Genomic DNA, 72089 nt, shown 5'->3' on the forward strand with positions numbered 1-72089 from the left:
CTGCCAATTCAATGAGTGCTAACCGCGAATGAAAGTTGGATCCTGGCCTTTGCCACGAAATCCGACGCAACAGCTCCATTCTAACCTTCCTTTTCTCCGATCTGAGGAGGACTTTGTGAATATATTAGTAGCTGTGACCATTCGCCATGCATTTTCAGACAACCAAGGGGTGGGAGGGGGCAAGGCGAGGGTTCACATTTTCTTTCAGGCACCGCAGTTTGCGAAATCCTGGTTGGCCCCTAGGGCCTTGCGCGCTCAAAGGCGGCTATTGAATGAGCCAATTTATAGTCTCAAAGCTATGAAGGAATTCAATGAATTCATTGAATGTCGCAGTACAAGGAAGTCACGAACTAGGCTATTCAGCGCTCTTCTGTCCCGCAGAAGCAAAAATACACGATAGAACCGACCTTGTCTCTGGCATGGTCGTCCGTCTGCTCGCGTTGAAGTTACGACAAAAGCCCAGCTAAACTGAATATGGCCGAAGCGCAGTGGTCATTCCATTGCAGACCTAAGGAGGCTAGATTTTAGGTACTGCTCTCAGGGAAAACTATTTGGTTGTCGGCGGCACGCCGCTTTGCAGAATTCTTGCTTGGTCGAGAACCTACGGGCAATGAAGGACTTCGAGTTTACGCGAACCCTGCTTCTAGTGGCGGTTATATGCGGCTTCATCAACCTGGGCCAGGTTGACACGTCCGTGTTCCTAATGCAAGTTCCAGTAAGTGAAGGTAAATTTACTGGGCTTTTTTTTATTTCATTCATTATGGCAACCTAATCTTGTTCAAAACCGAGTCGGCGCACATAGGGCCACTGTCTGAGACTTGGATCATGTTTCAGAGGAGACACAAACGTCTTCAGATTCAGGCAACCGACAAACCATTTCATGGAACGCCAGGCACTGTCACAGCGTCTTGAATTAGGGAGGCGCATCACGAATGAGTTAAAATACAGAACGTCGCCAACTCTGGCAAAAGGGCGTATGCAGGAAGGCCTCGTTATCAGCATTCGCTTTACTTCTCTTTATTACATTAAGTACTGTACGTGGGTGGGAGGGTGGGAGGGGGTATAACGAGAGGGGTGGGATTGCAGGAATAAAAAAAATAGGTAGGGTTTTAGCGTAGGTAAACTGAGTAGTCGTGCGAAAGCATGTGTTTAGGCTGGTTGGCTCATGGTTTTGCTTTGATGGGCCGGCGGCACGTCTGGCAACGATATCACTCAGGTTAAGCTACGATAAAGGTTAAGCTGCGCCGAAGATTGAAGTTGATGACGCCGACGTCCAATGCAAAGTGCAGGAGTGTGTTGCATTTTAACACGAGATGTATGATAGCCTAGTGCTTTCGCGCAGCTGCCTGCGAAGCTGATATGTTCGCGCCGGCGTGGGTTCAACTCCCAGTCTTGGATATTGATTTGATTTCTGTTTAGCTTAACATCGCGTCGCTGTTGCTTGGTAACGGCACAAGAAAGATCGACTCACGATTCATGGTCGGTGTCGGTGAGCGTACGAATGGTTTCCCACTAAAATAATGGATTGGACGTGAACTTAGTTCAAAAGTTTGTCTGAGCTATACGTCGCGAGAAAAGCCTTTCTATTATGTTGTACTACGAGCGAAAATGCACAGGTGGCGTACGATGTGGTGCGACATATCTGCGTTAGCTGCACATTTCGGTTTCGCATTGATCGCCGTCCCATTGCGTCTCTGTTTCGGTGCTGCTTCTGGTGGGTGCAGGTAAGAGATGCATTTGAGAGCGTAAGCTCTTACACAGATCGAATGCCGTCTGGAACCACTAGCCGGCGACATCAGTAAGGCAGCGAAACTGCAGCGCCAATATGAAGTTTGCGCACAAAAAAAATATAAGTAAAACAATTCTTTGCATATTTGTAATTTCATACGCAATTGAGTTACTTCTTTCAAAAATGTTTTAAGTGTGTGCATTTGGTTTGAAAGTACAACTCTGTTTAATAAAGTACGCCCGCGTTCTCTCACAATATCGGCCAGCGGCTCTTATGCCATCCACCTTGGCTATTCTGCGGCTTGCTTGCCTTTAGCTCTCGGCTACTGCTAGCTTAGGCCAGGGTATCTCGTCATTTCCTGACTTAATTGCTTAGGCTGCTCGCCTTTTATCAGCATTGATTTCAAGCGCTCGGTTACTTTTTTTGTCTCTTTCTACGATCTCGTCGGCTACGTGTGCGCGCTTGTTTTTTGCCATACCAGCCACAGTTGTCGTGCGGTTTTGACGCAGCTGTCTCTTACAAAACATTTTCTTGAAAATTCACACGTGTATTCTTGGTCAATGTTGAGAAATTGGGTTAAAATTTTGTTGTAATGGGATTGTCGAAACGTTGCACCGGCCGTGAAATTTCGGAAAAGAAATAGCCCATGCTTTATCACTGAAACTCCGTTGGTTCTACTTGAGAGTATATTTTGTTGTTTTATCAGCGTTACGTTTGTTGAATCCAAGATATAACACACGCATCTTCATATAAATATTTAGGTATTAGCTTTACACAGGATTTCTCTTGGACCACCCACATAATGAACATAACCAACGAAGCTAACCGTGTTCTTGGTTATCTAAAGCGTAACTTGCGTTTGGCACCTGCTTCCGTAAAACTGTCCGCCTATTTAACTCTTGTCCGTCCTAAACTTGAATATTCATGCTCAATCTGGGACCCCCAACAAATTAACCGAGCCAAAACCCTTGAGTGCGTCCAGAGCCGCGCGATAAGATTCGTATATTCTGATTACTCATATCATACGAGCGTAACAGCATTGAAAACAAAAGCTAACCTCCCCAGCCTTGAATCCCGTCGAAAAATAGCCAGATTTTGCCTTTTCCACAAGTTTTATCATTCGCATTTCAGCCAATCTGTTATCACCCCTGCATACCGCCTTTCACTTCGCATCAGTCATCCGAAAGCTGTTCATACACCTCGAGCATCTACTTCTGCGCACCTAAAATCCTTCTTCGTCCAGACCGCAAGAGACTGGAACGACCTCCCCGCTGAAGCTTTCATCCATCCTGGCCTGGAATACTTCAAATCATTCATCACTGATTTTTTTCTTCAATGATATGTATGCCCACCCCTCATGCAATGCCCCTAGTGGGCCTTTGAGGTACTAATAAATAAATAAATAAATAAATAAATAAATAAATAAAAATTATACATAAATAAAAACTAAAAGCGAAAACTAAAATATCATTAAAATGTTTTTGAGCAACTTTTGTGCTGCTGAAATATTCAAACCCCCGCCGTTGAATTGCCGTTGTGCTCAAACAACCATTATGACTCGCATTTCAGGATATCCGCCATCTGCCTTTTATTTTTACCTATCGAAGAACTTAAACATCAAAGCACAAATGCTTTCTAATGTTTTTGTGACAAATCTTTTGACGCAAACCACATTTATGCTGAATAACACATGTTCATAAAGAAAAAAGAGAGACTGCCACTTGTACATCTTCCTAGTCGTTCCTTATTAAAGAAGCTAACATTCACTGAAACCAAGGAAGGTGTGGGGGAATGTCGTTTTCTTAATTTGTGGTGTTAATCGATGAGATATCGAGTGCAATTACTCTGGGCTGCAAGATACACATAAGGAAATAAATTATGTTTTGACTGCATGAAAATGCCTCCTCCACATGAAGACACAGAAAATGTATTAAATGATACTTGACTTACACTAGAAGGCAGAATCACTGCATGTGTTTTTCAGCCTAAAGTTGCTTTGTATTAGGCTGTCTGTTAGAAAGACATTGGAAAGCTCTCGCGCTTTAATGTCTAATTCATTAGACTGCTATAATAAAACACAAATGCTAGATATCACTGTGATGCGAGCAATAAAACTGGTTTCAGTACAACGCCAATTCAACATCTCAACATTTCAGCCACACAACAGCAATTCTACACCATTTCAGTAACGTTTCAAACATCAATTCTTATTTAAATGAAAGATTATTTTGAGCAGAAATCTGACTTTAGGAAAAAATTGCATTTGCTGAAGAGAAAATGAGTACCCTATCAAAAACGATATGAAAAAGAGAAGGCGCTCAGTTTGTGTGCAGCATTCAGGCAACTTACACAGACACGAACTCAGATGAACACGCTTAAAATACGAGCGCTTAAAGAGAATTCATTACGCACGGCAGAGAAAATATCATCCCATTTTGCTGTTCAGTAGATCCCTTGGAAGGAAAGTCGCCAGGTTGTTGTTCTCCATGTGACGAACACTGCAGCACGAGAAATTCCTGTTCATATAGCATGTAAGAAGAAAACGCGAACGGGAACCAATATGCTGAAACCAGTAAAAGGCACCCCCCGCCCCCCCCCCCCCACCCCCAAAAACAAAATTAAAAAAAAAACACAGTACTTCTATTAATGAAACAAAAGAGAGCTGAAACGGACCAGGCTGTAAAAGATTATACCTACGCCAGCTGGCCACTGAGTGCATATTGTGCATATTCCTCTTGCTTTTACTGTACAGTTCTTGGAATAAATGATTTGATTAGCTAGCTAGCTGCAGGTTCTTTTTTTCACCCTGTTCGGTTTCAGCAACGTTTTTGACACAGAATAATGCTTTTTCCAAGGTATTGGCATTCCAAAAAAATAATAGTTCAGAATAAAAAGGTGCCCGACGAAAAACAGTGGAAGTTTGTTTGGCATGCCCTTGATTTATACTGTCACGTAGGGATGACGGCATTCAGAAAGACAGAGAAAACGGATTCGTAAAGGTACTGTTCGTTCGGCAGACCTGTGCCCCCAAAGAACTGAATGACTCGGCGGCGGCGTAGCACCAAGCGTGCTCGATGGTCTTCGAAAAAAATGCCTGCAGTTCTCTGCCGCGCTCAATTCAAAGCTCGCAAGGAACCTTTGAAATAAGGAACCAAAACCAACTACAACAACCTCGAAAAGTGTGGAAGCAGTTGCACGTCGCCACGGTCAGTCGAAATAAGTCTGGTCGCACCTCACGTCGCAAACAAAATGATAAAGCCGCCTTCCGGCGGCTTTGAGCGTGAACGAGCAAACAGTACAAAGATCGGTGGCATTGCTCCCCTCTCAAATAAGCATAAGCTCGATGCTTTGGAACAAAATAAAAGGAATGCAGAAAATAGCAGGTAAACACAGAAGAGAAAAACACTGAAACTGCAAATACGGAGCGCCCGTTGTCGTCCATAACAAGGCTTCAGGAGCCCGACATGAACAACTGGGCATGAATGGAGCCTCTGTCGGCGTTCCTGTGCAGTCAGGAGTTGAGATTCATCGGTGACCGATGACGTGGAACCACTCTGCGAGGTATAACGTTGTCGTCGAGCTGCATCCTTAGCACGACGCTTTGTAAGACGTTCTTCACGCTGCTCTGGCGTCTCTTGTGCACGTTGTCGCTTTCTCGCTTCTTGCTTTCGCTGCCACTTCTCCTTAGAGGACTGCATAGCAAAGCATTCACGCCAAGGCAAGCGCACATTTATAGATTATAGACGCTTTACAGCGTGGGATCATGGGCGCCGCCATATTTGGTCACGTGACCATTCCGCCACGCTGCCAGGAAGTCTACGGAACGCCATCGCCCGTTCGGCTGTACGCCTTGCTCGTCGGTAAATTGGTTTTTGAGGAAAGGAAATATGTCTGTCTCGCATATCACGGTGGACACCTTAACCTCGCCGTAACGGGAAGGGAGGAAAATGGGAGTGAACGAAGACACGGTATTCACTAGACGCGCCTTTGTTCATTCCAAACCATCGAGCTGGCATGGCGGAGTGGGTAGCGCGCTCGTCTCGCACTCCGGAGACCCTAGTTCGATGCCCCCACTGGACCAATTTTCTACTGGGTGTTATTTATGTGGTGTAACCAGAAATTCGGCTAATTGCTTGACCGATATCATTCGAATGCCATCGATGCACTGCGCGCCAATGTTGCTAACGCCGGCTTCGAAGGCCAGAAGTGGCGCACCTCCTAGTGGCGCCATCTGCCGTAGAGAGGGAAACCTGCTCGGCGTCGCTGCCGCGCGCCGACGTCGCTGCCATCTGGCGGAGTGCGGCTGAAGCAACGCTGTTCAAGGTCATCCGTCCCTACCGACCGGGGCTACGCGACGAGGCGAAACTTACAGTACTATTGCTAACGCAATAATAGTTTGAGTTGTCTGTTTGAGTTGTCTCGTGGAGACAGGGCATCTGGTAACGGTTGACCTACTGGGGCGTTTGTCGGCATATTGATCATACACCAGGCATAGGGAACACGAGTCCGTTTTGGGGGGCATGCATGAGATCATGGCTCGGTGACAGACTTTCTTGGGTACAATGCTGCATTCAAAAGTAATTATGAGTGTCGCTGCCCGGCCAATCATGCCGGCGGCTAGTATCGTGGGTCCAATGGTGTCTCCGAGGGTGTGCCATCGTAGCCGCCGCCTCCGGCTGTTTGCCTGAGTGGGCGCCGCCACTCAGCGGAAGGCGGTGCTGAATCATCGGCTACTGATGCCGCCGAAGGACCGTTCACATGACCACTCCGTGCGGGCGCCTCGCGCTACCTTTGGGTGCGGCGCGCGCTCACCCGCCTGTGCTTACGGAGGGACTAGTGAAGCTCATTTGGCAAAGCCTCCCGGTAACAGCTATTCCATCAACGAGAATTTTGTCGCGAAAGGCTGGCGGGCATCTGCGTCGTACATGGCTAGTGTTGCGTATAAGTGCCTGATGATATATAGACGGCAGCGATTCTTAAACGTCGATTATTCTGTTTTACCTAGGTCCTGAGGGCTAACAAGATACAGCACGAGAACTGCGTTAATTGTTTGCACGGAGTAATATTCCTGGCCTTATCCATGCTTATTCACGATGCTCTTTTTTCTTCTTAGCAATGTTCTGTTCTAATCAAGAATGGTACGCACGCACAGGTACGATATTATGCATAGCCCATTGATCTTTCATAGAATCGAGAAGGTATTCAATTAGACGGACATCATTTAGCTTAGTGGGCCTTTTCTGCGCTGGAAATAGCACCGCAAGAGAAATTTTCCCTCAGAAAGGAAGGAAGAAGTGCAGCAAAAATATTGGTTGCAGAGCCCGGCTGCTGTCATGATGAAAAGGAAAAAATGCCCCTGAGCTACGATGGAGCCGCAGAGACATGCACCAAGAATACCGAGTAAAACAGTTTTACGCGGAGTATAAGTTCAGTTGCAAGAAAAGAGAAAGATTTTTGAAGGAGCTAGTCAGTACGTGTTGAAGAGGTAAACGCAAAGCTCTACTGTTTACTCCCTTTTTCCTGTGCCTGTACCTGAACAGAAAGTGTTCGCGTTTTCATTCGTATTCCAACACTCATGTCTTGGTTCACTATGCTGCACGAATAACACGACAAGCCACTAATACAAAAGTGACATATTTAGAACGGAGTTGCTGTTGTAAGTTTTCAAAAATCCACCATGAAAACATTTTTTTTTCTTCCTGCAGGTAAATGCCTCTCTCCGTATGGAGTGCTTGAGCAAGACGAAAGCATCGTGCCCCCAGATGAGTGCTTACAGGCCACATGCGAAGCAGATAGTGAAATACTGCAAATAGAGCGGTAAGTTTGAGGCGCTGCAGCTGCATTCACCATAAATACAACAGCAGATGGCACTGCTCTCGTTCCGTCTCTTTTTCGTTGTTCCTGGGATCAACGGCAGCTGTACAAACGATTGCCGTCTTTCGATGCACGTTTTCGTGTGACGCAGGTTTTTACCGTGTCTTTTTATGCGTTGATGTGAGCGCGCGAGAGGAAATGAAAGCCAATGGATGGAGCATTTTTCATGAGCCGCTAATAACTCTCAGCTGTGTTGGCCGAGTGCAGCGCACAAATTATAAACCACCACGCTAGAGACATGACGAGGAGTTAATGACAAATTCCCTTCTTTTTCACTATACACAAGAAGGAAGCCAGCAGTCATTTAAACCAAGGGAAGCATAGGGAAATGATTTCCCGTTATGTGCGTTGATAATTGGAATTTTGGCTAATGATAATAAGCACAACAAAATAGAAGCAGATGCCACCTGTAGAAAAAGCAGCGCAAAAAAGGACGTGGCCAAAGAAGAGACGACATGGACGGGCGCTGAACGTACAACAGGCTTCAGTTTGTAAAGTCATCGTCATCATCAGCCTGACTACGCCCACTGCAGGGCAGAGACCTCTCCTATGTCTCTCCAATTAACCCAGTCCTTCGCGAGTTGCGGCCATCGTATTCCAGCAAATTTCTTAATCTCCTCCGCCCACCTAACTGTCTGCCACCCCTGCTACGCTTGCCTTCTTTTGGAATCCACTCCGTTACCCTTAAGGACCATCGGTTATTTTGCCTTCGCATTACATGCCCTGGCCAAGCCTACTTCTTCCTCTTGATTTCGACTAGGATGTCATAAATCCGCGCTTGTTCTCTCACCTACTCCGCCCGCTTCCGATCTCTTAACGTTAAACCAATCATTTTTCTTTCCATAGCTCGCTGCGGTGTCTATAAACTTGTGGGGTTACTGGCACGGTTCGGACCCTGAACTCAGGGCCAACGCCACTCCGCTAGCTCGACCACACCTGTGGCCGCGAAGAACACACCTCCGAGGAATAAGCCCTCAGGCAAAACCTTTAATTGGGATCTCCCAATGTCTTTCCTCGGTCGCGCGCAGGCAGCAGCAGCAGGCAACAGGCACAGGTCACAGGCACGGGATACAGGCACATAACAGTTCGGGTCACCTGGGCCGCCGCTGATGTCGCGTCCGCTCTCTCTCAAGGCTCGCTGTCAACTCTCTCGTCAGACAGCGTCCCGTGCGCGCGGCCCGTGCGGCCGCCGAAACCGAGAGGGGTGGGTAAGGAGGGCTGCCCACGTGACGACGCGTAGTCGCGGGCGCCTCCCCTCCGCTCCCTCCGCTGCTGTGCCCAGTCGGGGGCCGCCGGAGGAAGAGCAGCGGTAGGCCACGAGAGAGAGCAGGGTGCATCCGGCGGGCGAGGGGCAGCATGGATCCCCACAAACTTAAGCTGAACACTCTTTGTTAGCCTCCACGTTTCTGCCCCATAGGTGAGTACCGGTAAGATGCAGCTGTTGTATACTTTTCTCTTGAGGGATATTGGTAAACTGCCATTCATGATCTGAGAGAACCTGCCATATGCGCTCCACCCCATTCTTATTCTTCGAGTTATCTCCCTCTCATGATCCGGATCAGCTTTCACTACCTGCCCTAAATAGACTTATTATCTTACTACTTCCAGCACCTCACCACCAATTGCGAACTGCTGTTCTGTTGCTAGACTGTTGAGTATTACTTTGGTTTTCTCCATGTTAATTTTTAGCCCAGCCATTCTGCTCTGCTTGTCTAACTCATTGATCATGCTTTGCAGTTTATGTCCTGAGTGACTTAGCAAGGCAATGTCGTCAGCGAATCGCAAATTACTTAGGTATTCTTCATTAACTCTTATCCCGAACTGTTCCCATTTCAGGCCCCGGAATACCTCCTTTAAACAGGCAGTGAATAGCGTAAGCAAGATCGCGTCTTCCTGCCGAACACGTTTCCTTATTGGATTTTTATAGCTGACTTTATGGAGAACTATGGTAGCTGTGCAATCGTCATAAATATCTTCCAATATTTTCACATAACTCTCCTATGCAATGATTCCGCTATGCCTGCATGACTGCTGAGGTTTCTACTGAGTCGTATGCTTTTTCGTAATCAATGAACGCTATATAAAGCGGCTGATTATATTCTGCGCATTTCTCTATCACCTGAATGATAGCGTGAATATGGTCTATTGTCGAGTATCCTTTACGAAAGTCTACCTGATCATTTGGTTGATTGAAGTCTAAGGTTGTCCTGACCTTATTAGCGATTGCCTTAGTAAATACCTTGTAGCAGAAAATAAGCTAATTGGTCTGTAATTCTTCAAGTCCTTGACGTCTCCTTTCTTATGAATTAAGGTAATGTTAGCGTTCTTCCAAGCTTCTGGCACTCTCGATGTCCCAAGGCATTGCGTATACAGGGTGGCTAGTTTTTCGAGCAGAATCACTCCTCCGTCCTTCCACAAATCTGCTGTTACCTGATCCTCACCAGCTGCTTTCCCCCCTTGCATTGTTCCTAAGGCTGTCTTTACTTCCTTCTTCGGTACTGGCGGGATGTCCGATTGCTGTGCTCGACTGCATCTCTCAGTAACTTGATGATTACATTCGCTCCTACATCTTTCAACAAATCTGCTGTTATCTGATCCTCAGCAGTATTTACTCTTATAAACATTCTGTACAGCAGAGGCTATCGTTCGCGCATGTGCAAATAGGTCAGCTTTTTTTTGGAAAGGGTGGTAGAGGCGGTGCTGACGCAGCTCTCCCCAGACTACATATAGAGCTAAGAACGCAGCACAAGAAAAATCATAGATACTGAACAGATATGTAGTCTAGGGAAGGGCTGTGTCAGCACCGCCTCTGTCCTCATTTGCCAAAAAGAGCTGACCTATTTGCTCATGTGTGAAATATAGCTAGGGCTGTACAGAATGTTTCTAAAAGAAACTATTTCACAATAAAAGCTGTTTTAAGTTCAGCGCCCGTCCTTGTCGTCTCGTATTTCCCCACGTCTTCTTTGCGCTGCTTTTTCTAAAAAGCATGTACCAACATGCCCAACTCCCCGCATTAGCCACCTAAGGAATTGGAAGCTCTCGTACCCTGCAGGCTAGGCAATAGGGAACGCAAATACATTAGAAAGTAGAAGGTTCGATAGGCGCCGCCATGATTAAGTTGGTACACAACCGTACTTCAATAAAACTTGGGTTGGGCCTAGTTGGTACATGATGTTGTGAAGGTGTAGGTAGCGCAACAACGGGACGAACCACAAAAAAAAGTGCCGCCGCGGTGGCTCAGCGGTTATGGTGCTCGGCTGCTGACCCAAAAGACGCGGGTTCGATCTCGGCCGCGGCGGCAAGAATTTCTTTGGAGGAGAAATTCTAGAGGCCCGTATACTGTGCGATGTCAGTGCACGTTAAAGAACCCCAGGTGGTCGAAATTTCCGGAGCCCTCCACTACGGCGTCTCTCATAGCCTTAGTCGCTTTGGGACGTTAAACCCCATAAACCAAACCGAACCACAAAAAAGAGACACACACAAACGCACTAACAACTGTTTACTTCTTCCTGGGAAAGCATACTTATACACATGGCCAGGCATGCTCAAATACAATCTTTAACAACAATAGTCATGCCAAGGGCTGTTAACGCAGACGCGAACGCAAAAAATTGATTTCGGCTACGTACAGAGCCACGGACGTGTCACTGATACAGTCTCCAGCGTTTTCATTTATGTGGAAAGCTTCCAAAGCCAGCCGCGCGTGTTCATTCTTGCTTTTTCCTAGTATCACGTTCTCGTCAAGTCGCGGTGCGCAATTGCGGCGAGAACTAAGATGGGACACAAGGTGTGCCCCTTTGTCTGTGCTGTTCTTAACTTCATTCGCATGCTCCCTGAGTCGCTCGTTTATGCACCGCCCTGTCTGCCCGATGCAGTTCTTACCACATGATAGCGGGAAGGAATATACCACCCCGGTGGCGCAAGGGATATAGGAAGTCTCGTGCCTCATTAGGCATCCACTCCTTCTATCACCGCACGTGCGGGCGCACAGCTTCGCCAGTTTATTCGACGCAGAAAACGCCAGAGGGACACCATGCCTGCCTGCAGCTCTCTTGAGGTGATGAGACATCATATGCAGATATGGCACCACCACAGGCCTGAACGTTTCCCGTCCACTCGTCCCCCTCATATTTGGCGTACAGGTCTTCATCTTTCGTGTCAGGGCCTCGGCAACCGCCGTCAAGAGCGACACAGGGAAACCTGCTGCCGAAAGCCGGCGGACCTGATTGTAAAAACTTGTCTGCAATTGATGCACACACGACTTTTTGAGAGCCGATTCCATGCAGAGGGAAGCAATGCTTCTTTTCACAATTTTGGAATGCTCAGGTTTGTACGGCAAAAGTTCCTTTTTTTGCACGAGGTTGGTAAGACCAACATACATGCCGCACGCAGAACTCCAGTTTGAGGTCCAGGAACTGCAGAACGCTCCTGTGGGGCAACTCGTGTGTAAAACCAAGACCTTGTCCGTATTGCTTAAAAACATCTAAAACTTCATCAATCGCATCCTGGCTGGAAGAGTCACGCGCTAAAAACACTAAAAAGTCGTCAACGTACCTAAACACTTTTAAAACCTTTCCCTTGCTAAAAACGTCGTCTAGAGACTTGTCAATACTCCATAAAAAAAATTCACAGAGAACTGGAGCAACACAGGACCCGATACAAATGCCGTTCCGCTGTAAAAACGGCTGGTCATTAAAAACAATGAAAGTGACCTTAAGATAATATTCGAAAAGATTTAAAAAAGTACCCACAGAAATTCCCGAAACGTTCTGCAAACCGAGCTCACCATTTTCCTCAATGCATGATTTCACCGCATACAAAAGCTCGCGCTGTGGCACTGAATACAACAAATCTTCTACATCTACTAAAAAGCGTACCCAACATTTGCATTACCTTCCAAAAACCGCGCTACATGTTCCGAACTCTTAGTGCTAAGTGCATCGTTAACCTTTAGCAATTTCAGTCTCTTCTGCAAGAATAGGCTTACATTGTGCTGCCAACAACCGGACTCACTGACTAATGTTCTGAAAGGTATTTCCGGTTTGTGCGTCTTTGCTGTGAAGAAAACCGATAAGCACTGGCCTCTACTATTATCTATGTCCCGGGCGAGCGTCGTAAGTTCAAGTTTTTTGCAGAATTCTATAAACTTAGTTTTTACTGTTACCGCACTTTTTCGGACTGGAACAAAGTTTTTTGACACTGCGTGCAGCGCTTTTTCATCAAAAATGCCCTTTTCTACTACTACAAAGCCACCTGCCTTATCGCTCTGCAAAAGACTCAAATTGTTTGCTTTCAAGAAGGACAATGCACGCCGCACGTCATTGTCCACAAGGCGAGACGGCTTTTTCGGTGCAGACTTTTCCAAGCACTCCACTCCTTGAAGTAGGCAGCGCTCGTGTGTGTCGTGTCTCCCTTCGTGTCCGTGTCTTAGTGCGCGCTGTTCCGGTGAAAATGAGTTACCAACTTGCCCAAGCATCTGTTTTAACGAATTTCATTTCTTGCTTCGCCTTAGCGGCCACACATCTGTTGGAGTGTAGGAAGAAATGTCCCCGGAATAAACGTCCCCGGAACATACATCCCCGGAAAAAAGGTCCCTGGAAAAAAGGTCCCCTGAGGAATCACCGTCTAGGAAAAAATGTCCCCAAGTGAAGAAAAAAATTTCTTCCCGAACCCACCTAACAGAAAATTGCCCTCCTTATGAGACTCTTGTTTGGATTTGAGAATAGACGTAAGCATGAAGTATTATCTTGTACGAGACCGCGCCATGGTCATGAAGTCCAGGTCACGCAAAGGAAAAGCACTTCTGCAGGCGACTTCGCCGAAGCGCCGAACGATCCAGAGACGCACTTGCTCTCGACCACTTCCGTTTCGCCGCCATCATTGTTCTCCATGAACGCCCCGTATCTGTTCGTAGTTTAGTCGCTTCCGTGCCAACAACTGTAATCGTTGTAGCTTGCAATGTTACAGCTTGCCAAGTAGAAACGCAGTTCAAGCATTGATATCATGGTGAAGAAGTGCAGCTGGAAGCAAAAAAAATACACGAAAGAAAAAATACATAGAAGCCAAATCTACAAAAGATGATGCAACATAAAATCAGTGAAATGCGACGACAGTAAAAGGATATGAGTTGCTGGGGGAAAACCAATAGAATAAAGCATGGAGCCTAAAACCATAAACGAAAATGTAAGCTAGAATGAGTAAAATATGACCAGAGTAAAAGGAAATTAGAATGTGGGTGATAAAGACAGAGTCACGGAATAACAATCTGAAGATATCTAAAGAAATGATCATGCAAGCCAAGAAAAAGGCGGCTAATGAGTGAAGTAACGTGAGTAAGCTGAAATAAAAAAAATAAAAAAGGAGAGAGTTAAAACCGGATACTATGCCCTAGCCAGTACGGATTTCAAAAGATGAAATCAACTGAATCTGTGTTGCTTATTATTTATTTATTAAAAATGAACTCATTGAAAACATTGAGAACATTTATTATTAAATCATTGAAAACATTTATTATTAAATATGAACTCATTGAAAACATTGAAAATCATTTGTACACACTAGGTGTCTTCCTAGACTTCAGCAAAGCATTCGATTCAATTAAGCATAATGTACTTCTTAGCAAGTTTCCGTATTATGGAATACGAGGAATCTCACTCAAATTATTAGAAAACTACCTGTCAGATCGTTCTCAGTTTGTTACAGTTAATAATGCCACGTCCGATCCGGAGTTTATCAAATTTGGTGTCTCTCAGGGCTCAATCCTTGGACCTACCCTGTTTCTCCTGTATATTAACGACATTGTATCCATCCCACAAACTCTTTCCGTTATCCTTTATGCTGACGATACTAGCGTATTTTTTTCTCCAGAAAATTTAGGTTCCTTAATTCCTCGTGTAAATTTATGGCTCAGAAATATATCTGACTGGCTTGTCGCAAATGAACTTGCGTTAAATGTTGGCAAAACAAATTACATTGTTTTTAGTTCAAAAGTATCTTCTGGCGGGCTAGTTGGTCTGAATCGTTCATATTTAAAACTGCGCGAACAAAACAAGGACCGAGCAAGAACAGAGTAACACGCACAAGCGCAGACTTCCAACTTTTATTCGGAAAGATTGCCGCAGTCTTTTTATGCCCTCTGTGGATACCATCAACACACCCCAAAACCATCCGTAACATTTAAAACACGTGCGCTTATCTCCTCTGAACGTCCAAAACAATCCACGATAATGACCAGGCGCCTAGCGGCACACAAGTGACTCAGAAACACGCGCAAATTTTACCTCAAAAAGACGAAGATCATGAGCCACGTGCCTTGTCCACGACATGTCGAACACGCCAAGAAGCACAGATAAAACAACGAAATGAAGACATAAACATGGTAAAAGGCAAGGGAGAGATCACTAAACCCTGAGCAAGAAATGCGAAACCAAATGGAACGCGCAAAAACAACCCTGAGGGCACTACATTGGAGATAAAAAATAAAAAATAAAAAGGAGCTAAAATTTAATAATCTCATACCTCAATGAACAAAAGCAATCTAAAACATGAAACAAGTGTAAAGTGAGAACCTAACAATAGAAAGCTAAAAGGGTGTAATGAAACAAGTGTAAAGTGAGAACCTAACCAGAGAAAGCTAAAAGGGTGACGCATAAACCCTACAGGACTAAGAGGAAGGCGAACATCTAACCATGACGGTACGCCTTGCTCCCTTCTAGAAACTCGATTTCTTTATCAAACAGGTGTATTGACGGCGTGCTGACACATCGATCTGCGCTCTTGGCAATAAGAAAGGCCTGAATTATTTCTCTTTGTCTTCCCTCCCGCTTTCGCAAGGAATTCAGCATCTTCTAAAAGCGCTCCACAGTCGCGTTTTGCGCACTTCGCGCAGTGAATGGCCATATTGCTCCCTGATTTGCTTGACAAATTGCGCTCATGCTCACTCGCCCTTTCATTAAAGCAACGCTTTTATTGTAGCAACAGTGCGACAAATTGCTCACTACGCAAGCAGCCAGGACAAGGATCGTGTCATCGGGGATGGAATGGACTGCCTACTTCGTACAGTAAGTGAAGGACCTCCTAAGAAGCCTCCGTTGAAGAAAATTGTCAGCTTCTTGAAAGAAGAAGGCCTTACAATAATGCAGGCTGACAAGGAAGGCGGGTTTGTTGTCATGCCGGCAGGAATGTCTGAAGTTAAATCTATGCAGGCTATCAATAAGAATTTTCGACCGGTAGAGTTTTCCGAGAAGAGGCAAAAGAGCGAGGCGAGGAAGCTCCTCAAGAAGGTTAATCTCGACTCAATGGCAAAAAAGATCAAGACGGACCAGAAGGGGTTCCTGCACGCGTTTTTCACTGGAAAAACGCACAAGGTGGATTGCCCCCTTCGAGTGATAGTGTCAGAGAAGGACAGCTGGCAAAGAATGATGGCAGATTTCTTAAAGAGCCACCTGAACAAAGTAGTGGGACCAGACCCGTTTCTTGTCCGCAACTCAAAAGAACTTCTTGGCACGCTAGAGAACATCCCTTCCGCCAACACGGCCTTCTCCATAGATATAGAAGACTTATTCTACTCCATTCCCCATGATCCCTTGTTTGTAGCCGACAGACAACATATCGAAGAACATGGTGAAGTTAGCTTCCGGAATGAGGTTGGCATGTCTACGGAACAGTTCCTGGAACTGTTGGACTTTTACCTAAGCTCGACTGCGATATGCCATCAAGGGCAGTTTTACGTGCAGAAAAGTGGCATCTGCATAGGATTCTCCGTCGCACCTGTTTTGTGCAGTATATTCCTTTCTTGCTTTGACCGACGCACGGAACATCGCCTTCGTGACCTTCATGTTCTGCGCGTCTTAAGATATGTCGATGATTTCCTAGTAGTCCTTAACCTTCCTTCCACCTCTGGTCTCTCCGAATCTGTTAGCAACGTCATTAATGTTTTCAAAGCAGAAGGAACAGGATTTAACTTCACGTATGAATTGCCTAAGGACAGTCGGATTCAGTTTCTAGATGTAAGCTTGCACTTCACAAGCTCACATATCTGTGGGTCCTACAATCCGCGATTGAAAAAGCAGTTCCTTCCGTATGACAGTGCTCATTCGAAGTTAGTGAAGAGGGCAATTGTTCACCTAGCTTGCCGTTCTGCGCTTGAAAAGTCATGTTTGCATAATCAGGAATCCAGCCTTAATATGCAGTTAGAGAGACTGTATGCCGCAGGTTATCCGCGGCGACTGGTTTCTAGTGTTTGCGAAGACCTGCTACAAAGGATTAAACAAGGGAACCAAAGACGCAGAGAAGAGGAAGAGAAACCAGTATGCGTGATACCATACATTTATCGCGTGTCGCATAATCTAAAGAAAATTGCAGGTAGATATGGTGTCCGGCTTGTGTTTTCGGCACCGTGTAAATTGTCTAGGGTGTGCGCCATGATGAATAGTGAAGGTAGGCGACAAGAGTGCAGAGTAAGCCACAGCACCATGTACACACAGTGCGCCTCTGAAGTCGTTTATCAAGTTCCCTTATCGTGTGGCCAGACGTACATCGGCATAACAGGGCGTTGCTTTAATGAAAGGGCGAGTGAGCATGAGCGCAATTTGTCAAGCAAATCGGGAAGCAATATGGCCATTCACTGCGCGAAGTGCGCAAAACGCGACTGTGGAGCGCTTTTAGAAGATGCTGAATCCCTTGCGAAAGCGGGAGGGAAGACAAAGAGAAATAATTCAGGCCTTTCTTATTGCCAAGAGCGCAGATCGATGTGTCAGCACGCCGTCAATTCACCTGTTTGATAAAGAAATCGAGTTTCTAGAAGGGAGCAAGGCATACCGTCATGGTTAGATGTTCGCCTTCCTCTTAGTCCTGTAGGGTTCATGCGTCACCCTTTTAGCTTTCTCTGGTTAGGTTCTCACTTTACACTTGTTTCATTACACCCTTTTAGCTTTGTATGGTTAGGTTCTCACTTTACACTTGTTTCATGTTTTAGATGGCTTTTGTTCGTTGAGGTATGAGATTATTAAATTTTAGCTCCTTTTAATTTTTTTTTATTCTTTAGCTCCAATGTAGTGGCCTCAGGGTTGTTTTTCCACGTTCCTGTTGGTTTCGCATTTTTTTCTCAGGGTTTAGTGATCTCTCCTTTGCCTTTTACCATGTTTATGTCTTCATTTCGTTGTTTTATCTGTGCTTCTTGGCGTGTTCGACATGTCGTGGACAAGGCACGTGGCTCATGATCTTCGTCTTTTTGAGGTAAAATTTGCGCGTGTTTCTGAGTCACTTGTGTGCCGCTAGGCGCCTGGTCATTGTCGTGGATTGTTTGGGACGTTCAGAGGAGATAAGCGCACGTGTTTTAAATGTTACGGATGGTTTTGGGGTGTGTTGATGGTATCCACAGAGGGTATAAAAAGACTGTGGCAATCTTTTCGAATAAAAGTTGGAAGTCTGCGCTTGTGTGTGTTACTGTGTTCTTGCTCGGTCCTTGTTTTGTTCGCGCAGTTTTAAATATGGAAAATTGTTTTTAGTTCTGTTAACAGACCAGTTAATGTTAGCAATGAAGTGACATTTCAATCGGGACCGCTAGAACGAGTTTCAGATATCAAATTTTTAGGCGTCCGGTTTCACGAAAACCTTCGCTGGACCTCTCATGTTCAATTTATTAAGCACAATATTGCGCAATGCATTGGTGTGCTTAACAGATTCCGTCTACTGTTACCTCGTTATTTACGACGTGAGCTGTACTTCAATACCGTTCACTCGCGGCTTCATTACTGTGTGCTTGTATGGGGCACTACTGGTAGGTCAAACATGGAAAGCCTATATTTATTACAGAAGAAAGGTGTCCGCTTCATTGAAAACTTACCGGCACGTAACTCAACGTCGTAATATTTTATGCAAAATAGAATCTTGGACATTGAATCCTTGTGTAAGTTGCGTTTGTCAGAGACTGACTTTTTAGATTTTAAAAGTGATCCACAACTATTCATATCGAAGCATAGGAAGCATGAGTCGCATTACGAGTTTAGGAAAACTGCCTTTATAAAACCTAAATGTAGGACTAATTATGGAAAGCAATTATGCAGTTGGCTTATTCCGAACCTTCTGAATCTTCATCCTGATTTGTTTTGCCTCATGGAAAACTGTTCTTCTCTGCATGCTTTCCGAAAGCAGGCAGATAATTTTTTCTTGACTTGCTGATAAACCCGATTATGTTTGTAGAAACTGCGGTGCCAGTGTATTTTCTGTTATGGTTCAGGCGAACCCCTTCATTCCGGTTATCTTTGTTTGTTTTGTCAAGCGAACACTTTGGTGATTATTCTCTTCACTCAATTACTTGTAGCAAGGGTGTGCTTTTCAAGTCTTGTTGTATGTGGAATCACACGGTATTCGTGTAGAATTTTGTTGTATTGTTTTTTTTTCTTTTTAGGGGTGTGTTTTCTTGCTGACTTACGATATTCTTGCAGAATTTTGCGGAATTGCTTTTCATGTCCACACTGTGCTGTATGAATGCAGGGTGCTTAGGGCCCAGTCAGGTGACCTCATGTGTCACGTTTAGCCGTCTTCACCTAGACAATTGTATTTTGTCTGAATTTCAATAAATTTCAAATTTAAAATTTCAAAAGCACGCAAGAAATCTTCGATCTTGGTCGTCCCGCAGCGTAGTTTGATTGATTTCGGCAAAAAATTGATTTCGGCTACCTACAGAGCCACGGACGTGTCACTGATAGTCTCCAGCGTTTTCCTTTATGTGGAAAGCTTCCAAAGCCATTTTTGCGTTCGCGTCTGCGTTAACAGCCCCTGGCATGACTATTGTTGTTAAAGATTGTATTTGAGCATGCGTGGCCACGTGTATAAGTATGCGTTCCCAGGAAGAAGTAAACAGTTGTTAGTGCGCTTGTGTGTGTCTGTGTCTCTTCTTTGTGGTTCGTCCTGTGGTTGGGCAACCTACATCTTCACAACATCATGTACCAAGTAGGCCCAACCCAAGTTTTATTGAAGTTCCTTTCTAGTTCAGTGGGCCCTTCTTTTTGTGTGTCCTCCCCTTCTTCTTCCTTTATCAACGCATTACTGAGCCACACCATCCATGCTACGTGCCGAGCAAGACTGTACGGGTTCTCCATCCGTAAAGGACTCGTCCCTGCAGATGTGAGTGCCTTCTTCGGTCCTGTATCGACTTCGTGGGGTCATGTCAAAAGACTGTGCAAACTCCTACACTCGGAGCTTTGGCGGCAGGTCCGTCTGTACCAAGACTGGCAGTGGTCTGTTTGTCTTTCAGTTGACCCCGAATGGCTTCCTATTCAATTCAATTCAATTCAATTCAATTTTATTCAACATCTTGAGGATGTTGGGTGCGCCGACAAAAAGCCAGAGAGAAGGCTTGACAGAGGTCGACGCACCCTACAATAACTTGACAGCAGCACCAGAATGTTGTACAGTCCACGGCAAGTGAGCACACAGGAAAAAAAATAATAATAAAATACAAATCATGAGTAAAAATATCCGTGACACGAAAGTTCCGTGATTCGGAAGTTTCGTGCTTTCACACGCCTTGCCGCGCAACTTACGGAAGCCAGGTGGATGTGCATTTTGAAAGAACAGCGCCGGGCTAGCGCAAATACAAGTTCCACTGAAAGAAACAATGTCAAGGTTCTTGGTAATATGAGCCTACCGGATAATGTAGCCCTTCTGCTAGAGAAAGACCCGAAATTCAGTGCGCCTACTTCGCTCCCTGCCCATGAATGGGTCGCTCTCAACAGATGTGTGGCCGCTAAGGCGAAGCAAGAAGACCGCGAACGTTGCCTACTTGAAGGAGTGGAGTGCTTGGAAAAGTCTGCACCGAAAAGGCCGTCTCGCCTTGTGGACAATGACGTGCGGCGTGCATTCTCCTTCTTGAAAGCAAACAATCTGCGTCTTTTGCCGAGCGATAAGACAAGTGGCTTTGTAGTAGTATAAAAGGGCATTTTTGATGAAAAATCGCTGCACGCAGTGTCAAAAAACTTTGTTCCAGTCCGAAAAAGTGCGGTAACAGTAAAAACTAAGTTTATAGAACTCTGCAAAAAACTTGAACTTACGACGCTCTCCCGGGACATAGATAATAGTTGAGGCCAGTGCTTATCGGTTTTCTTCACAGCAAAGACGCACAAGCCAATAATACCTTTCAGAACCATAGTCAGTGAGTCCGGTTGTTGGCAGCACAATGTAAGCCTATTCTGGCAGAAGAGACTGAAATTGCTAAAGGTTAACGATGCATTTAGCACTAAGAGTTCGGAACATGTAGCGTGGTTTTTGGAAAGTAATGCAAATGTTGGGTACGGTTTTTCAGTAGATGTAGAAGGTTTGTTCTATTCAGTGCCATAGCGCGAGCGAGCTTTTGTATGCGGTGAAATCATGCATTGAGGAAAATGGTGAGCTCAGTTTGCAGAACGTTTCGGGAGTTTCTGTGGGGAATTGTTTAAATCTTTTAGAATATTATCTTAAGGTCACTTTCATTGTTTTTAATGACCAGCCGTTTTTACAGCGGAACGGCATTTGTATCCGGTCCTGTGTTGCTCCAGAACTCTGGGAAATTTTTTTATCGAGTATTGACAAGTCTTTAGACAATGTTTTTAGCAAGGGAAAGGTTTTAAAAGTGTTTAGGTATGTTGACGACTTTTTAGTGTTTTTAGCGCGTGACTCTTCCAGCCAGGATGCGATTGATGAAGTTTTAGATGTTTTTAAGCAATACGGACAAGGTCTTGGCTTTACACACGAGTTACCCCAGAGGAGCGTTCTGCGGTTCCTGGACCTCAAACTGGAGTTCTGCGTGCGGCATGTATGTTGGTCTTACCAACCTCGTACAAAAAAGGAACTTTTGCAGTACAAACCTGAGCATTCCAAAATTGTGAAAAGAAGCATTGCTTCCCTGTTAATTGAATCGGCTCTCAAAAAGTCGTGTGTGCATCAATTGCAGGCAAGTTTTGACAATCAGGTCCGCCGGTATTCGGCAGCAGGTTTCCCCATGTCGCTCTTGACGGCGGTTGCCGAGGCCCTGATACGAAAGATGAAGACCGGTTCGCCAAGTATGAGGGGGACGAGTGAACGGGAAACGTTCAGGCCTGTGGTGGTGCCATATCTGCATAAGGTGTCTCATCACCTGAAGAGAGTTGCAGGCAGGCATGGTGTCCCTCCGGCGTTTTCTGCGCTGAATAAACTGTCGAAGCTGTGCGCCCGCACGTGCGGTGATAGAAGGAGTGGATGCCTAATCAGGCACGGGACTTCGTACATCCCTTGCGCCACCGGGGTGGTATATTCCTTCCCGCTATCATGTGGTAAGACCTACATCGGGCAGACAGGGCGGTGCATAAACGAGTGACTCAGGAAGCATGCGAATAAAGTTGAGAACAGCACAGACAAAGGGGCACACCTTGTGTCCCATCTTAGTTCTTGCCGCAATTGCGCACCGCGACTTGACGAGACCGTGATACTAGGAAAAATCAAAAATGAACGCGCGCGGCTGGCTTTGGAAGCTTTCCACATAAAGGAAAACGCTGGAGCCTGTATCAGTGACACGTCCGTGGCTCTGTACGTAGCCGAAATCAATTTTTTGCGTTCGCGTCTGCGTTAACAGCCCTTGGCATGGCTGTTGTTGTTAAAGATTGTATTTGGGCATGCGTGGCCACGTGTATAAGTATGCGTTTCCAGGAAGAAGTAAACAGTTGTTAGTGCGCTTGTGTGTGTGTGTGTGTCTCTTTTTTTGTGGTTCGTCCCGTGGTTGCACAACCTACACCTTTACAACAGAACCGTACGCTACATGCAGACATAGGAGGATTGGATCCCGCTGGCAACATATAATTCTTTTTTTTTCTAATTTCGATAACAGTACCTTCCAGCCAAAAGGCAATTCCATTGATAATTTTTCAATGATAAACATCACAAATCAAAATAACGGAACAGCATTAAAGCATGCTTCCCATGATTTCATGAGCGGCGGCTTCGTAAAGTGATGCCTATTATTTCTCTTGCATTGTCTGCTTAGTAGTTTACCTCGGTTCTGGCCGTCTTGACACGCCCTAGGCAGGGTAATAGTGTTTTCGTGCAGCTACCACCCTCCCCGTTCGACAGCCTCGGGCTAGGGGTCTCAGAATAAATATTTCCCTCTCTCCCCATTCGATCACTTGCTTTATGATATAGCGTTCCTAAGTTCGCCGCAATGCTCGAGGGTGGAGGTGGCGAACGCAAACAATGTTAGCCTACACGCAGACGCAGTGCAAATGCATTTGAAAGTAGAAGGTTGGACAGTCACCACCGTTGCTCGCTTGTTAGAGTACCGCACGTGGCATTAACAGGAAGTGGATTCGAATTCTACCGGCGCTTTGTGATTATCTATCATCTTCGGAATAGGTGACACTATATTTACACTTCTTATTTTCCACTAATGAAGGTAACAAATACAAAAATACCCCTATATATTCCTGAAAGTCTGTTGGCGCCATCCATATGTACTACATGGTAACGAACCCTTCATTTTGCTTGAGTCTTCTGCTCCTTTTCTTATGCGCTGTTATTTTTAGATTTAAGGTCACCAAACCTGCCCTGCGTACGTTTCCTCCTGAGGCACTTCCGGTTTTTTAGCACGTCAGAATAGGCTGTTTTCCATATACGTGCGCACTTGTTATCTAAGAAAGCGTAGATGGTGTAGGCTTGGAGCATGCACCCCATGACGTTGACCGTAACAGACCACACCCGCAACCACTTGGACCTGTCGCGTTTAATTCCGGCTTATTAGCAGCTAGTCCGCATTTATAGCATGCCGTTGGTAGCAAGCTTCTGCTGGGACAATATTGTGGCGCTGCGATGCCAGAAACGACAATACGTGACATGATTTAGCAAAGGATGGCGCGGGAAAAGTCACATTTGGCATGTGAGAATAGCAGGAGCGCACAATCGTGTGCTGACGGCTTCCGTTCTTTTCTGACCGCGGCAGCTCTCTGGGTCCGTTTAGCCCAGCCAGTGTACGTCTAAAGTGCATCTAAAGTGATGCGCCTGATGCGTTGGTTTTGATCGAAGCTACTGGCTAAATGAGCTTATGAACCTGTTCTTGATAGGTTGCCGCTAGCCGCATGACAGGCCCATGATGCCATTTTTCAGTGGGTAGGAATAGGAATTGAAGGTGTGATAGAAATTGAAGCATTTACACAGTAATGTAAGGTGCACGAAGGAATGTGGCAAGTTTGGCTTTTGCAGAAAGCGATGGACTTTAGAAAAAATGGGCTCTAACACTGTGCCTGAAGACCGCATGAACAGAATTTACTCTCGTAGGCCCGCACACTTGTCTGCTTTCATTTCTGCGAGCAGTGATGGCCAGCTCGAATTGCGCTCTCAGAACCAGAGCTCCGAAACCTACGCTCGACTAAATCCTTCTACACTCTTCCCTGAGATCGTTTACTGCTGGTCAGTCTTTTTTATGACGACATTGTATGGCAGGTCGTATTGCCCTCGACCGAGGTCTCTGCACTGCGAGTTGCACAGATGAACAATTGGAGGTAGGAGAAGCGCCTTAGAGTGCAATCCTCTATTCAAGGCTTACAGCTGCCACAAATGTAAGATTGTTTTGTGTAGCCTTCATGCAAAATTAAAAGGTTGTTTTCTTCGGAAGCTTTAAAAGCATTGATGGTGACTAAAAGCTGGGCGAGTTCTTATATATTCATGATTGACAACTGCGCAGCAAACAAGCACAGAATGTAGACAGACAGAACAAGCGCTGACTTCAAATGAGCTTTAATATTGGGAGGGAAGAATATATACATAAATAATCTTACAAAAATAAAGCCGACATGGAAGACACGAACTACCTAAGCACGTGTCCAAAAACAAAATACACTGGCCAGAGGAAGATAACCCTGGACGGGTCCCTATTCACGCTATAAACTGAGATAGGCACTCTTTAGGAAATCTAATTGATTTCGTGAAACCTAAATTGATTGCCGACTGACGCAAGTCTCTCCAGAATTATGCATGTAAAGCGCTTCCATAATTTATCTAGCAAATTGGTCCTTAAGCCTAAATAGTATGGGTGTACTAAAAAACGGGGGCAAAAAACACGAACGACGCTACAGGGCAAAATCAATGGACGATTTTGACGAGTTATTATTGCAAGATTTGTAGTATTCTTGAAGCCTTTCATGAACGAATCGTCCGACCTGTACAAGGTACAGAGCCTCGCAAGAAAACGAAATTATGTCCACAACTATAATACTGCACAAACTGAACTTCGGACAATGCTTTACCTGACATCTACACCTGTTACCATGCAAACATATGTTAGATCTCTGCTCTTCTGAAGAGATGTCACTCAACGTACTAGGTGCCGAGAAAACAACCTTAAAGCCGTATTTGCATCCTGTCTTCATTCACCCATGGGACAATCTGTGAACATACGGTACAACAGCCGACTTACTCTAATCACTGCGAGCCTGTTGCTGTCTTACGTCTCTTTTCACCAATTTCATTACTTTCTCACACGCTCTGGCTGTAAGGAGATCGCGGTGACCACTCTTGTTCAGCCTTCCCATTTGCTCAGAAAGGCTATCATTTATCACGTGGGAAAGAGGACTTGTAAACGACTGACCTAATACAAGACACCACAATACCATACTTTACTAGGTTTCAGGGACCTAAATTATAGCCTAATAGCCTTCGCAGTTCGTCGACGATACTGCCAGCACAAGTGATCACAAAGAATGCGCAAATAAAGGTCCGAAAATTGGATCCTGCCATCATTCGGTACTTCCGTTGAGAATTTGAAACCCCGACCACCCTCACTGAATAAATTAACGATGTCATGAAGGCCACGGTTGAAATCATATGCCTGAAAAAATATTGGGTAGCTGTCGACGCTTGTTTTGCCTAAGTTTCGCTGCTGTGCTTGTTTGCTGCGCTGTTGCGAATCATGTTTAAAATTATTCCTTAAAAGGAGCGTAATGAAGTGATCATGGGAAGCTCATGATTACTATGGCGCTCAGATTTGTCTTACAGAGTTGTGGCCCGGAGGCCCTGTGCGTTTTGATGACGCAGTGACTAATTTCTTACTCACGCTGCGACAATCCAAAAATAAAAATAAGCGCTGGCAATTGCGCTTTTACAGCCAACTTTGAGATGAAAAATTTTGAAGCTGACGGCTGGCGGGAACTGGAGAGGGAAATGAATGTCAGGAACTAGCAGCTTCACGGCACTGCCACACATCACGTACATTTTCCAGAGTGTTTTCATATAAATCTGCCTATAAATGGCCCCGCACGGTCTTCCATAAAAGATCTCCGTGCTTGCTCGTCTCAGGTGTTTTGAAGTAGTGATGAATAAATGTTCGCGGAAGGGCGCGCCATTCCCGAGAAAACGCCTCAGCGCTTCGCAGGAGCAAACATGCACGCTACACGCACCCTTCTGTGGTGGTGGATCTAAAAGCGACCCATACGTGCGTCCCCAAAGCCCTGAGTGCACTTTAACACACAGGGCAATTTTAACGAGGGCTCAATGGATGCGGATTTGGCCGAGAAAAGAAGCAGCAAGCATTGATATGTCCCAGCTTACACTGCTTGACGGCAGACTCGATGGAGCAGTTTGTTCGCGCTGCGCATACTTTGGCCGCTGGAAGTAAAATAAAAATATTTGTATTTGCTTGTTCACCTTACTCTTAATCACACTCTAAAGACGAATTCAACTCAAGTGAGGAAAGGACACCAGTCAAAATTGAGATTACGCAACCTTTCTGTCGCTTCCCTTGTACGCTTGCCCCAATCTAACACCCCCGTTTTGTGTGCAGTGACCTGCCGGCCAAATGTAGAAGGGCTTAGAAAGCCATGATTAGGTCAGATTAAAAAAATGCTTAAAAATGGATAAGTCCCTTGCCACCAGAGCTTCAAAGGCAGCCAAAACAACCGGCCGGCTGTGATACGAACTGAAGCGCATTGCTTCTTCCATAAATGAGCCCCGCCGCGGTGGCTCAGTGGTTACGGCGCTCGGCTGCTGACCCGAAAGACGCGGGTTCGATCGCGGCCGCGGCGGCTGAATTTCGATGAAGGCGAAATTCTAGAGGCCCGCGTGCTGTGCGATGTCAGTGCACGTTAAAGAACCCCAGGTGGTCGAAATTTCCGGAGCCCTTCACTACGGCGTCTCTCATAGCCTCAGTAGCTTTGGGACGTTAAACCCCAATAAACCAAACCAAACCAATCTTCCATAAATGATATCTAGCACTAGAGCAGGAAGCTTAATCTTGAGGTTAATGGCCTTAAGCACGTTCAAGATGATTGCCTTCCCACGGAAATGCATGTTATTGCATCCAAGCTGAATATGGGCAAGTTGAATGATCAGTCTGTTTCTGCAATTCACAGGCCGCCAGCTAGGGCGGGTAAAATTCCTGGAATCAACATACATTTTGCGAACCACACTGTACGAGATAAGTGGTTATAAAAACGAAAATCAGTTCCAACTGTTCAGTCTGGCCTGCATGTAATTCTAAACTTGATAGCGTACAATTCAGCTCTTTTTAAGAAGGCTAAGGAATGGGCAAAAGCGAATGACTTTTGTTTCGTCTGGCACCATAATGGAAATATCCTTATTAGGATGGAGGAGTGAGGTAGTGCTCATGTGGTAAAGAGCGAGGCTAACTTGAACAGACTTGAACATCTCTAGGGCATGTTGGATATGTCCTGCAGATTTTCTTAATTGTTTTAATCCGGAAAACAGCCTATCCACTAAAAGTTTTCATTTAAACTGTCAGTATTCTCGGAGCAAGAATAATGAACTCGATGTGTTCTTTGCAAGCCGCAACATTCAGTTTAATTTCAATATGTTTTCTGAAGCTTAGATAAGTCTAATTCACTTGTTTGTCGTCTACCTGTTTCAGTCAATTCAGGACTACCTGTCGTGGTGACGGTGTTAGCTTACTTGTTCAGAATAGCATTAACATTGACTACATTGAAGAATTTTAGTGTGTCCCGGATGGTTACGGGGCTTTATGCTTTCTATGTGGTAAAAATCATATTCTGTATTTTATCGTCCGCCAAGAGGCAACATTTCGCCTTTCTTCTGTTTTCTTCAAAAGTTGTTTACATGCGTTTATATGTACAAATATGACGTTATCTGGGGTGACGACCTTAACATTGATATCTTAGCAGACACTTCCTTGACTCGGGAATTTCATTTCTTGCTTCTGTCGCTTTGATGCTCAAGTGTTATCTCCGTCCCAACGCAAGTAACTTGCGCCACGTGCACTTGCCTAAATTTGTTTATCACCAACATTTCAACGGCCCCCATTAAGGCCGGCGTTGTCTTGTGCAGTCTGGGCGACCGAGATGCCTATTTTTATTAGTCTTAAACGACACGCAGGGTGCTCAATCAGCGTATAGAGAATTTTCAGCAAAATTTTCCACTGTAAGCGATACACAACCGTTTATCGAATATTCACAACCCATGGATCACGGATGGCCTTTTCCACAATAGAAAGGTTAAGAACACGATTTATAGTAGATTTTTCCAGTCACGTATTAAGAGAACCTGCGCTGCCCAGGTGGTACTGCAGTTATACCACTAGGTGCCTAAAAACCGCTGCCGTCAGTCGCTTGGGCCGCTACAAACGCGACAGCACATTCTGAACGATTAGAAGCCCGCGTTTGGTTGACAGCACTATTTGCCTCGCTTCTGCAGACATGGCCCAGATAGCTGACAGGCACCACGTGTGGCTTCGACAGAGCGCAGAAGCTCATGCAAATAAGCTCAGGAAGGTGGCATGGAATAGCACCATGAGCGCCCTCAAAACTGCTTTCTCCTCTCGCTATGCTGTGTGTTACGGCGCTGCAATCAACACGGCAAATTTGAGCTTGGGTTGCCCATAGCCGAATGCGTACAAACGTTACCGCAATAAGCTAACAAACGAGCTTCAAAAAGCTAAAACGTGCTGTGAATATGAATAATTTGTCTTCTCATAATGATAGTCGGAAACCTTGAAAAAACTAAATCACATGCTACACCTGGTACCGTCCTCTCACGCAAGCGTGGAAATGATTAAAGATGGCATTAATATTGTGGATGAAGTGCTGCCCTATTATTTTAAAAATTATTCCACTAGTATTGCTGGAAAATCTGTAGATTTTGCCGCGAATCTTTGTGTTGGCGGTTCGTTCACGCTCACAGCCGCCGGCACATGGCTTTATCGTTTCGTTTGTCACACGAGATGCAACCACACTGAACTTGATCAATCGCGGTCACGCGCAGCTCCTTCCATATTATTCGATATAGTTGTAGTTCATTTTGGTTGCTTATCTCAAAGGTTCCTTGCAAGCTTTAAATTGAACGTGGCAGTGAACTGCAGGCATTCTGTTCGACGACTGCAGGTCACGCTTGTTTCTAGGCTGCCGCCGAGTCATTCAGTTCTTTGTGGGTGCAGAGCAGATGAAGGACTTCTGACAATTGCCCGCTGTGCTTCAATTGAAGTGATGGCGCCAACATTCTTTGTCACTGGCCGTACAGACGTATTGGCCTCCGTGGTTATGACATCGATGGACCACGGCCAAGCCCCGGGCAATGCCTGCAAGAAATCAACGCCTACCTTCGCGAAAGAAGTGTGTCCCAAAGCGGTTTCCCACTCCTCATCGCCGTGAGCCTCGCGCTTCACGTCGCCAAGCTGTAGCTATGCAGCGGCAGTGCGATGAAGGTCCTGCAGCTCCCAGAGGGGAAAGTAAAGACAGGAACCTTTGGAGGTGAGGTTGCTTGCCGGCGAACCGACGAAGATTATCTACCGCCCACAACACATGAACCCACCGCATCTGTTATGATGACTAAGCAGATCAGGACCAGCCGGGTGAAAACACGAACCAGAATTAAAAAGACGCTGCCTCCCTGAAGAGCCAGAACACCATCCCTAAACCGCAAAAACAGACCCGACAAAGCCGATACGAACTCCAAGGAAAACCTGCAATTCCAGAACACGAACCGCAGACCTTGATGTCTCAATCGAATGACGAAAAGCAACTGCCCTAGTTGACACTAGAGCGTACAACGGTGTAATGAGTAGAACAATCGCCACTCAGCTCAAGAAAGTGACGACCACTTAGGATGGCCGACAAAACCCGCACCGCTGGAAGCGATTTAGTTTCACGGTCAGGACAATGTACCGCTCGGGTACATTGTCCTGACCACCCCTTTCAAGCGTCCACCCCCGTCATTGTTCACCCCTGTCAAGCGTCATCGTCTCGCTGGGTGTCACTAAAGAAAACGCGCAGTGTCCCTTAATTCAAGGACTGCGGATCGCTAGAATTTGAAATGAACAAGCTGAGGTACCAGGACAGCAGCTTGGGCATGTTGGTTACTCATTTGTGATGGAAAAGCGCAAAACACCGGCACAAGAGACAAGCGCTGACTTTCAACTAATTTTTATTTCGAAGAAACACTGCTTCTTATACCTTCTTCACACCCTCAAAACACATGTGTCCCAACCATATCGTTCAAGCGTCCTACCATCTCTGCGAGAGAAATCTGCCAGTGGGACGTACTGTATGGTACTTGAAAGACAATATCCTTGCGTTGCTGACCTCTGACAAAGAGGGGAGCTTTGCTGTGATTTCCAAGGATCTGTACAAAACTAAGGCGTTAGAAACCATCAGCTCTGTTTTTGACTAGCACAGGACATCAGCTGTTAGGAAAGCAAAGTTAACTGCTATGAAGCTCTGCAAAGAAATTAAACTTGACTGCCTCCTTCGAGGCATAAAAACTTGCAAGGAGTCTATCTTCGACGCGTTTTTCACTGTAAAAACTCACAAACCAGACTGGCCCTTGAGGGTTATAATTTGTGAGGGAGGGACTTGGCAAAAGATTCTTGCGTTCTACTTGCAAGCAGAATTAAAACTACTAAAAATTGACGACCCATTTAATGAAATCTTCGGACGATATAGCTAGAGTTTTAAATGACAATTCTAGCAGTGACTTCGCCACATGCTCAGCTGATGTAAAAGATTCATACTATTCCATACCGCATGACGAGCTAATGGTGTCTGTAGAAGAATGCATAGATACGCATGGTGCTCTTGCATTTCAAAACGCCTGCAGAATGTCTTCTAGAGGGTTCTTGGAACAATTATCAGTGTACCTCAGGTCGACTTACATCCTATGGGAAGAAAAAGTGTATCTCCAGAAACGCGGTGTTTGCATTGCTTCATGTATCGCGCCTCTACTCCGTGATTTGTACTTGGCTGGAAAAGACAGGTTCCTGAACGTAACCTTCGCTGGCACAAGTGTTAAAAAGGTATTTAGGTACGTTGCTGACTACTTTGTTCTTTGTGATGGCCAACGCGCGAATACGCTAAAAACAGTAATGGAGGAGGTGGGTCGCTTTGCGCGGCCTTTGCAGCCATTTATTGTCACGCACGAGCTTCCTGCTAAAGGGTCTCTCAGATTTTTGGACCTCAGACTTGAGTTCACCAGCGGGCATGCCTGCTGGGCCTATGAGCCCAGAGGGGAGAAAGCGCCGGTGCCCTACCAATCAACTCCCTCAAAGCTGACCAAAAGGGCTATTGTGAACTAGTGCCTCACAAATGCCTTGAGGAAGTCCTGTGTTCACAAAATGGAAGTGAGCTTTCTTCGCCAGACAGAACGGCTTGTCAACTCGGATTACCCCTCGCACATGCTGGTATCTGTTGCCAAGCAGATGAAAAAGCACTTGATGCAGGCTAGGCACGAGCAGCAAGATGAGGCAAAGAAAAAGAAATGAGGCCGGTGGTAGCAATACCGCACATTCAACGCGTTTCCCATCGCCTGAAAAGCATTGGTCGAAAAGCTGGCGTGGATGTAGTGATGACGGCTCCTAATAGACTTAAAAGTCTGTGCAGACGAGAAAATTCCGACCCGACCAAAAAGAAGCAGGGATGCACGATAAAGCATCGAATCCTCTTTGTGGAGTGTACCATAGGTCTTGTTTATTCGTTGCCAGTGACATATGAGAAACAATACATAGGGCAGACTGGCAGGTGCATGAATGAAAGGCTACTAGAGCACAAAACAAATTTCGAGCAAGCTTTCAGGAACCTGGCTATTCATTGCTGAGATTGCCCTTCAACAACTTGTGCACCTGATTTCCAAAAATGTAGAGCCTTCGCTAATCACAAAGACCAGTTAGTCCGTGAAATAATCGATGCAGCTTCGATAGCGAGGCTGCGCAACGATTGTGTCAGCACGCCGTCTGTTGCTTTAACAAAGAAAGAATTCGACATGATAAAAACGTGATTATAAATATCTCTTAGGTTGTCATATTAGGACACTTGAACGATATGGTTGTGACGCATGTGTTTTGAGGGTGTAAAGAAGGTATAAGAAGCAGTGTTTCTTCGAAATAAAATTCAGTTGAAAGTCAGCGCTTGTCTCTTGTCCCGATGTTTTACGCTGTTCCGTCACAAAAAAGCTGAGGTGCTGGTGATAGATGTGAACGAAGAGCACCGACACCTCAGCAGAGGCATGCCGATTGCTTTCTTAGACGAACTATCCGACGTGCGAGACGCCTTCGCTCTCTCCTACCGATCCGCAGAAGATACGCCTTACCAAGCGAACTCGCCTACCTCCGACATCAATCGAACCCTGCCCGGAACAGTGCGGTTCAAAGACGCAACCTTCTACAATGTTACAGCGTTCGCTTCTCGTCGTCGTCAAAAGTCCGGCCGTCGAAGGGATCCTGGGCGGCACCGGCTGTTCTGTCGATAAAGGGCGGCACACTTCGGAACTGCGTCGACTACCGCCGCTTGAACAGCATAATGAAGAAAGATGTATAGACACACTGGACTGGCTCTGCAACACCAAGTACTCTCTTCGACTGACCTCATGAGCGGCTACTGGGAAATCGAGGTCGGTGAAATAGACCGAGAGAAGACCGCATTCACCACACCAGATGGCCTGTTCGAGTTTAAGGTGATGCCATTTGGACTCTTCCGCGCGAGCGACTTTCCGATGGGTAATGGATGCAATATTGGCAGGTCTGAAGTGGCAGATTTGTCTAGTATATTGAGGTGACGTCGTCGTATTCAGCTCTAATTTTGATGACCGCATAAGTGCCGAACAGTGCTGGAAGCAATGAAGTCGTCCAGGCTAACCTTGAAAGTAGGGAAGTGCCGCTTCGCCTTTGAGGAGCTGCTGTTTCTGGGCCACTATGTAAGCTCGGACGGATTGCGTCCAGACCCGCAGAAAACAACTGCTATCGCACACTTTCCGCCACTGGCTGACAAGAAACCTGTGCGCAGATTCCTTAGACTGTGCGCGTAGACTTTTCGCGCACCGTCGAACCTCCCACTGAACTGACAGAAGCGGACGTGTCATTTAAAAGGGAAACGGCGCGATCGGAAGCCTTCAAGGAACTTCACCATCAGTTACAGTCTCGCCCGGTCCTTGGGCATATTGACGAGAACGCTGAGAGAAATTCATACTGATGAAAGTAACGTGAGCCTGGGCCCCATCCTCGTTCAGAGAAGTGACTAAGTGGAAAATATTTGTTTTACTAGCCGTTCTCAGTAGATGTCCGAGGCTAGCTATTCGACGACCGAGAAGGAGTGCCTCGCCTTCGTCTGGGCTACGTCGTAATTCCACCCCTACATGTACGTACGACCAATCAAGGTGGTGAGCGATCGGGTAGCCTTTGCGTACATGCACGAATTGTCACACCTAATTAATGAAGTGGCGGAAAGAAACGACATCTAGGTTGTGCTGACGGCACCAAACAGTCTGGGCAGGCTATGATGGCACGTCAACGGAGGTTAGGATGGCAGTGCCTGCTCTGTAATACCAATCAATGATCCTTAATTCTCAACATATCATGGGGGGTCACCAGCCGGAAAAGCTGCTAAGAAGCAGCTTGAGAGTGCCTGGGGCCCGTGCTAGGCAGAAACGTACACAACACTGCAGTGAAATAATAGTTCAACAAAAAAATATACTGAAAATTTGGCACAGTTAGCAAATTTACATTTCACGAGCTAAATTAGCCAAATTTTGCCTCCCTTTTTCTTTTTGTAGAATAAGTGTCAGGATTAAAGCAGATTAAACGAAAGCTTAGAAAATAGCACTGTAGAGGTTAAGAACAGACTTAAATTCATTATACTGAATAATTTATCTTAAAGAAATTAAGCATAAAATTATTAATAAAGGCACAAGTAGTTCACATTAGAATCATACTGACACAAATATTTCGCGTATCTGTTTCAGGGTCGTAGTGGTCAAGTCAATACCTTGCTGTGTAAGCTTATCTAGCAAAAAGGTAGATTGTTTTTTAGGGATGGCAACATGTAGGCTGTGCGTCTGTAAGGTATTGAACACTTATCTCCGCTACGGATACGAAGGTGACCGGTATACAAGGTTAGATTCGAAATGGAGTTAAGAAATTGTTGAAACTTCATACTGGAGAATAGAAATGCAAATAAGTCAGAATTCATAAATATCTGTAACGCTTATTATCCGGTATTGAATAACAATTCTTCACAAGGGCACAGGTAAGGTACTATCGGATACAAAAGTGGTATACTCCACGCGGCGGGAGCGGGATCAACGGAAAACTGCGTTGCAGCGCCATCTACAGGCGGCATCTGGGATTGAGACAGACAATGCATGACCTATATTATCAGCAGGCGTGTCGTTTGGCTCGTTTCAATGTTTCGTGATTTAGCTCGCCAAAATGCAAAAGTTTTCTGTTGCTCCGGCTGCCGCCGCGTGAAGCATACAATTTTTGTACCCGATACTACATTGGAAATAGAACGTAACTCTTTTTTTTTTGTAGGAACAAAATTGTGTCAATGTTTTCTATGGTGGTGGTGCCCCACACCAAGCACAATAGTTAATGTGCGATGAGAACAAAACGTGGTAGAGTTGTAATTTTGCCTTTTCAGGAAGAAAATGGCGACATCGCGAAAGTGCCCCCCCTGCCTGATGAAAGTGATTTGGAAATGGATTCAGTGTGATGTGTTCACGTCATATGAGTCTAAAATGTGTTTATTAACTGTTTTAATGAGTGTGCCACCAAGTAATATGCCTTGGGGTACACAAGCCCGTTTGTTTCTGGCCATAAACAATATTGCTTTAGATTTATTGGTATTTATTTTTAGGCCATTGCGTACAGACCAATCCAAAAGTTCAGATAGTACCCTCTTCCCTTCGCGACCACTTCATTCGTATTGTTGCCAGATACAAACAGAGTGGTGTCGTGTGCGTAAAGAGTGAATGAAGCATCAATATTCTGGAGAACAATGTACCGAGCCAGAGCCGTCAACTTTCAGAAGGGCGTCGTTTACAGAATCCCCTTGCACTGCGGCAATCGCTACCTGGGGCAAACCACCGGTTTTCTCAATGAAAGACTGCAGGAGCACCAGACGAAGGTTTCAGCTATTGCTATAGACGGCCGCCTGGACGAACATTGTAAGCGGTGCCCTTACAAACCAGCCTGCATAGCTGAATGTAAAGATACTGTAAAATTGGAAAGGATGAGCACAAAAGAAAGCAGGGATGCCCGGAACTCCTTTGCATAAAAGAAGCCGGTGAGGAGTGCGTGAGCAGGCCTTTTGTTGCAGTAACAAATAAAGAAACACGATATCTCAAGCACAACGCAGCCCATTTTATCATATAGGTGCGAAAATTCTAGCAGTAAACACGTAGCATTAGTTGTTTCTGTATGTATTATGGCTTTATCTCACCTTGTTTTAAACCTCCTTCGTGGCTTTCATCCTTTTTTTTCGCTTCAGCTCAGCCTTTAGGCTCCATCCTGTGTGCCTTGTGCGATTGTTTCGTTGTACCTCCGTTGAATCACAATTTTAATTTTTCTTGCGGTTGATTGTTTAAACGTTGTGTATGCCTGTTCCTGTTTTTTTTAACTTGCCGTTTGTATTACGCAACGTCTTTTAGCTTTGAATAGGTATGTTTCGCCGAGCCCAGCTCTAGTTAGAATTTCTCTGCTTTTGACTTTTCCTTGCATTTTTAAATAGATCTTTACAGCCTACTATAGCGTCATAAATTATGTCCTTCCGGCTCTATCGCGGCTTTTAAACTAGTTTATCTCTTCTTCTGCACAAATTTTAGACGTTCTTTGCTTCCGTCATGTCATAGGTCTCTTTATTCGTACTGATTTTTCTTGGAGATTTTTTTTAAATTTTCCCTTTATCTGGGTTACTCAGATTTCCGTGAAATACTGACCTCATTATTCACCTTGGGCTGGGCATTTTGTGTTGTCTTTTATTATCATCACTTGACCGGAATGCAGCTGAGCAAGTGTATAAAAATATTCCCGTCCCGTAAATATCAGTCGCAAGTCAAGCGTGTGTCTTGTCGCACCATTCTGTGCCCATGTCTTTTTAGCACTCGTTACTATGTCGGCATCCGTAAACCAACAAGCCAAATTAAGAGCCTTAGCGGTCACTAGGTATTTGCTGAAAAGTTAACACCGCCCAAAACAAAGCTTTTTTATCCAAGCAAAAAGCAAAGCTTTGAACCGACACACTGAAATTACAATAGGTTATTTAAAAAATTACGCTTGTCTTTTCTGCCAAAACGTTAGGTGTGTTTTTGTTATATGCATACCCTTAGTTGCTTTGTGACGTTAAACCCCATAAAACCCAACCAAACCAAACCATTTGTCGTATGCAAATATGTCGTGGTGTACAAAATTTACTTCAGCAGTGGCAAAGCCTACTTCGGGAAACCAGGTGATGTCGCGTTGAAGGACTGATGGAGCATTCTAACGACGTCTATACCGAATTGTGAAAGGGCATCTCGCTTCAGCTCAGCCTTTCTGCAAGCCTTTGTTTCAAGATTGCACTTTCTCTTTAAAAATCGACATAAAATCACTCGTGAAGTCATAGAATGCACCCATACTTTGAGACTAGTAGTAGCTTTTATTAGCACTGCCTCTATTGCTCTAATATAAATGAGTTTCGACTATCTGAGCCAGATGTCATTCCAGTAGTTGTGTGAGGTTTTAGAAGTTTTGGGTTTTTGATTTCATGTTTTAGTTTTTTAGTCGCCCCCTTTTGGCCTTATATGCCTTGTAATTCTCATCACGCGTTATGCCCTTTTCGCTCCCTTTTAACCACAGTGGTGAACTAGTGGTTGAGCATCTGCCTAGCATGCGGGAAGTGCGGGGTTCGATACACAGCGCCACCGGGTACCCACCGGTGATACAATGGGTACCAGCTTTCCCTTGGCCTGGTGCTCGGCTTAACCAGGGCGAAATGCTTGGGAAATGGGTCTTTGGCCCACCTTGAGCAAAAACGAAAATACCTTGTGGCATGCCGCTCTTTAGCCCTAAATTCCCTTGCGCCATAAAAATTCTCTGTCATCAACTCCATTTTGGCTTTTTTATTGCATCTCATGATGTCACATACTGTACCCTTCTGTTAATGTTACAAGTGTTGTCATGTCCCACGTATCGAATACAGCCTTTTAAAAGCAGCCATTTTCTACTTCATCGCACTGTTTTTCAGAAATTCGTGCACTGTTATCTCCTGTCTGTGCATGTAGCCTTTGCTATCTAAAAGCTAAACATGCTACTAAAGCCTACTATGAAAAACATGCTACTATGCTAGCACTAAACATGCTACTATGAAAAAGCTAAACATGCTACTAAAGCCTAGCAATCCAACTCAAGTTAAAACGCTTATTCACCAAAATGAAGAATGGTCTGGCAAGAAGTTAGCAGATGCATTTAATGACTTTTTTGTGGAACTGAAAAGAAATGATTATGATGAAATGGTATTGAATTACATAAAGTGCACCGTGGATCACACCTGTTTCTTAAGTCCTGTTACAGAGGCTGAAGTAGTGTCAGTATTTCTGGCATTAAATAACAGCGGAAGTAGCGATGCTGACGGTATTAAGATTAAACCTGTGAAACATGTCCTCGACATAATTGCACCCTATATCACACATATATTTAACCTTTGTCTAGCCAATGGCGTGTTTCCACAGAAGATGCAGACTGCAAAGGTAACAGTTGTATACAAAAAAGGAGATAAAAATGACTTTGCAAACTATAGGCCATTGTCAAATATTGCCTGTTTTCTCCAAAGGGTTTGAAAAAATGATTTTGTCCCGGATGAATAACTTCTGTAATAAGCATAATATAATGACACCTTCACAATTTGTATTTCGGAAAAATCTGTCTACGGAACTTGCTTTGTTAGAACAAAAAGAATTCATTTTAAACTCTTTTAATGACAAATGCTTAGCTTTAGGAATATATGTAGATTTTTTGAAGGCCTTTGATCATCTTAACCACATGTTACTGCTTAAAAAGCTTCAAGTATATGGTTTCAGTGGACAATCCTTGTTACTTTTGAGTAGTTGTCTTAAACATCGACAGCAGTATGTAGAATTAAACGGTCACCGATCAGATGTCAAAGCTATCTTATCTGGTGTGCCCCAAGGCAGCATCTTCAGCCCATTCCTTTTTAAAATATATGTGAATGACATAAAACAAATAGACCAAGAAACAAAAATGGTTATATATGCAGACGACACCACCTTGCTTTTTTCCGGGTCATGCGCCTCATCTATGATTGCAAAAGCAAACACAACTCTTACTCAACTTGAAAAGTGCACAAGATTTAACGCCCTCAAGATTAATACCTCAAAAACTAAAGCTATTATTTTCCGCCCCAAGAACAAAAAACATCCAAAATAATGATGGTATATTTCTTGATAATTTTAAAATAGATGTTGTTAGCTGTTTCAAAATACTAGGTGTATTTTTCAATGAGAAAATGACTTGGGACGAGCACACAAATTACATAGCATCTAAACTATCCCGTGTCATAGGAACAGTTTACGCTCACAAAAACATTCTCCCTGTAAATGTGAAAATGCTTCTGTATAAGTCATTGTTCTGCTTGCATCTAAATTACTGTCACTTGGTATGGGGAAATACATCTTTCACAAACCTCCGAAAATTACTCACCCAACAAAAAAGAATTCTTAGAATAGTATATAATGTAGCATATGACCACCCATCCAAACCACTTTTTGAGAAAGGGGACATAATGTCAATTAATGATTTATATGCATACTGCTTACTCTCTAAATACAAAACCAAAAATGAAAACAATACTCTTTTCATTGCCACACTGGCTTCATTATGCAAAAAACACGCATCGTACAATACAAGAAACAACGAAATATGGCACATTTATGCATACAGAACAGGTTATGGCAAACAGATGCTTAGGTATAGTCTACCGCACTATCTCAACCTCTGCCATAGCCACATGACTGTTGAGCACTCAAAAAAAAAGGAGTTGCAAAACTTGGTTTCAAGTATATGTAACCGGGTGTAACTTTGAAATGTAATTTCTGTAATTTTGTATAATTTTTTTGTGGTTGTGATTTTGTAACTTCTGAGTTGTAATTCCTGTAATTGTGTTTAAATTTATGTGATTACAATTTTGCAAGTTGTAATTTTTATGTAATTTTGCCTTTATACGTTTGATTTTTACGCGTTACAAAGTGTTGCAGTTGTGTCAAAAAATAGGTTCTGTTCATGCTTCCTTTATTTCTTTACTATTACTGCTAGGTTTTTCTTTCTTTTTTTAAGCTTTGCTGGTATGCTGTTATGCTGTCTGCACTTTTTTCCTGTACAACTTATATCTATTTTTGGGGAGGCGAGAGCTCGTCAAGCTACACCCCTAGCTTTTTCTCTCTGCCTCCCTCATCCTTGTGATGGAAAATAAAGGCATTATTATTATTATTATTATCTTGTGCTACGTAGGAAACTCAGCAGTTGTTCACGTCGCTCCCCGCCCTTTCTGCCTACATCCTTCCTGAAATAAAGAACGTGTGGAAGTCAGCTTGCCGGTGTCCCGTCTTTTCTTCGTACTTTTCTAAAAGTTGCATTGTGTTTTATTTCCAGCTGTCATGAATTAAGGACAAGCTCGAGCAGCCACCCTCCCTCTTTAAACATAATGAAGACTTAGCAGTTACAAAGGTTTTAACCGTGGTTTTAATATCCTCTAACTGCTAACCTCAAGAGCCCGGTGCGGCGTTTAAAAATGCCCTTCCTTTTCTTTTAGGTGGGAACATGCCTGGGTTTCCAATAGGAAGCATTCGCTATATTTAGGGATCGAAATTTTCCTGGAACTTGGGCAGCATACCCTGCGCCTAAAAGGGAGTGCGCTAGAGGAGATTTTATTGATTTTTTTACTTCATTATGGGGCAATTTATACTTAGTGTATTTGAACAACAAACACTGCTTTTCTAGAGAGAAAGGAAAAAAGTTTAGGAGACAATCAGACAGCGAAAATTCTGCGAAAGCCGGTGCATTTACTGTCGACGACTGCTTTGATGATTTTGCGCTAATGGATGAGTTTAGTCTCAGCGGAGGCTTCCCACATGTGAATGAATTTTTTTAAGCGAGCGGAGGTGGATGAAGGGTGTGGCTAGTGGGAAGGAGCTGGCTTTTCTATTTGTTTGAATTTGATTTCATTCTTGCAGTTTCGTTGCGCTGCGGTGAGGGCTTAAAGCGGGCCTTGTCGAAGGTGGATTGAGGCTAGGGCTTTTGAACCGTGGATGCTTCGCATTCCAACGTTAAAGGGCCAACTCGATGGACACATCCTAGGCGTACAGGCGGAGAGCCTACGCGCGCGGGCGTACGCTGGAGTCTGTCTGCGCATTCGCGAGGCGCGAACGGGGCGCAGATATCTGTGCATGTTATATATCGGCGACTGCGCACGGGCGCTAGCCCGCGCTTCAGAAGCGGGGTCCGGTTTACAACAATGGGAGGACCGCGGGGCTCACGAGGACTCTTTTCTTCATGGCTGGAAGCTCTTTGAGGTTCTCCAAAATATTCTTGGAATCCTTTCAGCTTCCCAACCATCTTTTGTTCACGGCCTGACGTTTTTTCAGTCGGCTCGCGAGGGGGAGCAGCCAACACCAGGTGCATGGAGGTGCATCCCACTTTTCGACTCCCGTCGCGGCGCGTGCTGGGGGCGCGCAGGCGCTTCGCGTGTACGCCTCGGAAGTGTCCATCGAGGTGGGGCTTAAGACAGACGTCGCTAATGGCGCGTGGTCACACTAGTACTACTGTCGCAGCAAGCACTGCTGAGTGTAACTGAAGAAACAGGATCATACCTTTTTCATGACCTAGTTGAGAACGTTGGTGATGAGAGGCTGCAGGAGAGGCAGGAGAAGGGGAGGAATGGAAGCATCGAATGAACAAGGTTCAGAGGAAGAAAACACGTTCGAGCTCTACAAAGCTGGTACCAGAAATCAGAAATGTCGGAGTCAAAGTGTCCTAACATTTGTTCTAACAAATATTACAGTTCAGCACTTCATGAACAGGTGCCACTTCCTGCTTTTCAGATGCGGCTCTTCCAACCTGGGATTGGCTCAAAATGTTCGCAGGAAAGCAGCTCGAGTCGGCGGTGTTCCTTTTCCTGCTTGCTGTTCGGACTTGCCAATGTAGAAGCAAAAGGAAAAATTAATACATAGACATGGATTGCCATAGAACCTTGCACCGATTTCAAAAACTGCCGAATACAATTTAAAACAAAATAAACGTTGCGTATTGAATCCGATATAAAAGGCGGTTGCCGGCTTTCCAAAAAAGGCATATTATTTATGTTCGATATGACGGGGCAATGAAATTTTCGCAAAAGGGCCTATATAATTTTCAGGAACTTTTCCAGGAAATTTTTGCAGAATATCTGTCATCAGAGAGCCCCAGAGCACAAAGTTGTGCCGATATTCATCACTGTTAGTCTGAATTAAGCGGTACGCGCGGACTTCTCCGTTACTTCGGCGAAATCAGAGTGTACACATTCCCAGAAAGGCAACTGAGCACCAACAGCACAAAACAGTAACCTATGTTGGCACTTATCAAGATGGTGCAAGCGATGTTACAATAACACAGTAAATTGTCTTCCTTCCGCTTTCTCAATAGGGCTTTTCAGTTGTAATGTTTCTGTAGTGCAGCATTTTTGCATGTTCTTGAAATATCGTTTGCTGCAATGATTTTATAAAGAAAGCCTTCGAAGTATTAAAAGCAGCAAGACTGTGCCATAAAACCTCTCGTGTGGAACAGCATGTCAGTTGGAAATGATATTTTTTATTTTTATTTATTTACAAAATACTGCGGACTCTGAGTCCAAGCAGGGTGGGCGAACAAGTCAATCAAGAGACAAAAAAAACGCAAGATTTTAAAAAAGAACAACACAATATAGAAAAAAAATTGGTTAAAACTCTTGGGATAATGGTTTAACCAGCTGATTCCAATCTGTTATTGTGCGTGGAAAAAACGAAAACTTGTGTCTGTTCTAGTGAATATAGGGGTTAGAGAACTGGGATGGTGTTGACGAGTTTGTCTGGTTGGTGCCGGCGTTAAGTATGATGAGGGATCCAAACCAAGTTTGTTATGTAATAAGAGAGAAATAAATTCTAACCTAAGCTTTCTTCGCCGATGTTCAAGTAGTTCAATTTTATTAATCTCCATTAAAGTGGTGGGGGAGTCAGACCTTGCATATTTATTAAAGATAAATCTGACAGCTCTTCTCTGTATTCTCTCCAGATTTTTTACGTTTGATTTAGTATACGGGTCCCACACTATGCATGCATATTCGAGTTTAGGTCTAATTATTGAAGAATAACAAGTAGCTTAATTTTAGAAGGAACATTTTTTAGTTTATGTCTTAAGCAGCACAATTTCCTAAATGCAGCAGAGCAGATATTGTTTATGTGCAAGTTCCACGATAGATTGCTACTTATTGTTACTCCTAGGTATTTGTAGTTGGATACTTGTTGAAGAGGGATAGAGCCTAATTTATATGTGTAGCTATGAAGTATGGTTTTTCGGGTTATCGGCACATATACACTTTTGTCAGCATTCAGAACCATGCCCCATCGGTCGCACCATTCAAAAACGTTGTTCAAGGCACTGTCCAGGTCACTTTGATCCTCCTTATTTGTAACTTCTCGGTATAGAATGCAATCGTCAGCAAACAATCGAATATGCACTGGTGGGTTAACAGCTTGACATACAAAAGGAAAAGCAGAGGACCCAAAACACTTCCTTGGGGAACACCGGATGAAACTGGAAGAGAGCCCGAACGTTGTTGATGCACTTAGACCCTGCAATCAGAACTGGGAAACAATGTGTAACCAGCTTGAGGGCAATATCGGCCTCGCCAAAAGATGGAACCTCCTTCGGCACCTCCACGATCTAGAAGGAACTCCTGAATGCAATTCGTTGTCGATATATAGGCTCCGCCACCTAAACTCCTTTACCGCGTTATGACGGTAAATCCAACAGCAAACTAGACGCCCCTATTCACGAATTCGAGGTTCGAGCAGAAATACTAAAGCTGAAAACCAAATTAGCCCCCGGACCCGATGGTGTAACCAACAAAATGCTTAGAAACCTAGATGACAAATCTATAACAGCGCTGACCAATTTCATGCAAGAATGCTGGAAGAAGGGCGAGATTCCCAAACAGTGGAAAACCGCTATGGTAATTTTCATACCTAATCCAGGGAAACCGCTCAATCTAGAAAATCTAAGGCCTATATCTTTGACATCTTGCGTCAGAAAACTGATGGAACATGTGATACAAACGCGACTAAACAATTTCATGGAAGACAATGACTTATACCCCCATTCGATTATAGGTTTTAGATCGCATTTGTCCATGCAAGATGTCATGATACACCTAAGTCGACTTAGACACTAAGTCGGTCGATGCGAAAGTAATAGTGGGACTTGACTTCACTAAAGCTTTCGATAATGTAAAACACGTGGCGATACTAGAAAACCTGGCTATTTTAAACGTCGAGGAACGCACATACATCTACATTGCCAATTTCCTTTCGGGCAGGATAGCGCGCATACACTTTGGTAAAAGTCAGTCTCAAGACATACACCTGGGCAGCATAGGTACCCCACAGGGTTCGGTACTTTCCCCTCTTCTCTTCAACGTGGTCATGATACGGCTACCGATGAGGCTAGAGGGAATAGATCGCTTGAACTTCTGCACGTATGCGGACGACATCACCATGTGGGTGACCCGGCGACACGACGCGCACATCGAACATACGCTACAGAAGGCCATAAATTAGGTCCAAAACTATGTCAGCCGTAGGGGCTTGCAATGCTCGCCGCAGAAGTCTGAACTTCTTTTTAATCGACCTTTGCATCAAAGACAAACTATAACCATCGCTAACATCAAATTACAAACGCAAGGGGCGGAGATTCCTCATGTTGAAAAAATCAGAATTCCTAGGCATGATTATACAAAGCAACGGGTATAACGGTGATGCAATAACTAAGATGGAAAACTGCGCGCAAAAAACGATGCGACTCATACAGCGGATTGCCAACAGGAGACACGGCGTAAAAGAGCAGAATCTCCTGCGGCTGGTACAAGCGTTTGTAGTTAGCCGTATCTCTTACGCTGCCCCCTTCCTTGATCTTAAGGTTTGATAAAAGGAAAAGATAGATGGAATTATCAATCGGTGCATGAAACAAGCTCTAGAATTGCCCATCCGTACATCCACTCACCGTCTCCTAGAGCTAGGCATGCATAATACCCTGGAAGAAATTACGGAAGCAGTTAGAACGTTCCAAATCGAACGCTTAGCCGGGAACACAACAGGGAGGGCCATTCTAGAAAAACTCCATCTGAGTCGAGATAACAGAGCAACCGCCAAAGTTGACATGCTCGGACAAATTCAGGACGATATAATGGCACCCCCATTACCCAGGAATATGCATCCTATTCATCACTCAGTGCGCCGGGCCAAACGGGCAGAGGCGCTAGAGAAACGCTTCCGCTCCTACGAAGACGAGGACGTAATCTACGTGGATGCCGCTGAGGATGGTAAGGACACGATGACCCTCGCGGTCGTCAATAATAAACAAGTCATCAAAATAAGTGCCTCCATACTCTCGGGTAACCCAGAAACTGCAGAGGAAGCTGCCATGGCACTGGCTTGTGTAGGCACAAAAGCGAGGTACATCATCAGTGACTCCGAAGTTGCCATACTAAATTTCAGCAGGGGCTGGGTCTCTCCTCTAATGAATAAAAATTCTAAGCCGTCATGCAATAAACCGGAAAATTACACTAGTCTAGACACCAGCACATGCATCCCTGCCTGGTAATGAGACGACCCACGAGTTTGCCCGAGGATTTTGGTTTGGTTTGGTTTGGTTTATGGGGTTTAACGTCCCAAAGCGACTAAGGCTATGAGAGACGCCGTAGTGGAGGGCTCCGGAAATTTCGACCACCTGGGGTTCTTTAACGTGCACTGACATCGCACAGTACACGGGCCTCTAGAATTTCTCCTCCAAAGAAATTCTAGCCGCCGCGGCCGGGATCGAACCCGCGTCTTTTGGGTCAGCAGCCGAGCACCATAGCCGCTGAGCCACCGCGGTGGCTGAGGATTTTCCTTCCGGGCGGACCCGAGCGAGGTGGTCTTTACAGACAGTGATCGCATGGTGACATACAGAGAAATTACAGAGCACTATCGTTTACAACGAGCGAGACTTTCCTCAGCGGATAGATCCTTGTCCAGATACGAAGCCATTAACTAGCGCCGGTTACAAACTTACACCTTTTCAAACCCGGACCTCTGGAGTCTTATGTACCCAGGGCAATTTTCAGACAAATGCGCGAACTGCTAACTTAGGGCCACCTTGGACCGCATACTATGGGAATGTCCTCATTCTCCCCGGGAGGGACGTTGTATAAACACGAAAGACCAAAGGGAGACCTTATTACTGAGCTCCGACCCGGGGACTCAGCTACAATTCGTCCGTCTGGCCGAGGCCGCCGCCGAAAGTCAAGACCTTTCAGCCGTCGTCTGGGCGGGTAGCCCTCTGGCTACCCTCTGTCTGCTGGACATTACAAGTACTCCGCCGCCGCGGTGGCTCAGTGGCTATGGTGCTCGGCAGCTGGCCCAAAAGACGCGGGTTCGATCCCGGCCGCGGCGGCTAGAATTTCTTTGGAGGAGAAATTCTAGAGGCCCGTGTGCTGTGCGATTTCAGTGCACGTTAAAGAACCCCAGGTGGTCGAAATTTCCGGAGCCCTCCACTACGGCGTCTCTCATAGCCTTAGTCGCGTTGGGACGTTAAACCCCAAAAAAGCAAACCATTACAAGTACTCCTATCCTATCGCCATCAGCACGTCGCCGCTCCCTCTCTCCCATGCGCCGGCACCCCACTCTTGAGCAAGAGGAGAACTAGATGCCGCGGTTCTTTAGACGAGAACTGCGCCGCCAGCGAAATGTCAAAGGCCTTTTTTTTTTCTCCTGACAATCTTATCGAAGTTTTTGTAGAGGGTGCTTCTGTTCTGGCGCTCGTAGATACCGGTGCTGCAGTCCGTGCGATGGCCGCTACCTTTTGCCATTCCTTGCGAAAAGTGACAACACCTTTTTCTGGATTCTCTCTGCGCACGGCAAGTGCGCAGCCTATCGAGCCGTTAGCGAAATGCACTGCAGGAGTCGTTATCAGAACCTTCTGTACACATTTGAATTCGTCGTTTTGCCTACGTGTTCTCATGAGATCAGATTGGGTTGGGTCTTCCTGTCGCGCCATAACGCCGTCATTGATTGTGCTCGTGCTCAACTGAAGTTCTCTGCGCTCAGCAATTCTTCGTCGGTCGCTACCGCTTCTGCTGCTTCGCCCAAAGGCGCCGTTGCCAACGACGTTGATCTGCCAGCGTGCTCTGCTGTTCTTGTGCCCAGCCCATCACTTTTGACTTTCCTGACGACGGAATCGCACTTCGTACGCCATCGCCCATATTTCTGCAGCACAAGTCACTGCCCCTATTTTACGCTATACTCACCCTGTTAGCTGTCCTTACCGCGTTCTTTGTGACCAATCCGTTTGCGTGCCCTTGCGCTGTACGTCGCAGTAAGCGCCTCCGAACCGTGCAGCTCACTGATTTCATTGTCCATCTGGATGAGACTGAGAATCCACTGTCCCTCGCCGTAAACTCCCTTAGGCCACCGGTTCGAGCTCTCGACACTTCGTGTTCAGACGTTTTCCTTCGCTCCATCTACGCAACCCTTCCTACGCCTCAAGGCGCTGAACTTCTTGCGCTGCTTCATCAGTTTCGTTCCTCCTTCGATTCCCACCAACCCGCGTTGAGCCGCACGTCGACTGTCGCCCATAACATCGACACCGGTGTCCATGCTCCTCTGCGTCAGCGCCCATACCGTGTCTCTGACACTGAGCGCCATGTTATTCAGGAACAGGTTGACAACATGCTTCAGAGCGGCGCGATTCAGGCCTCTCACAGTCCATGGGCCTCACCCGTGGTCGTAATGAAGAAAGATGACTCTATTCGTTTCTGCGTTGATTACCGCCGCCTAAACAAGATAACACGTTTACAGTCTCCCGCGTAATGATGACGCTCTGGACTGCCTCCAAGGAGCGGAACTCTTCTCTTCTCTCGATTTGCGCTCTGGGTATTGTCAGGTCCCCACGGCATCCGAAGATCTCCCTAAAACCTCCTTTTTGACTCCTGACGGCCTGTATAAATTTAACGTCATGCTTTTTGGCCTCTGAAATGCTGCAGCTGTTTTCGAGCGCATGATGGACACTACTTTCCACGGCCTGATGTGGAAGTCGTGCCTGTGCTGTCTGGACGATGTCGTGGTCATTTCGTCCGACTTCAAGACTCATCTGTGCCGGCTGAAGCACGTCTTGACCTGCCTTACGGACGCCGGCCTACAGCTTAACTTGGAAAAGTGCCGCTTTGCTACTCGTAAATTAACTATATTAGGCCATGTTGTTTCAAAGGAGGGTGTCCCTTCCTACGCCGCCAGCCTTCGAGCTGTGACTGTTTTCCCGAAACCTACTTCCATTAAGGAACTGCGCAGTTTCCTAGGCCTCTATTCCTATTTTGGGTGTTTTAATCGGACCTTTCCTTTGATTGCTGACCCTTTAACTGAGCTCCTTGGCAGAAACGTAGATTTCTCGTGTTGGTCACCCGCATGCGACGATGCCTAAAGCACCCTGCGCACTCTCCTCACAGCACCACCCATCCTGCGCCGCTTTGGCCCGCAAGTACCTACCGAAGTACAGAGGGCAAAATGCATGCCTAGAATGGCCGAACTGCGTGCTCCGGGCCGCGAGGAGCTACGTGCGCGAGGTCTAGCGATGTAACGCCTTGTTCGAGACGACGGAGTGTGGCCACGCGTGGCCAAACTGATAGTGCTGCCTGTCTTTTCGGGGCTCGCAGGCGGCCGCGGCTTTACCTCCTGTTTTTGTTGTTAGTAGCGCTGATTTGCGCTACCGCCTGCGAAAGGACATACGGGGCAAAGCGCACACCACTGGCCTCTTTTTTTACTTTCTTTTTGTGCGCTTGCAAAGCTCTGGTGAGGAGCAGTTCACCGCATTACATACGCGCCGGTGGACTGCATCGTCATCGCGGCTAAGGGAGCGAGGTTTGGCACCTTGCGGTGTTCGGCAAATGCCAAAATAGGCATGTGATTATTGAAAGAATACTGGGGCCTCAGGTGAGGTGGCCACACAAGATCAGATATGCGATAACCGGAATAAAGTTTTGCCCCCTGCAAGTGAAACAGACCAGATGCGTGAAGGCATTGACGTGGGCACCACGACTGACGCTAGACCAAAGGAAAACCATCGCGGAGATGGGACGGAGAATGTCCCAAAGAGCTATAGCTCAAGCTATAGGGCGCCCTTTAGCCACGCTCAACAGAGTGCTGCAGGCACTCGACAAAGAAAGCCGACTTAAGGATGCTCCGCGTGGCCGGCCGTCAAGAGCGACGACAGAAGAATACAGAGTTGTCGTCGCAGGAGATCGCTTTAAATGCATCTGCTCAGGCAATCAGGAACAGACTTCATGCAGCGGGCGTGAAAAGTAGAATAGCTTCGCAGAAAACGCAACTTCGGCAATCGGATTGGGACATGCGCCTGGACATGCGCTGGACGCGAATGGACATGCGCTCCCACAAGATTACATAACCACAAAATGATTTTGTGTGGTGACTTCAATTTGCCTTACATAAATTAGGCCTCACTTGTGTCGACTGGTCGCGACAAGGCACAATGTGACTCGCTCATCGACATAGCCGTATCTTTCGATTTGTCACAAGTTGTCCAATCTCCTACGCGTGGTGACCCTTTACTCCATCTTGTGCTTTTGAACGAGCAGTTGTTACAGTGTGGGTTGAAATGCGAGATCACTGATGGCCTTTCTGATCACAAAACAGTCGTTCTTAATTTGAACATTGCACCTGAACCCAAAAGACCTGAATACAAGATGGTTACTGACTTCTCTCGTGCCGATTATAACATGATACTTGGCTCTTTGGCGTCAAATTTTGATGAATTTTTATTTAGTAGCGATCAATGCAATGTTGATACGTTGGTCGAACAATTTTATAAAGTTGTGCTGACTGTCTATGTAATTTCGTGCCCAAGAAATGTGTCAAAAGAAACCCCACACATATCTGGTACAACAGGGAAATCATCCAACTTATACGCCGCATTAAGAGGCTTCGCAACCGATGTAAATCACGGCATAAAAGTGATGCTGGGCTTCTTGTTTCCTTGAAAACGACTCTGCGAAATAAAATGCACGATGCTAAGAAATTTTATTATGAGAACACGCTAACAACATTTATGAAATCCAACCCATCCAAATTCTGGAAAACAATTATTCCGTCGCTGTTCTTCATCATTTGTTGTTAATGATACACCATGTTCTAACCCTTCAGTTTTCTCCGAAGCTTTTAACAAATACTTTAGATCGGTATTTGAGAGTGACAATGGCACTACACCAACGTTTAGTTTAGTCACTGAATTGCCGTCCTTCCCGAAGTTGGATATAACATACAATGGAGTTCTTAATCTGCTGTTACAAACTGACACGACGAAAAGTGCTGGAGCCGATGGTATACCCAACATGTTTCTAAAAAAGTATTCTGAGTGGTGTGCCCGCTACTGGACTGTGATTTTCCAAAAGTCCCTCCGATCCGAAACCGTTCCACAAGTCTGGAAAATAGCTAATGCAGTACCAGTATTTAAGCCCGGTAATAAACAATGCCTCTCCAATTATAGACCAATTTCCTTATTGTGTACTTGTTGCAAGGTATTAGAGCACATTATTCATAAACATATTGTGTCGTACTTGTCTAACAACAATCTTCTCTGTAATAATCAGCATGGTTTCCGGGCTGGGTTCTCCACACTCACGCAGTTAATTGAATTCTCACACGACATTGCATCATGCTTAAATAACCGCGGTCAGATGGACGCCATTTTTATCGACTACTCTAAAGCATTCGATTTGGTTTCTCATAGTAAACTCCTTACTAAACTTGGCGCTTTTCTCAAAGGAACTCACGGCGTTCCACTACTAGGCTGGATTAAGGACTATGTACGGTTAAGATCCCAGTTTGTCACCTTCAGTCACTCACAATCAGCGTCTGTCTCTGTAACATCTGGCGTCCCGCAGGGATCAGTTCTAGGGCCACTTCTATTTCTCATCTACATTAATGACGTCGTCCAGATAACTGCTAACACACCTGTTAAAATCCGTTTATATGCAGATGACTGCGTTCTGTATTCAAACATATATAATGCATGCGACCAGCTAATTTTAAATAATGTGCTTTTTTCATTCTGTGATTGGAGCAACACATGGCAGATGAAGATCAATTTCAGCAAAACTCTGTCGATGACATTCACTAACAAGAAGAATCCTTTGAGTTTTTCGTACACTAGCAGCACTCATCAACTTACGCACGTAAACGAGTTCAAGTACCTAGGAGTAACCTTTTGTTCTAACTTAAATTGGTCAAAACACGTCGATTTAACTTGCTCCAAGGCATTGAAGAAACTCGGATTTTTAAAACGTACCTTAAAGGATTCGACTAAAAACTGTAAGTTGACGGCGTACAAATCTCTGGTAAGGCCTGTGCAATGGCCTGTGCTTGAATACGCCTCGGCAGTCTGGTCACCGCACTTCGCTAAAGATATCACTAATCTAGAAAATGTGCAGAAAACCGCAATAAGATTTATATATAAGCGTTATGACCGCCAGTTCTCTGCCACAGCTTATGCCCGCACCTTATCACTTGACACGCTTCAACACAGACGCATATGTGATCGCCTTATCACTCTTCACAAGATCATCAACAAATGCATTTATGTTGACGCCCCGCTTTTTTTTCATTTATTTATTGGTCTTTGTTGCATTACAAATGTACGCAAACGCAGCCCGGACCCACAGCCAACGGCTAGTAACGGGTCCAATAGAAAAAAAGTATACAAACATGCAGGCAACAATATACCAAAATAAAGACAGTAAGTTAGTATAAAGAAGGCTATACATCACTCTCAACACTTGGAAGGGCATCAACAAAAGAAACACATATATTACAGATTATATAAACTAAAAACTTGCAGATCAAACAAAACGCGTAGAACTTACACAAAAATTAAGGCATCACAAAAAGCTAGGGGAAATAGCTGTTAAGTATTTACAAAGCATCACAAGGGTACAACACTCGAGAAGAGGATAAAATGATTTCAGTGCACTTTTAATCACAAAAACATTTTTAGAATAGACGCAAATGTATACATCTATAAATAAATCAAGGTATCAGGATTCGGCTACATGCAAATAATATCAGGCAAATCTCTAAGACGACTAGTAAAAAAATGAAAGTATGAACTCAAAGTGTGTCATTCTTTTTAAGGTAATAATTTTTTATTCCAATGGAGAATTTGTAGGCAGTCTTTAGGTCATGTGCTAGATTATTCCAAATTTTTACGCCCGTAAACGCCAGGAGACGCTCTCCATATACATTTCTTTTCACTGGCAAGTTAAAATTTCCGTACGTGCGGCTCCGTGTTGGAAGTGGCGGGATGTTAAATATTGATATATCAAACGGCAGGTTGTTTGTTATTATTTTACGGACACATTCAGCAGTTCTCTTCTCACGAAGTAAATTGAGTGGTAATACGCGTAGTTTAGTAAATAGTGCCTTACTGCGTACAGTGTAACTAGAAAATGAAATTATTCTAAGTGCTCGCTTCTGTAACTTTTTAATAGGCTCTGGGTATGTACTATACGTCCAGCCCTACGACTCGATGCAATATGAAAGGTGAGTATGTATCAATGTGAAGTACAGGACGCGCAGGATATTGATATCAAAGTATTCGCGCGTCTGGAGAAGAGCTTAACAACCGGAAGCCATCTTAGTGCAAGTCGCCTCAATATGATGTTACCAGTGTAAATGTTTATCCAGTGTGACTCCAAGGTATGTAAAATTATTTGTTGACTCAAGCTGGGTCTGGTTAATAGTTCATGTAATATCAGTTGAAAGAATTGATTTTTTCTTTGAGTGGAATAGTATGCATTTTGTTTTATTAGCATTGATTGTTAATTTGTTTGTGAGAAACCAGTCAGATTTTTTTTAGTTCTGTATTTTGCTATGCTTTCAAGTTCGACCGTAAGATGAGCAGTAACTACAATGGCAGTGTCATCAGCATACATGATGGCTTTGGATGAAGTTAATACCTTGGGCAGATCATTTACGTACAGTAAAAAGAGCAGCGGACCAAGAGTAGACCCCTGGGGAACCCCTGTGTGTAGGCGCTGAAGGGATGACGAGAAAGATTTCATTGAAACAATTTGTTGGCGGTTTGTGAGGTAGCTAGAGAAAAAATCAAGCACCTTATCGCGAAATTCATGTTTTTAGTTTATTTAGCATAATGTCATAGTTAACTGTGTCGAAGGCCCAGTTAATGCCCAGTTCTTCAGCACGTGTCACTCGCCGTACCAACCAGCTTAATATTGTGCCGTTTATGCCATTTTTAGACAGTTTCAAATATTCATTTTTTCCTTCGACAGTCGAACTATGGAATGATCTGGATGTTAAATTACGTCAGATGTCTGTTGACCGCTTTGCGCAAGAATTGCCCAATCATGTTTTTTCTTATTAATATCACACTGTTTATGTAAAATCTGATTCTCTGATTCACACTTGTAATTATGCGCTTTCCTACTGTTTATCTATGTGTTCCATCCTCTGTACCACTCCTGCAATGTACCAACTCATGGGATAGCAGTATTTGTAAATAAATAAATAAATAAAATTTGCATCAGTGGTGGAGGAGTGGACACCAGAAAACAGGAGGGCAGTGGTGTTCAGCGATGAAGCCACTTTCTGCACACGCTGGTACCAGCAGAAGCGGGTGTGGCGGCCGGGAAAAGCACGGTAAGATTTTAGTGTGTTTCAATGTGCTCGGCGGTCGATGAATATACCGGGCGACTTTTTTTAATTTGTCAAATTTATATTTTAAAACCAGTGAAAGGTAGGTGGGTGCAGTCTGACTTGTTAAACTGTATAGCACAGTGGACATTATGTTGGCAATGCAGATGAAAGACGCATAAATAACTTAAATGACTAGTCTTACTTTAAGTTACAGGGCGAAATGACAAATTGAAAAATTGAAGGTACTGAGTGTATAATGCAAGCTCCATTTTTACGTTTTCGGAATCGGCAAGGTTATTTGAAATATACAACGACAAAATCGCGCTTTTAATTGTTCGTTAGGTACCTTTTCTGCACTGCACCCTCACAAAATTGTACTCTTAAGCTTAATCAGTGCGTGCATTTTATGATGATATAAAATACACTAGATTGATTTCGGGTTTTATACTGTGCGCTGCGACGCCATATTGAAATCCTACAAAGCTGGAAAGCCATCATAACGAGCTCGCGGACGGACATTTTGACGCTCCATATTGCGAACCATAATGCCTTCGATCTCTTCAATGCGTTGTTCTGTCGTCGCCTCCTGTCGTTCACTGCTGCCACATCAGGTATCACTATGTCTAATGACAATCTGGCTCCTCTAATAACGCCCGATTTCACCACATGCAGGGACAAAGAAAAATACACTTGTAATGTGCGTAGCAGCGGCCGTGTTTCAGTCAGCCTGTGGGCAGCCATCAGCTACGATGGACTAGGACCCCTGTACCGCATTCCTGCACGTATGACAGCCGAGGTCTACACGGAAGTGGTAGAAATGGTCCTATTGCCTTATATGCTTGACGGGCCAGATTGGCTGTATCACGTTCAACAAGATGCAGCGCACACAGCCAAGGCTGTCCAAGACCTTCTTGAAAGTCTTGACGTTACGGCTATTCCATGGCCTGCAAGAAGCCCCGACCTAAACAACATAGAAAACGTGTCGGGACTGATAAGAAAAGCCTATCCAAGAAATCGGGGCTCTCTAATAGCAACCCACATCAGCTTTGGGAAGCCATAGAAAAGGAGTGAGGACGCCTCCGCAATGACCGCGCTTCGTCGGCTCCCTCTACGAGTCACTCCCGAGGAGAATCGAGAGCCTAAAGAAGTCTGGGGGAGCCCCAATCCACTTATAGTTTGTCCCTAAATCTGTGGGAAAAATTAAACAACGTGAAATGAGGAACCAGCGATTTGATGCATTTTTTTATGAGGAAAAAAACAGTGCAGTAAAAATGAACCCGCCGCTTATGCTTACTTCACGGCACCATCAACACTATATCTGCCTTCCTGCAGTTGGCGAAGAACGCAAGATGCCAATCCTCGCTCCCTTATCTAAGGCTCGTAGCCGCGATGACGATGCAGTACACCGGCGCGTATGTGATGCGGTGAACTGCTCCTCGCCAGAGCTTTGCAAGCGCACAGAAAGAAAGTAAAAAAAAGAATCCAGTGGTGTGCGCTCTTCCGCGTATGTCCTTTCGCAGACGGTAGCGCATATCAGCGCTACTAACGACAAAAACAAGAGGTAAAGCCGCTGCCGCCTGCGAGCCCCGAAAAGATAGGCAGCGCTATCAATCTGGCCACGCATGCCCACACTCCGTCGTCTCGAACCAGGCGTTATATCGCTAGACGTCGCGCACGTAGCTCCGAGCGGCCCGGAGCACGCAGTTCGGCCGTTCTAGCATAGAGAAAGATATTGGTAAAGAGCGGACACTCGGCGAAATCTGGCCCCAGGAAATGACGCGCAATCCTCCTCCTCCAATAGATAATCTGCCGCCTCCAGGATGGCGCCACCAGTCTCCAAACGCGCGCGCGCGCGCGGGCGGGTAGCCGGCGCGGCGGCTCTCAGACCCATCCGAGCAGCAGACAACGGAGCATCGCGGGTGCTGTTTTGTGCGCGTGAAAGCGTGCGGCGTATTTGTTCGTGCGGGCAGACCGCAATTTTTTTTCGTCTCTCTTGCCCTTCGACGCAGAACTCCTCCTGTTTATGACGGCGGCAAGGTGAGAAATGTTTATTTGTGGAAGTACGCAGTATTGCATGCAGTTTAGGCGGCCGCGCCGGCCGCCGTTGCCTGTCTGCAGTTCGTGAAGCGGCGCGCTCGCTCTGTGGCCAGCCGGCTGTTGTTCACGGCATTCTTGCAGTTTGTGACAACGTAAAGGAAGGAATGTTTTGTTTTTGCAAAAGTACGCTACATTTCAAGCACTTTATGCGAAATTACGTTGCATTTCGAGCACTCTAGCTTAGTACGCCGGCGCAGTTGTGAAGGGCGCGCGCACGCTGTGTCATGCTGCGCCGTGGCGGGAGCGGCGGGAGGAATGATGCTGCATGATGCAGCCTCGCCGGTCGGTGCGTAGAAACAAAAAAAAAACCTGCCCACGGCCTGTGGCCCGACGCGCTGTGCCTAGCGGTTTGTTTTGCTTGGTTTCGCGCTTTCTCGGGACGTCACGTTTTTGTATGGCCCCCGACAATATGTAACTTCTTATGGGTGACATTTGTCGGTGTAAGGTTAAAATGTACTTTTTTGAAAGTGGGCGAACGGCGAAGATGACCGTTCCCGCGCAGCAAGTACGGGACCGTAGTTTTCAAGACTGGTGGAAAAAAAAGATGACGCACGAAAAGCTCAAAAACCTTACTCTTGTAGTACGTATGTATGTATGTAGTACGTGTGAAAGAGTCCGTTATCTGCGCTCGTGGAAACGCACATTTCGCCCGTGCATTGACAACACAAGGATGCGCTTTTGAAAACCGGCAAAAAAAGGCAACGCGTCGGGCTTTCTAAACTCTAAAGAGCTTGAAAACCAAGAACTGTTGCGCCGATAGTTTAATTTTCTATGCTTCTTAAAACATACGTTGCACCCGTGTATTTCTCAGTGCTCCTAACACATTGTGTACTTCTGGTTCGTAGTCCGTGTTGTGGCCGTCTTTGTACGAAATATTCTCGAACAAACCGCGTACTCTGCTGTCCACCTAGGTTTTAGAAGGTAGACAATAACGTCGGGGAATGTAGAAATGCTTGCAAAAAGCTGATTGGTATCTGCCGTGTAGTACGGTATGTGTATTGTACTTTGCGCAACGACGTTCTGCACGCGAGTTTCGCAAAAACATGTTTACTCCGCTCGTAATTTCGTTCCCTCGCCGCTTTCGCACCTTTTCACTGTTTACAGAGTTACAATATAAGGAGACTGAGAATGACCATACTTGCGAATTTTTCAGGTGATGCCACCCGTCGGCAACACCTGCTGTGTGCCGTGGTGCCGCAACAGGATCACCTTGAGCAGGAGGCCAGGAACCATCTTCCGCATCCCACGGCTTTGTTTATGTTGCACTAAATAAATGTTCTCATTTCACACAAAACCTGGTGTATTTTGTGGAGTGCTAATATTTGGCAAAGGCTGTGATGCAGCTGCGTTCATGGCTGGTCAAAAGCACTCGAAATCTATTTAATTATACGCTGCCAACAGCGCAGCGGGGCGCGGCGTATGCTAACATTGAAACCGCGCGCCCTGAAACCGGAACCGGATGTTATGAGACTCCGCCCGCTTGGTGCGCTGCAGTCAAATGGGCCTCTGGGCCCTATGGGAGTGTCCGCTCTTTACCAATATCTTTCTCTATGGTTCTAGACATGCATTTTGCCCTCGTATACATACCGACGCCAGCGGTATTGGACTCAGTGCTGCGCTCGCTCAACGCAAGTCCGGATTGGAAGATGTGGTTGCGTACGTGAGCCGCACGCTGACTAAAGCCGAGTCCAACTACTCCTTCACGGAAAAAGAGTGCTTGGCTATCGTTTGGGCCCTCGGCAAGTTTCACCCTTACCTCTATGGGCGTCCTTTTGACGCGGTCACGTACCATCATGTCTTTTGCTGGCTTTCTTCATTAAAACATCCCTCCGACGCCTTGCTCGATGGGCTCTTCGGCTCCAAGAATATAATGTACGCGTCGTTTGCCGGTTGTGCCGCAAGCGTCAGGACGCCGATGCCTTGTCCCGCGCCCCGCTACCAGCTGAGACTGACAGCCTCTCCACCCTCGAAGACACTGCAACTTCGTTCAATATTAGCGATCTGCCTGCAGAGCAGGGTCAAGCCAAGATCAATGGATTGCCTCGGTTCTCAACTTTCTATCCGCTCCATGTACGTTTCGGGCATCGCGCATCCTTCGCTGCCAAGCTTCACATTTTTCCATTCGCAATAAGCTTCTTTATCGGCGTAGCTATAACAATGATGGACGTAAATGGCTTCTCGTCAATCCACGCCATCTACTCTCCCACATGTGCACCTGTTTCCACGCTGACCCGCAATGCGGTCACGGCGGTGCATTCAAGACATACACTCGCATCTCTCTCAGGTACTACTGGCGTGGCATCTACAACTTCATTCTCAAGTATGTCCGCTCGTGCTGGATCTGCCAACGCCGTAAGCAACATCCCCATCGCGCCGCTGGCGAGTTGCAGCCACTACCCTATCCGTGTCGCCCTTTCGACCGCGTTGGCATCGATTTATACGGCCCTCTGCAGTACACCGCTGCTGTTAACCGCTGGGTCATTGTTGCTATTGATCACCTGACCCGGTAGGCTCAGACCACTGCTCTCCCGGCTGATACAGCTCGGGATGTGGCGTCGTTCATTCTGCAGCGTTTCAATCTTCGTCACGGTGCTCCTCGTGGAACTCCTCACTGACAGAGGACGCGTCTTCTTGACTGACGTCGTTGAAGCTCTATTCGCCGAGTGCAAAATTTCAAGGGGAATTTTGATTTTCTAAAGTGCGTAGAGGCGAAAGCGTTTTCCGCACCACTTCGATGGCATCTGTGGAACAGGTGACGTCAGCACTGGATGATGTCACAGAATTAATGACTAATTACTAAGTAATGACAAATTTATAAATTTGGCTAATTACTGATTAATGACTGAATAATAATTGACTTCTAATAATTGACTCTTAAGCTTCGAATTTAGGAGTGGAACGCGGCAGCGTGTTATAGCGCTGCGAGGCAGTCCACGGAACGCCACCACCTGTTCGGCGCGATGCCTTGCCCTTTGAACAGAACGCTTTTTGAGGAAAGGAAATGGCGCAGTAATTCTGTCACCTCGGTGGACACCTGAACCGCACCGTACAGGAAGAGAGAAAGTGGGAGTGAAAGAAAAAAGAGAAGAAGGGGCATAATGAATGAAATGAAAATTGTATTTCAGGAAAGGAAATTGCGCAGTAACTGTCTCACAATCTAGGTGGACAGCTGTCAAAAGCGCGACGCCTCTGCAGACAAGCTTCTGCTGACAGCCATCTGCCGACAACGATGAGCGATTAAAGGCTTTCGCCTTAATATAGTTTATCGGACTTGTACCGCCTACCACCCACACCGAACGTTTTAATCGCACCCTTGGTGACATGCTGGCTATGTACGTCTCTGCCACGGTGGAAGATATACAGGGTGTCCCAGCTAACTTGGACCAAGGTTTATAAAAAAAACTAAGCATTCTTCAGAATTGAAATCGCGTGGATATTGTTAAGGTTTATCTAGTTACAGTACTATTTTTTGCTCCTTCTATTTGAATAATGAGTCGAGATAAATAAATTAACTTTTTAAATATAGCTTGAAACGTTCCGGCACCAATAGGAAAGTTGTTGAGCTCTACAAATATTGTCCAACCCAAGCACTTCCAACGAGATAGACTTAGCGTGGCCGTTTTTATTTGGGAAAAACGAAAGCCCGCGGAGTTTAAAAAATACCACGTGACAGCGCACCCCGTGCGCCCGGATGCGCCGCGATTCCAGCGCTCTCATCCGTGCTTTGTAAGAAACATCCCCCGGTTCGGGCCTTTCGTGCTGCCCAAGACAGGGCTTCGCGATGTGCTTGGTTCCAAGGTAAGCGCCAGTGGGCACGGGCGGGAGTTGAAAGAAAGCGCGGCTCCCGTTTTTGCGGCAATAACTGCACAGTCACGTTAGCAGAATGCATGCGGAGGAACGATGACAATCTCATGAGTTTGAATTTGGGAGCAAGATCCCAACAAGCAAAGACGCATATAACAAGCCTGATAACGTCGTGTGAATTACGCTGAAAAACCGGAGCCGCGCTTTCTTTCCATTGCCGCCCGTACCAACTGGCGCTTATCTTGGAACCAAGCGCATCGCGAAGCCCTGTCTTGGGCAGCACGAAAGCCCCGAAGCGGGTGATGTCTCTTACAAAGCACGGATGAGGGCGCTGTAATCGCGACGCATCCGGGCGCACGGAGCGCGCTATCACGTGGTATTTTTTAAACTCCGCGGGCTTTCGTTTTTCCTGAATAAAAACGGCCACGCTAAGTCTGTCTCGTCGGAAGTGCCTGGGTTGGACAATATATGTGGAGCTCCACCTTTCCTATCGACGCCTGAACGTTTCAAGCTATATTTAAAAAGTTAATTTATTTATCTGGACTAATTATGCAAATCGGAGGAGCGAAAAAATGGTACTGGAACTTTAGATAAACCTTAACAACATCCACGCGATTTCAGTTCTGAAGAACGCTTAGTTTTTTTATAAACCTTGGTCCAAGTTAGCTGGGACACCCTGTATAGTGGAGGACACAGCGGCCCGCGCCGCTCTCAGATAAAGTCCCCTAGTTTCCAAAAGTGCCACGGGATGGCTGTTCGCTCAGCGGCCCGGGCCGTTGTGGGAGGCAATGCTTTTCTATGGGGAATGCGCGTTTTGTGAATGCCATTTTCCCGAAACCATTTGCCGATAAAAAGAAGAAAACACTTTTGCCGATTTGTTTCTGTACCACTTCGTTGCCAACTGCATTTTCATGAAGCAGCGGCTTCGCGCTGGTTTAGTTGAAGGCCAAGAAGGCGATGAGTTCTGGCGGTTTTTTTTAACCTGCTACAAGAATAAGTGCCGGCGCCCTGATAACCGAGCATGTAACCATCGCTCGTCTTTTTTCTTATCTTGAGTTTGGCTCGTTGGTTCGTGCGTTGGTTCGTGGCCTCCGCGATCGAAGCGCGCTTTGAGCAACGGCGCGCCGCCGGAGCAGATCGCGGCGGCCACGGTTGGTTGGCCCGTTCATTCGTTCGCCTGCTGCGCGCCCTGCTCGTTTTTCGCTAGTTAGCTCGTTAGTTCATTCTTTAAATAATTGTAGCATTTGCTTTCGTGCGCGTCGCTCGTTCGTACTTCCATGCACTTGCTTATTATACCATTCGTTTACTCAGTAATTTGCTTGTCCGCTCGTCTGGATGTGTTTTTTTCCGACTTCCTCCCGATAGCGCATTCAAGCACGCACATGTTTTAAGTATGTTTTTAGCTGTCCCCTTGCTTTAATTTGCGCTAACTAAAAGTGCAACAACTATGTTTCCAGAGCGCCTACTGTAAAATAACTATGACTCACTTGTCGGGTGATATGCTGCCCACTCCACCACATTGCAACATCAAGCGCACTATTAAAATTATACTCGCTGCTCTGTAAGGCATAAGGAATGATTAACCTTAACAGTAATAACACGCCAATAACATATTATTCTGGTCTTCTCTTCTGCCACTGATGCAAGGGTGCTTTCAAACTTTGACTGTGCCACAGTTTGCAGTCGCAAGATGAATGTAATGCATTTTATTTGCTTTTTGCTACAAATTTCATTCGTACCACACTTTATTGCGCGCCACTGTTTCGTTACTGAATTTGGCTAGTCTTGCCTTTCCGACCCATGCCACTAACTCGTCGCTCTGCATATAAGTATTTTTTCTTATACTTACAAAGGCATTATTATCGCTCACATCTTACTGGCCGATACTTGGGAACGGCAACCCCGAAATACTTTTTTCATAATCAGGAGCTGCTGCTAACAATGTATGCGATCAGAACAGTTACATTGTACAGTTTACCAAAGCGTTTGCTCAATGTCGCAGGGTAGGTAACGGTTTCAGTGAGTTTAAGCAAAACAATGAAAACAAAACACCGTGATTGCACTGAAAGCCGCTTGCGGTTTTCAGCAAAGCACTTGCGGCCCATTGGTGCAGTTTACCGACCACCACCGTGCCGCTGGGGAAGCACTGGCGTAAAACCGCACCGCCATGAACCGCGCTCAGGTTTCTTAAAGTGCTACGACGATGCTGCTGGTGACCGCGCAAGGAACAGTTCATGCCATGCGAACGGCTTTTGTGACGTAAACGAGCCGTGCGATATCTGCATGGCTCCTATCGCAACAAGATGTTTCATTTATATTTCCTTCCTTGGGGCGAAGTTTGCCCTCTTCATCGACACCGGCGCTGCGATCAGCGGCCCGGTTCGGATGACGCGGCTGGTACTTTATCTAGCCGCTTGCGGCCAGTGCGCCGCCCGCGCAGAGTCCTCACCTATGACACCGGGCATGACACCGCACAAGCGACGATGCACTCACCGCCGCTCATTTTCCAGGCAGTTGTCACGTGGGCCGTATGCGACGGGATTCTCGGTTCCTGTCAGCTGAGCTCGGACGTTCCATCCCTACCATGGCCTACCTTGGATCCCATGCCGCTGCATCTGGTCTCAGCTGGCTCTTCTATCTGGCAACCTTCGTCGACGACAACCGAAGCAATCAACACGGCATATAAGCGCTTATCAGGGGCCACATCACTCGGGCATGACACCGCGCAAGCGAAGATGCACTCACCGCCGCTCATTTTCCAGGTTAGTTACCTGAAGTCTGCATCTTGTATTAGAAGCAGCAATTACTGCCTATTCGCGGTGTCTTGCCCACCAGAGCTTCTTGATGTGTCAAAGTGGTTATATGGTCTGCCGAGTTGTTTGTGGGTGTCATTATATGAGGTACTTCTGATGCTTTCGGGTGATGTTGAGTCTAATCCCGGTCCCTTGACGAAGGCCGAGTCTGAAGCATTTTCACTGGTCTTAGAAAGATTACAGAAGCTGGATGAAGGATATGTATCCTTACTTGAATCAACCCGAAAGTTGGAAGAAGGTCGGGCTGCTTTGCTTGAAGAATTGAAATGTTCTAAAGAGAGGGAGGATGTCGCAGAGAACGCAATTAGGCACTTGACTGAAAGGGTGGCTGTGCTTGAGGCGCGCGAGACACAAACTGCGACAGAAAGAGAGGCCGCCCCACAAAGTGAAGTTACCCTTTTGAACGAGCGCGTCGCGACGCTGGAAACATCTTTGGCCAAGCAAAGTTCAGGTGAAGCCAGCACACCTGAACAGGCTCATAGCCCTGTCTCAGAACAATTGTCGCTTATTACATCAAGATGCGATGATGCAGAGAATAATTTGCGACGATGCAATCTCCTTCTCTTTGGATTGGAAGACGATCCTGAAGAAGATTGGGCTGCTTCTGAAGAAAAAATAGTTCAATTCTGTTCAAGTAAACTAGGCATAGAAACGACAGGTACACAGTTCGAACGCGTACACAGATTGGGCAAGTATATCGATGATAAGCGGAGGCAAATTATAGCAAAGATGATGGTTTTCAAGGATAAAGTGCACATTCTTTCATGTGCACGTAAACTGAAGGGAAGGTCGTTGTCTATCGGCGAAGATTTTTCGCTGACAACGAGACAGGCAAGAAAGAAACTTTATGAATTTGCCAAAGCACTAAACAAGCCTTTCAAACTGTCTCTCGACAAGCTGCACATGGGACCCAAGACATACATATACAACACCACTACAGACAGTGTTGTGCCGTCCAACAGATAACTAGTTAACAGTAAATGTCCAGATGATAAGCGCGAGTCGAGTACACGTAACAGTCAATCACTATCTTTGTCATATGCCAACATCCGAAGCCTCGTGCCTAAACGCGATCTGCTTTCTTCTTTTCTAGACGACACTGAATCACACATCATCATTCTGACAGAAACTTGGTTGAATCCTAACATTACAAACAACGAAATTATTCCCGCTGCACATTCATACAACATATACAGGCATGATCGCATTGAAGAAAGAGGCGGTGGCGTCCTTTTAGGCATAAACAAAACAATAACATCATACGTAGTTAACGCCGATTCAAACCTGGAAATTGTCTGGGCCGCCTGCCTACTATCATCCATTAGAATTTTGATAGGCGCTTGCCACCGCCCGCCAGAATCTAGTCATTCTTTCGTTAATGAATTGCGTATCAGTATCACTAAAGCAACACAGTTATGTCCTGCTCATAATATCTACCTCATCGGAGATTTTAATTATCCTTTAATCAACTGGGATCAGCTATCATCATCTTGCCATATTTCAACAGAATTTTGTAACTTAACGCTTGATTTCAACATGTTTCAGGTTGTAAACCAACCCACACGCGACAATAACATATTAGATCTTATACTGACAACAGCGCCCGAAACGATAGGAGAAGTAACTCATTTAGAGGGATTCAGCGATCATCGCTTACTTCACCTAAGTATTGACATTCCAGTTCCGTTTATGCGCTATGTGACAAAGAAGATTCTCGATTATAATAAGGCTAATTTCACAGCTATCAACAAGGAACTAGAGAACTTCTTTTATCACTCATTTCTACCTTTAATTAACAACCGATGCGTTGAAGAAAACTGGGTAATCTTTAGAGATAAGATTTCATATTTGATCAGCCGGTATGTCCCTGTGATTAAAATAATAAAGATAAATCTAATCCGTGGCTTACGAGGAGACTTAAAAAACTAAGGAACAAGAAAAAGCGGCTATACCGGACTGCTAAGCGTGCTTGTACCATTTCTGCTTGGAATAAGTATAGTAATAAAAAAAACTATATTGCTCCGCCTTAACTGCTGCAAAAGACAAGTATTTTTCACATGATCTTCCAGCCCTTTTGAAAACTAACCCCAAAAATTTTTGGAAACAAATACGCCCTGAACGGGATAATAGTTCCATTTATCTGCAAAGTAACAACACCCCCATCCCAGACAACGAGTGCTCCACAATATTTAACACCTTCTTTTCATCTCTGTTCTCTTCTGAAGATCATTGTACTCTTCCTGAAGTTCCCGATCTTGATTACCGCTACATGTCATCTATTCAACTAACTGAAGAAGGCATAGCGTGTCTCATAAATTCTCTTAAGGTATCTTCTTCAGCTGGTGTTGATGGCATTAATTCAAAAATTAAAAAAAAAACACCGTTCCAGTGGTAAGCAAAATTTTATTTCATATTTTTCAGCAATCTATAACTACAGGAATACTGCCCTCAGACTGGAAGATAGCTAAAATAGTACTAATTTTTAAACCCGAAAACAAAAACTCAGCTGACAATTACCGTCCCATATCTCTCACGTGCATCTGCTGCAAAATGATGGAACATATAATTGCATAGCATGTTTTCAGTCATCTTGAGCAGAATAACTTTTTTTACACTAATCAGCATGGTTTCAGGAAGGGTCACTCCTGCGAAGCACAATTATTCGAACTAACTACTGATTTACATTTTAATATGAATGAAAACCTTCAAACTGATTGCGTATTCCTTGATTTTGCCAAAGCATTCGACCGCGTAGCTCACTACCGCATGATTTCGAAATTATCTTCACTCCGTCTAGACTCGCTAACTTTAACATGGCTTCGCAACTTCCTCTCGCATCGTCAACAGTTTGTATTTGTTAATAGTCGGTCCTCTAACCTTTCCCCGGTTAACTGCGGTGTGCCGCAGGGCAGTGTGCTTGGTCCCTTATTATTTCTTATTTATATCAATGACTTACCTAATAATATAACTTCCACTATGCGAATTTTCGCAGATGATTGCATTATTTTCGCCCTATTAGATCTACTAATGACCACCTGGCGCTCCAATCAGACCTTCTTGTTATTAACGACTGGTTCAACTCATGGCTAATGACTCTTAATGTATCAAAGTGCAAAGTCATCTCTCTCACCCGTAAAAGTAACAAGTCTAGCCATACATACCGTATTCAGAATGATCTACTCTCTCACGTATCACATTACAAATACCTTGGCGTTAACCTTTCTTCAGATCTTTCATGGTCATTCCTTATCTCATCCATATGCGCCGGCGCCTCAAAGTCATTAAGCTACCTACGCCGTAATCTGCGAAATTCACCATCTAATATTCGAAGACTAGCATACCTCACTTTTGTTCGTCCACAACTTGAATTCGCTTCTTCCATTTGGTCTCCCTATTACAAAAACATGATCCCCGCGTTAGAATCTATCCAGAACAGGGCAGCGCGATTTATTTCACGAAACTATAACTACCGTTCAAGCGTAACTCAGATTAAAACCGATCTTTCTCTACAATCATTAAGCAAACGCCGCGACATCGCTCTCCTAACACTATTTCGCAAATATGTGCACTCTAATAGAACTAGTTCATTTCGCCTCGATATCCCACCCGCACGTCGAAAAGATTACATAATCAGCTCAGTTTCGCAAGGATATATATGGTGATACATACGCTTTCAATTCAGCTGCACTACCACGAGCCATCAGATTATGGAATTATCTACCAGACAACGTCGCTTCCGTATCTAATCTCGATTCTTTCCATACTCAGCTCATCCCCCATTTCACTGAAACCGTCATTTAGCACGCATCCGTTGAAATCTTTCTTTTTCTTATTTTTTGTACTTTACTTCGCTGCTCATGACGTGCCTTCTTGATATTTTCTTACTTATGTTTGCCTATTACGTTCCCGTGTTTGCCTTAATCACCTTATATTACTCATTGTTACAACGTTCTGCGAGTACATTATCCTTTATTGTTGTGCTTCATTTGTGTCGCGTATTTTTTTTTGCTGTTGTTGTTTCCGCCTTGTTTTTACTTCTCTAATTTTTTGACATATTGTTTATCATGACTGTATGTTTCCCTTTTGTTTCATTGTTATTAATGCATCGTATTGTTTATTTATTTTTTGTCATGATCCTATGTTTCCTCTTTTGTTTCCTATGGCTATTAATGTACCGTATAGAATTTTTCGCCCCCCTTGCACAATGCCCAATGGGCCTGTAAGGTATTTCAAATAAATAAATAAATATATCTTACACCGTGGTCTCTGCCAACCCCACGAACTGGTACCTCGTTCTCCCCTATATAACGTACGCCTGTAACACTGCTACACAGTGCACCACCGGCTTTTCTCCGTTTTTTCCGCTTTACGGTCGCCATCCACCCGCTCTCATCTACACAGCTCTCCCCTACTGCCCTTCTGCAGCTGAAAGTACAACTGTCTCTGAATCTGCCCCGCACGCCGAAAACTGCCGTCAGATAGCACGGTCGCTCACGACAGCCACTCAGGGGCGCCACAAACACTGTATGACAAAGATAAGGTTGCACCGGCCTTTCCACCCGGTTCACTCGCGTGGCTGTGGATACCTGCCATTGCTCCCGGCCTCTCTAAGAAACTTATTTCAAAATATCAAGGCCCCTACCGCGTCCTGAAGCGCACACCCCCAGTTAACTACATAACTGAGCTCCTCGCGCCGTCTGCCGATCTCCGCCGCCGTGGCTGCGAGACTGTCCATGTTGAACGTCTCAAGCCGTACTACGACCCGGTTGTATTGCCAGCACCACGAGTCGTCAGGATGGCTCCTTTTCTCACCGGGGTCATTGTGAAGAAGATGGGCATTAGCCCAGCCGCATTGCTATTGCTCCGAGAGACCGTACTCAGCCTGACCCACGGTGGACCACCACTGCTTCAATGCTGCTTCCGTCGTCTTAGCGTCACCGAAGAGACGACCCTTACAATATTATATGTGTGTGGTTTGGTTTTATTGGGGTTTAACGTCCCAAAGCAACTCAGGCTATGAGGGAGGCCGTAGTGAAGGGCTCCGGAAATTTCGACCACCTGGGGTTCTTTAACGTGCACTGACATCGCACAGCACACGGGTCTCTAGAATATCGCCTTCATCGAAATTCAGCCGCCGCGGCCGGGATCGAACCGGCGTCTTTAGGTTCAGCAGCCGAGCGCCGTAACCACTGAGCCACCGCGGCGGGTCATATATATATACCCGTTACATATACCCGTTACCCGTTACGTTACAATATATATATTGTAGCGTACTTGCTGACGAAGGGGGCTTTAATAGCAGGCACGAAAGGGAAGGCCAGGCAAGCTGGGGCAGCAAAACCGACAGATTCCACACGGCGCGAGCCCTACTTCGTTGTCGTCGCCCTACGTCGTATGCGCCACCTGGCAATACTAGGTGGCATTTCTCCCCCCTTATGAAGAAAAAAAAAAGAGCGCTGTCGCCATCGACGTAAGGGTGAAAAAAAAACAAACAAGCAAAGTGTCGCAACTGAAGCGCGCGAAAACATCAGCACGGTTGCGTTACCGTGTATAGTACGGCTTAAGCCGCACAACGTGCACAATGTCAGAGTCGGGCTGTCGGCGTCGCGGTTGCGCAGCACCGTCCGGAATCACTTCATAGTTAACCTCACTCACACGCCGTACCACTCTGTAAGGGCCAAAATAGCGGCAGAGCAGTTTCTCACACAAACCTTGGCGACGAACAGGAGTCCATACCCAGACTTGGTCACCGGGTTTGTAGTCAACCTGTCGGTGGCGAAGGTTGTAACGGCGCGCATCCGCGCTCTGCTGTTGCCCGATGTGCACGCGGGCCAGCTGACGGGCTTCTTCAGCACTTTGGGCAAACTGTTGGGCGTCTGGGGTGAGTTGGTCATCCACTGGGCACGGGAGCATGGCATCAAGCATGCTCTGGACTTCGCGTCCGTACACAAGGCGAAACGGGGTGAAGCGCGTAGTTTCCTGCAGGGCGGTGTTGTAGGCAAAGGTGACATACGGCAGGACCTCATCCCAAGTTTTGTGTTGGACATCTACGTACATGGACAACATGTCCGCAAGGGTCCTGTTCAATCGTTCGGTCAAGCCATTGCTCTGCGGATGGTAGGCCGTGGTCTTAAGGTGCGTTGTGCAGCTCAGCCGAAAGATGTGGTCGATTAGCTGCGCTGTAAACGCCGTCCCTCTGTCTGTAATCACGTGCGAAGGGGCGCCATGTCGCAGGACGATGTTGTGCATGAAAAACTCTGCGACTTCTGAAGCTGTGCCACGAGGGATCGCCTTGGTCTCGGCGTAGTGAGTCAAATAGTCGGTAGCAATTATGATCCACTTATTGCCGCCCTGCGACAAAGGGAAAGGGCCGAGGAGGTCCATGCCGATCTGGTCGAACGGAGAGCGAGGGGCAGTAACGGGCTTGAGAAAACCCGCCGGCTTAAGTGGTGGCGTTTTCCGGCGCTGGCATTCTCGGCAGCTTTTAACGTAGCGTTTGACATCAGCAGAAAGTCCAGGCCAGTAGTACATGTTCCGCACTCTGGCGAACGTACGTGAAAAGCCCAAGTGGCCAGACGTAGGCTCATCGTGGCAGGCGAAAAGAACGTCAGATCAGAGGGCGGCTAGAATGACGAGAAGGTAAGGTCTATCGTTGCCTCTCGAGTTCTTCTTGTACACGAGACCTTGCCGCAAACAGAAGGAGCCAAGACGTCGAGAGAAGTGGCGAGGTATAGCCGTATCACTACCTTCAAGGGCGTCAATGAGAGGGCGAAGGTCCGAGTCCGCCCTCTGCCGAGTCAGTAGGTCGGAGGCGGTGAGAGTACCAAGGAAGCCGCTGTCGTCATCGGGCGCTGCGTCGGCAGGATCAACTGGTGCACGCGACAGTGTGTCGGCGTCTTCGTGTCTGCGGCCGGACTTGTAGACAATAGTAATGTCAAATTCCGTGAGCCGTAAGCTCCAGCGTGCCAGGCGTCCAGATGGGTCTCGCCAATTTGCCAGCCAGCATAGGCAGTGGTGATCGGTGACCGCTTTGAATGGGCGGCCGTATAGATAAAGGCGGAACTTCATGGTGGCCCACACGACCGCAAGACATTCTTTTTCAGACGTGGAGTAATTGCTCTCGGCGCGGGAGAGAGTACGGCTAGCATAGGCGATGACCCTCTCAAGGCCCCCTTGGTGTTGAACAAGGACAGCGCCAAGACCGATGTTACTGGCGTCGGTGTGGACCTCGGTATCGGCATCTTCGTCGAAGTGCGCAAGAACGGGAGGTGTTTGAAGGCGCTGGCGGAGCGTAGAGAAAGCGGTCTGTTGCTCAGTGGTCCAGAGAAAGGAGGTGGTATTCCTGGTGAGGCGCGTCAACGGCTCAGCAATCGTGGAAAAGTCCGCAATAAAGCGCCGATAATACGCACAGAGACCAAGGAAGCGCTGGACAGCTTTCTTGTCGGTTGGAACGGGAAAACGTGCGACGGCGGCAATCTTTTCAGGGTCCAGCCGCACTTCCTCACCACTCACAACGTGACCCAGAACTTTGAGCTCTTTGTAACCGAAATGGCACTCCTGGGGCTTCAGGGTAAGGTCTGCCGAGCGGAGGGCTTCGAGGACAGCCCGCAGGTGCTGGAGATGTTGGCCAAATGTTTCCGAAAAAACTACGACGTCGTCCAAGTAAACAAGACAGCTTTGCCACTTGAGGCCAGTGAGGACGGTGTCCATCATCCGTTGGAACGTAGCCGGGGCGGAGCACAAACCGAAAGGAAGCACTTTAAATTCATAGAGGCTATCTGGAGTCCCAAAGGCGATTTTTTCGCAGTCCCGTTCGTCTACTCCAATTTGCCAATAGCCGCTCTTTAAATCAATGGATGAGAAGTACTTAGCGCGCCGTAATCTATCCAGTGAGTCGTCAATGCGCGGCAACGGGTAGACGTCCTTTTTGGTCACAGTGTTCAGTTTGCGATAGTCGACACAAACCCGGAGAGTGCCGTCCTTCTTCTTAACGAGGACTACAGGTGAAGACCACAGGCTTTGGGAAGGTTGAACAACGCCATCGTCAAGCATTTCCTGAACCTGAGTTTGGATAACCGCCCGTTCTTTAGCAGAAACACGATAAGGCTGCTGTCGTATAGGGCGAGCGTCGTCATAGGTGATGATGCGGTGCTGCGTGATGGGTGTTTGACGAACCTTCGAGGAGGAAGCGAAGCACGACGAACCTTCGAGGAGGAAACGAAGCACCAGTTGTATTCCTTCAGCAGCTGTTCCAAAGCCAGTCGTTGCTCCCGAGACAGGCGGCAGTTTATGTCGACGTTTTCAAGGGAAGGTTCGTCAGTGCCAGCTGCCGCGGACGCAAAACAAACGGGAATATCGATAACAGGTTCGGCAGAAGCGATAGCAGTTCCTGCAAAAAGGTGCCGGTACTCATTAAAAAAATTAGTGACCAGGACCGCAGACCGGCCACCACGAAGCGTCAGTAGACTGCGAGCGGCGCAAATGCCTTCAGTAAGCAGGAGTGAACGGTTAGCCTCGGCGACTGCTTCTGCGTCATGCAAGTCGTTGCAGGTGACTTCAACCAAAACACTGGTCCGTGGCGGCAACGTGACACTCTGCAGAAACACGAAGGGCGGCACTGCGGTGGCAAGATTCGGCGAGGTGGGTCGCTTTACTGGTCGAAAAGGTGATGATTCGTTGGCGGAGGTCGATGACAGCACCATACTCCCGCAGAAAGTCAATGCCGATAATGAGATCACGAGAGCAATTGCACAGAACTAGACAACTGACGACGAACGTAGATCCCTGAATCTGAACGTGAGCTGTGCAAATACCCTTTGGAGTAACGAGATGACCACCGGCAGTACGGAGATGCACTACAGAACAAGGCGTAAGCACTTTTTTTAGAAGAGTCGCCAATTTATCACTCATAATTGAATAGTCGGCCCCGGTGGCTACTAATGCACTGACTCTGTGACCGTCGAGAAGAACAGGTATGTCCAACGAAACGCAGCTGTCTTGGTCAGATGACGGTGCTATCTGTTCACGGTCGGAGCGTAGCAGCCGCGCCGGGAGGTCTTCAGCGCAGCGACTCCCAGCGACCTCGCCCCCGAAGGTCGTTGGTCTCAGTTTTCCCGGCGAGGGCTGGGCGAGCGACCCTGTGCTGCTCGCGAGGAGCTGTGCTGGTTCGGGGAAGAGCGCCTCGGAGAAGGTGAGCGCGGCTGATGCGGCGCACGGGCTGAAAGTCGCTCTTCCGCGAGGAAGTCTTCAATGGCGGGAGGCCGGTGGCCAAACCGGGGTCTGGGCGAATCGGCTCGAAAGCCCTGCAGACCGAGGCGTCGATAAGAGCAATTGCGGTAGAGATGGTCTGGTTCTCCGCAGTGAAAGCAGAGTGGCCGGTTGTCAGGTGTGCGCCAGACATCGGCCTTCCGCAAGTGTGCTCGGCGATCGTCGAAATACGGGACTGGTGGAACTGAGGACAGCGGTGCAGGAGGCGTTACTGGAATGGGCGGTGGCGAAGCTGCAGCCGGGCGTCTCGCAACTTCGGCATAGGTGGGGCGGCTGTAGTCTCCCGGCAGAGGTGGTGTTTCGACGGTAGGACCCCTGAACGCCTGTTGCACCTCCTCGCGAACAAGAGCGGAAATCGAACCAAGTGCAGACTGCGAAGGGCTGCAAAACTTGAGGACCTCTTCACGCACGATGGTGCCAATCAGTTCGCGCAAATCGTCAGGGTGGCTCCCGGCGGTGGCAAACTATTCGGTGACTGCAGCAGCATGCACGGGCCGGTTGTAAGTCGCAGAACTTTGTGGAAGAACCTTTTCCATCGTCGCGGCCTCGGCAAGGAATGCAGCGACGGTCGATGGTGGGCTGCGCACGAGGCCTGCGAAGAGCTGTTCTTTGACGCCACGCATCAAATGCCGGAGTTTTTTTTCTTCGGACATGGCCGGAGCAGCTCTTCTAAAGAGGCGCGTCATGTCCTCGACGTACATCTGAACGCTTTCGTTCGACAGCTGGATGCGGGATTGTAGCGCACGCTCAGCTCGTTCGCGACGATCAGCGCTTGTGTAGGCCTCCAGCAGCCGATGACGGAACTCATGCCACGAGATTAAAACGTCCTCTCGGTTTTCGAACCAGGTGCGAGCACCATCCTCGAGGCTGAAGTAAACGTTCCGGAGTTTGGCTGCGTCGTTCCATTGGTTAAAGGCAGCTACGCGTTCAAAGTGAAGGAGCCAGTCCTCCACATCCTAAAAAAGTTCCCCACGGAACGTCTTGGAAATCCGCGGAGTCTGCAAGGTGTAGTGGGATGGCGCGGCAGCAGCGGTTTGCAGAGGAGGAGGAGCGGCTGTCGCCATGGCGCCGCTCTCTAATAGTCCAACCTCCGAAGGCAGACCCTGGATCCTCCGACTGAAGCGATGTACCGGGGTGTCGAGCGGTACAGGGCTGGCGCGACGGCTGCCTGGGGGGGGGTCTCTTGCATGGGATCACGGGTACCCGGCACCTCCACCAGACTAGCGTACTTGCTGACGAAGGGGGCTTTAATAGCAGGCACGAAAGGGAAGGCCAGGCAAGCTGGGGCAGCAAAACCG

The 72089-nt window shown here is 46.2% G+C and overlaps 1 protein-coding gene across 1 annotated transcript; it reads left to right on the plus strand.

Moving 5' to 3' along the window:
- Positions 1–610: 610 nt before the first annotated feature.
- On the plus strand, positions 611–41027 carry LOC149356746 (uncharacterized). The gene is made up of 3 exons (XM_089576425.1): positions 611–725; positions 7435–7546; positions 40925–41027. Exons 1-3 carry the CDS (start codon positions 611–613, stop codon positions 41025–41027), a joined length of 330 nt encoding a protein of 109 aa, XP_089432551.1.
- Positions 41028–72089: the final 31062 nt, after the last annotated feature.

The sequence above is a fragment of the Amblyomma mixtum genome, chromosome 3 (assembly GCF_055824585.1).
Source record: "Amblyomma mixtum isolate Tamu chromosome 3, ASM5582458v1, whole genome shotgun sequence".
NCBI classification, from domain to species: Eukaryota; Metazoa; Arthropoda; class Arachnida; order Ixodida; family Ixodidae; genus Amblyomma; species Amblyomma mixtum.

Bases quoted from the DNA above. Each gene is read 5' to 3' on its own strand.
- LOC149356746 (XM_089576425.1), top strand. From the start codon at position 611: ATGAAGGACTTCGAGTTTACGCGAACCCTGCTTCTAGTGGCGGTTATA. The intron at 726-7,434 runs GTAAATTTACTG...TTCTTCCTGCAG, and splicing joins GCAAGTTCCAGTAAGTGAAG to GTAAATGCCTCTCTCCGTAT. The intron at 7,547-40,924 runs GTAAGTTTGAGG...CCTGCTTTTCAG, and splicing joins GAAATACTGCAAATAGAGCG to ATGCGGCTCTTCCAACCTGG.